The sequence below is a fragment of the Panicum virgatum genome, chromosome 4N (genome assembly GCF_016808335.1).
Source record: "Panicum virgatum strain AP13 chromosome 4N, P.virgatum_v5, whole genome shotgun sequence".
Lineage (NCBI taxonomy): Eukaryota > Viridiplantae > Streptophyta > Magnoliopsida > Poales > Poaceae > Panicum > Panicum virgatum.
In genome coordinates this window covers 12,694,384-12,766,094 of record NC_053148.1, presented here as the reverse complement: position 1 = coordinate 12,766,094, position 71,711 = coordinate 12,694,384, and the positions used below count along the sequence as shown (strand labels likewise).

Below are 71,711 nucleotides of genomic sequence, written 5' to 3'. Positions count from 1 at the left end.
CGGCCGGCCTCCTCATCATGATGGAGGCTGGCCGGCCTCGCCGTGCTGGGCCATTGGTCGGTCTTGCCATCGATCGTGGGCGCAGCGTAGCTAGCTTCACGGTTGGAGGCGGCCGGTCCCCCGGCTGCCGTAGTAGTAGTACTCTCAATCTAGCAGCGGGCCGGGCGCCCGGGCCACACAATCTATCACTAGTGTATGAGGCGCGCCAATACCTGTTTTGGACACATAGCATGCAATGTTAACGCCATCCAGCTTACAATAATGTATTACCACTACACCATGAAAACCGCCATGAAAAGCACCAAACCCGCCAAGAAAATAATCCTTGGCGGCTAGCCGCCAAGCAAAATCCGCCAAGGATAGAGAGCCAAGGAAATCCAATTTCCTTGGCTGCCAGCCGCCAAGGATTATTTTTTTGCGGTTTGGCCGCCAAGTAAAGTAGACCTTCGCCAAAATTGTAAATGAGCCAAGAAAATTTTACAACCGCCAAGGATATAACTTTCCTTGGCGGTCATCGACAGCCAAGGATATAACTTTCCTTGGCGGCCGTCAACAGCCAAGGAAAGTTATTTACTTGGCAGGCATCAACTGCCAAGGAAATACATACTGCCAATAAAAAAAATATAATCGACATTAATGCTCACTCCATCACAAAATTCATTCAGAGATATGATCAAAATATTAATATAATTGACATTAATGCATGAAGGAGTCTGATATTAGCTACTGTAGATACAGATTCTAAATTTGCCCCTATAGTTAGTCTTACATACAAGTCCATAGATGCTACAACCATTAGATCACACAAATCCTACAATTTGTACCCAAAAGGTTAGTATCAACTATGTTACTACAGCCACCAGTCCACAAATGTACCCACAAGAGCCTAAATGTGATGGACCAATAACCTTCAAAAAGAGGACACATATGAACACTTAGAGATTCTCTCATTTAACAGAGTAGAAGTAATCTGATTTAGCATCTCTTGTTTCTGCACTCTTTCAAGTGTTACACAAATGAGTACAGATAATGGAATTTTCACAAACGATGAGTACAGATGATGCAAAGAAAAAAAAGAGCTCATTGAAAAGTAACCTTGCATGACACTCTTTGCGCCAACTCTGTTGCATTGTGTTATCTATCCGCCATGTGAACTGCTACTCCATTGTGATGTGAACTGCTACTCCATTGTGAAGGCTCCGTTTTATATCATTCCAGAAAATGGACTACCATGTGATGAACCAGTGCACAGAAGTTTCACATATACATATTCATAAGAGTGCATAAGTAATAGCAAGAAATATAATTTGTATGACTGCAAAATTAGTTGAAACATCTGTCAGTAAGCTTCAGGTTCATCCCTCTGTGATATATGTTTTGGTATTATACTAAACAGATTAGTTCAATACGAAGCTAACTACATAGCACAACTTTGCAGACATAAGCGACAGATTTAGAGATGCTCATACTGAAAGATATGTTCGATTTTATAGTATAGAAATGCAGGATAAGGAAGTTCAGTTTATCATGCCAAGATAATCAGCAACTCTACTAGCAACAGCTGGTTCGAGAAGCAGTGAAGAATTACACTTCACATTTTGTCAAAATAATTTGTTGTTGAGTGCAAACCTAGTACTACAGTAGCATGTCGCTGCCTCAAATAGACATATGAAAAAGTGGAGCTTGTACTTACAGATTCAAAGGCATACACAGGCACCATAAACAACAGCTACGACCCACTTCTGCTCCAGGAGAATTTCAACAAGTACAATTTACAACAGGTAGCAAGCAAGCCATAAGCATCAGTTACATTTGATACATTTCACCCAACAGCTGACAGGCAGAGGAAAGTAGATGCTGTATAGTCGCAACAAAGGAAAATCAGAACGGAACTTTAAAATCCTAAAGAGAACGGGGAGGCGGGGTGTGGGATTGCATTCTCACTGTTCGCCGAGGAGCTGGAGCACATCATCATCGGCGGCGCTCGGCCTAGAACACATCGCACCATCCCTTGGCGCTGCGGACGGCGGCCTGCGCCATCCCGTAGAGCTCAACCCAGCGGTGGAGGTCGGCGTGGCCGCGCATGTCGATGCAGCGCCAGAGTGCGGTGTCGTCGCGCCCGGCGCGGCACACCTGTGCAGGCCCCATGAGGATCTCGACGTTGTCGAGCCTGGGGAGGACGACCACGAACGCGTCCAGCGGCAGCGCCGCCAAGCCCCTAGCCTCCTGGTGACCCTCCGCAGCTCGGATGGGGTTGGGTTCGGGGCAGCAGGCTCAGACCTACGCGCGAAGGCGACTGGCGGCAGCAGCCACAACGCTGCTACGAGGCCCATCGCGCACGTGACGGCCGCCGGCGCACCCGTGCGGTGGCGACGGCGGCTGCGGAGTGGTCGGGCTTGTCAGCGAAGGCGGTGGGCGGGAGCAATCACGACGGTCGGCGGGGGCGGGAGCTGGAGCGAGAGCCAGCTGGGGCTGAGGCGGCGGCGGGCGGGGGGAATTGCAGCGGCGTAGATCTGAAGAAGGGAGGTGGGAGCGGCGGTGACAGGAGACTGAGGTAGGGTTTCAGTCGACTAGCCTTTTATACATCTGGTGATCGATCTGAATTGTTGGATCGAAGATGGACGGACAGGAGATGTCGGGCCCTAGTGGAAAATGGCTCTGCATAAGTTTCTTGGCCCAATTAACATTTTTTTTCTTTTATTGTATAGCACCATTGTGAAGTAGCATATAAAAATTATTATCTTACATACAACAATATATTTTTTTATATGTAATACACTACATATAAGATGGCTTGTAGAAGTTTCAAAATTTTTGAAACTAATTTGTTTTTTCTATATGTTAAATGAATTTCTATATGGTTAATGAACTTAATTCTAAATTGAACTAAATGTCCATCTAATAAGATACACAAAATTGCACAAAAACTATATATAGGATCATATGTTCCACTTATGTCTATTTCCTGGAGATATATGAAAATTCAAGTATTTAATAGAGATAATTCAAACTTTTTCTCCAATTTACCACATAATAATTATAATAATATATAGATTTGATTAGAAAATTCTAAAAATTGAAACAATAATATATTTTTGGTTCATAAGCTTCCATAAAAAACTTAAATAGTTTTATAAAAGTTAGATGCTACATTGTTCTCAAAAGGATACATCTCTCGTATAGTTTCTTATAACTCAAGTGAACCTTTGAGATTTGAGTACATCATAATGTTTTTAAAAACGTATGCACCTCAAATTTGGATACAATCTTATTTGTACCATAATATTAGAAAATATGAAGTTACAAGACTAATTGTTATGCAAAAAATATATTTTTATAGTCTCTATTTGGATGGAAGAAAATAAGTCATATGTAAAAGATCCGAGAATAGAAATTAAAATACAAACAGGCAGCCTTAAATGAAAGATCATGATTTTAGAAAACTTTAGAAAAAAGAATAATTAAATTTGGAGTTCATATGAGAAAGATATACCAATTATAAATTTTAATTTCGAATTAAAAAGACAAATATGAAATATACATGTGTTCTTCACCATTTTCTTGGTGGCTCAGCAAAGCAGCCAAGAAAACACACAGTTTTCTTGGCGGCCAACCAAAACAGCCAAGGAAAGACACCATTTTCTTGGCGACTCGGCCAAACAGCCAAGGAAATACATATTTTTCTTGGCGGCTCACAAAAATAGCCAAGAAAATATATTTTTTGGTTGTTCAATGTTACCGCCAAGGAAATGTTATATTCCTTGGCGGCTGAATTGCACCCGCCAAGAAAAGTTGAAGCCCCCAATGTAAATCCGGATTGGTGTAGTGTACACAGGTAGAGTGGAACAATGTCTTGAAGCAGTTATTTAGCACGTAATAGTTCATGGAGGACTGCAGCGGTCTGTAATATCCTAACGGCGAGTGCATACTGCGGCCTCGAACGCCTGCCGCACATACGGAAAAGGATCCAAAAGGCGCAGTCGTGGCTGTTGCACCGTGCTCGTCGGCATGTGGTGTAGGCGGCCGCCACCATGAGTGTTGGAGCTGGACCTGCAGGCAGGGCAATGGCATTTGGAAACATTTGTGAGCTTAAAAAAATGCAGAGAAGAGGGGTCAGCCATGTGTGGCTAACGGCTCAGCAAGGAGTACGTGCCTGGAATAAGGGGGTCAACCATGTGTGCCTAACCAGCTTAGAGTATAAAAAAAACTGCCTCAGTTGTCGTCACAACAACTAACAATAATGTAATTAATTTGTAAATTAGAAGATGAACATAATATAAAGGCATCTGATTTGTTGGGGCCATACTTTAACACATTATTCCAGCTTAGGCTTTTGATAACGTTCTATAGTCTTGGTGATCAATACAACAAATCTACTGCTTTGTTCCCTGGACCACGTCTGAATTAGGTGCAGACCTAACCGTTAGTGTACATCACGGGTTGGCTATAGACTGAACTGAACAAAAGCTGTGCAATGGTCTTTTCTAGATGCCAGCAGTACTGCTTTCAACTGTCCAAAGCACGAGACGCTCCTAATTCTAGCAAATTCATAATCAAGATAAGTAGCTGGCGGTTTAGTCTTTCAGAGCATCATTTCCTGGCAAACAAGAAATGAGCAGTTTGGGAAGAATCCAAGCTGAGGTACAGATTCCAAAAACATCCCATAATAAGCATCTGAGCCCATATGTCAAAAACAGGCCAAGCAATTACAGATGAGAGCAGAGCAAACCGCACTCTTACATACCGAATTGGAGCATCCGGGTGGGTACACTTGATCAAATGTGCATCTCCTCTCCTTCGTCCGGTTCTGTATGAGGTCCAGGTAATCCTTTGACAGATCGGGGTCCAGCACAACCACAGTCTGGGAGAAAGAAACGCATGTAAACCATCACATTGCCACCACCAATAGCGAAACTACCCGCGCATCAACAAAACCGCATCAGCCTGTACCTTATCATCAATGACCTGAATGATATGCCGCGAGCGCCGCTGCTCGTCCTCGGTCAATGGCCTGCACTTGACAGCCACCTGCAATTGTAATACACGATTCTGCTATGTGCATCCGGCTGTGGGTGAGAATACGCCAAGCAATTGCTGTGCAACGGTTAGAGTAATGCATTACAATTCCATTATCGCTGCGCAATTGTAATGCCGAGATCGGGTAAGTAATAAGCACATACTGGTGTAGAATACACCTAGCTAGATGTGAATTGACGCTAATCAAGGCACAACCAATTACCAGCGCTTGGCGTCGGGCTCGCCGCCGTCGCTCCGCTGCGACCCGTTCTCGTCCTCGCCGTCGCCGACAAGTTCTCGGGCGGCGTGCCGGAGTGCTCCGGCCCGCAGCCTGCTGCTTGGGAGAGGCCGCTGGCGGCCTGCTGGTCCTCCGCCGCCGCGACGCCGCCGGAGGAGCTGCGGCGCGTTGAGAGCGGCTTCGGGTGGTTGTGCGCGCCCTTGTACACGATCTGCGTGGTGCGGCCGTCGGCCAGGGACCGCTCCACCTTCTTCTTCATGGAGCAGCTGTGGTAGGTGCACGTGTAGTAGCTGCGCGGGTTCTCTCTCCCCTCCACCTGCTTCTGGCCGTACTTGCGCCAGTTGTAACCGTCCTCGAGCTTGGCCGCTGCTGGTCTTGTTGTTGTTGTTCGCGGCGGCGACGCTCTGCTTGTTCACGGTTTCCACTTGCTGCTCCTCTTGCACGAGCAGACGGACATACACGAGACTGTGAGCTACTGCTGATTGGCCAGCTTAGCTCCTGGTAGAAATTATGAAAGAATCGATTCTCGATCTGTGTGCGCTTGCAATTTCCTACCTTGAATGCTGGGAAGGAAACTGTGCGTGGCCATGGCGTTGGAGCTGGCCGTGTGGAAGGAGAAGTCATTGAAGCCGCCGCCCGGGTCTCCTCCTGCAGCTGCGAGGCGATCAGCTCGGTGGCCTGCTTCCAGTCGAAACTCTGCGCCGGGATATGGTGCCGGTGATCGGGGACGCAAGGATGTTTGAAAGTAATCGGCTGCTTTAGCCTAAAAAGGGAAGGGGTGAATTAATCACTAATAAAAACTTAGACCTATGGCTCCAACTAGTTTGCATAAAATTTAAACTAAAACAGGTTATCTAGATGTGCAACTAGGTTGTTCTAGTGTGAAAACCCTATCCCAAAAGAGTTTAGCAACCTATAGACTTTCCTACCAAGAAATTATTCTATGAAAGTAAAGGCACACAAATTGCTAGTATGAAATGCGGAAGGTTAAAAGCGGGATAGGAGATAGCAAACTCTTGACGCGGGTGTTTATCCCGTGGTTCGGTTAGCCACAAAGGCACACCTACATCCACGTTGTTGTAGCACTCACTAAAAGTATTGCTACTCGGCCACCAAGTCTCTTCCGTGAACACAATCACGGTCATCTTGGCCCCGAGTTCCACTAAGGAGCTTCTCCACAAAGGATGGGGGTCTCCACGTCCCCCGCACAAAGATGTCGTCGCCGCTCCACACCAAGTCGGAGGGTCGATGACGTTGCCGGCGAGCTTCACGCTCCAAGATGCCGGCGCACCAAGCTCTTGTTTTGGTTTACTAGAGAACCACAGCACAAAGGCTCAAGGCCTTGCAATCTCACTCACTAAGAGCTAATCCTTTACACAACACTCTCAAAGTGTGCTAAGGGCTAAGTATATGATCTTGATGCTTTTGTATGGCTTGGAGATGTTCTTGGGTGTGTGTGGGATGTCCAGCAACTCCAGCAATCTTCAAATGGCCGGGGTGAGGCGTATATATAGGCCACCAAGTCTTGTAATCGTTTCTCCAACGGTCAGCAGAAAATCTGCGTATCATCGGATGAACCGATGCCTTTGGCTGAGGTAGCATTGGTTCTTCCGGTCACTCATAACCCGAAGTAGCTGTTGAACTTCTGACAGCTGATGCGGTGATCACCAGTTGAACCGATGCTATGTACCGATGCATCACTGGTTCATCCGGTGCTCAAAGATCTTCTCCTGGGCGCTGACGTCATTACACCGATGCAATACTCCGATGCACCGTCGGTTAAACCGGTGCTGAAGAAACTTCTCCTGGGCACTTGACATCGTCTCTGGTACATAGTACGCCCAATGCACCGATGCCCTTTATTGGACCGTCGGTTCAACCGGTGCCTATAGGCTGACTTGGCTTCGACTTCATCCTACACCAAACATCATAGCGTCGGTTCTTCCGACAAGCATCGGATGCACCGATGCTTAGGCACCGGGCCTTGCTACGCCTATCTTCTCTTTCTCTTTGTCATCACTTGAACCTAAAAGCCTGAGAATGATCATCTTAACAATCATATTAGTCCAAGTGTTGTGTTGTCATTCGATCACCAAAATCACTCGAAATGACATAAATGGTGTCATGTTCGTTTCAATGTTAGACAAGGAGTTGAGCAGGACGGGCGAGCGGAGCAGCTCGGCGGGGCTGAGCCCGGCCGGGATGGCGAAGTATGAGGACGGCGACATGGGCGGCGGCGAGATGGGCAGGCTGGGCTGCTGGTCGGACTTGAACTTGGGCACGCCGCCCCTGGCCCCGCGGTGGAACAGGCCCCTCGACGACCGCTCATGATCGGCGCCGAGCATGTCCCCGGAGCCGGAGAGGAGCTCGGTGAAGGAGGTGATGAAGGGCGGGGGCGTGAACGCTGTCAGCCGGACTTCTCACCGGCGGCCGAGTTCTTCGTGACGTTGCGGTGGACGACGACCTCGCGGCGCCCTCTGCGTGGCGCTGGCGACGGCGAGACACGGCGCTCCCGGCGGCGACCTCCAGGCGGCGCCGAGAGGCAATCCATCTTCCCGGCTCGTACGGCTCTGATGCCAGTTGTCAGCTGGACTTCTCATCGGCGGCCGGAATGGTTACTCCGGCGAACTCTCTATCTCTCAAACTCTCAAGAACAGAGAAGAACACAAGTGGATTTTTTGGTGCCGTGCACAACCGTGACAGCTTTTTCTGCATATATATTTCCTATTTATACACATACTACAAACTGTAAAAGGAAACGAGAAAGAAGGAGCGGCGGAGCTAGCCTCACGCCCTCCGGCATGCACGCCATGCGCGCCACGACCCTGGAAACATGTGCCATCCCACACGCCAGGCCATGCCACGCAGCCAGCGGCTGCACTCGCCACGACGTGAACAAGACGCACGCTGTGACGGAACCGCCAAATTAAAACTCTAATTAAGCGTAATGGCCGTCATTTGAACATATCGGGCGCATTAGCTTAACGGCTTAATTTGGCGATCCTTTCGCAACCCACGTCCCGATCAAAACAACACCGGAAGTCCCACGCGAAGGAGAGCGCAGATGGTACAAGCACAACATAATACTTAAAAAATATAAACACCATATGAGTACAAAACATTAGGTTTTACAACCCGAGTTCACATATACGAATAATTTACAAGATTTGCATAATTTACAAACTTTACATCCGATGCCCGGAAGTTTTACTAGACTATATCCTACAACTACACTTGCCATCATAAGCCCTGATTAACCATGACTGGTCAGTCACAAAAATTGAGGAGCTGCACACTCTGCCCTAAAGTGTGCAACCGACCACTCCCTAACCTAGGGGTCTCAGTCTCGCTCCACCACCTCCCACCCCTCTGCATCCCGGCGGATGAACTTGATACAGCATGGGCAGAAGTCAACTTCTGTCTGTCCTGAAAATAATGGTGGCAACAAACCCTGAGTATACTAATACTCAGCAAGGCTTGCCCGACCATTGGGTATACTTAGCCCACATAACAAGACATGCAAAGCTTTTTGGTCGGTGGTTGTTTTTGCGGAAAAACGCAACTACAAGTGAGTCCTTATTCCCAAGTTTTAGCTTCAATATAGAGTAATCCATTTACTAAGCTCCAATGTTTTGCAAATCTACAACAATCATGGTGAGCAAACCATTAATTTTGATAATAGTAGTCCACATTTCATCTCAATTTATTCCAATTTCCTTGCTACGATGTGACCAAGAGATCAGGGCCCTCATGACCGCGAGACACGGCGAATCAATCCGATTTAACCTTGCAAGGTGATCCTAACCAACACGGCACGCGAAAGCCCCGTCGGACCCCACGCACCAACCTTTCCCCTCCCCGCCTCGAACTACAGAACCGCCCCACCTACATATAGTCAGTCGAGCTCAACGTGAGACCACCAAAAGTAAACATATGCATCCCATTTCTCCGCGACTACTCGACTCGCCCTAAGGGGTGGTGATGAAGTTCTGTACTTTCGAAGCAAGGCAGTACTCGGCTTGCCGGTTTCGACTACCTCCTACTCCCGGCATATGGTTAGTACAATTCAATCCCCGATCAGCACAGCCGACAACGGAACGGTCCTTAATCAACACATATGGGGCTATACCTTCTCCCATCCGGTCTCCCATCCCTTACCTTCCATCTCGAATATAATAAAGCATATACTGTAATATAAGGACATCCTATATCTCGCGAGTGATAGAATTATCACTCGACTTCTATCGAGCCCTATTAAGCATAGCAGTGCTAACGACCTATTCATACTAGTATGAGGCCCAGGAAAAACTAGGAATCATGCAACTAAGTTTCAACCAATTCCTAAACCTAATGCACAAATATTAGAGACATATATATAGATGACATAATTTAAAATATTAGGATGTGCACCGGGGCTTGCCTTGAGTCTGCGGCTCAGTGCTAGGGTGAGAGGGGCCTTGGACTTGCTCCCCACGATCCTCCTGCTGCGGGGGTTGCCCCTGCGGCTCCTGTGGCTCCGCAACCACCTCGTATACGACTCCTTCAGTGGCGGCATCTATACGTATGCATATGATATGAGAATGTATGCAATATAATTTGAAACTTTGAAATAAACCTTAACCGATTACAAATACTACTTACCACACAACTCGACGTTCATAACTCTGCAAAACCGGAATATCTGGATTTAAATCTGGAATATCCGGATTCCCAAATCCGGAGTTTCCAGGGCTATACCCGGAGTTTCGCCCGTCGTGTCAAAAACCCGAAGTATCCGGGCTTATGCCCGGAGTCTCCGGACCCAACAGCATTTTTCACCCCAAAAACTGAAATCGTAATTTCTAGCAAAACCAACCCACAAAAATCTTAACCCTCCTAGACCCTAGTAGAGTGATTCATAAGAAGATGACTAACAGTAGGAAATCGATTAAAACCCCCTAGAACAAGTGACTTGCCAAACCCTAGCTTATTTACCTTTGGGCGAACTCTTCCTTGCACCAAGAGCTTGAACTCAAGCTGCCCAGGGAAGGAGCACACGGGAGAGATGATCCACCACCCAATTGAAGCTCCCTTGGCCTTGGATCAAGGGTAGAGGGAGGGTTTTGGGTCTCTAGGGTTTGGTGGGGGGGGGGGTAAGAGAGCATGAGAGAGAGGGAGAGAACACGGGAGAGAGTGAGAGAGAGCACGGGAGAGAGTGAATAATGTTTTATAACATTTGAGAACAGCAAAAAGACCAAAACATGAGATATAAAGTTCCAGGTCTGGAGTATCCGGAAGAATATCCGGAGTATCCGGGTAAATCCGGAATTTCCGGATTCATACCTGTAGTATCCGGGTTCCTCTGGCTCCAGAATTTGAAATCGAGTTTTGAGTCGATTTGTGATTCGACTTGTAACCGAGAGAATTTGGTCACTAGTTAGCTAGTTAAACCCGAGTTTAACACTTGGGTGTTACAATCTTCCCCCCAAAAAGAAATCTCTTCCCGAGATTTAATGGATGTGCTAAATTGAGGAAAATAGAACTTGGTGAGTACCTTGATACATTTGTAACAATTCCGGATATTTAGACCGAATGAAGTCCTCCGTCCCCCAAGTAGCCTCTCGCTCGGAGTGATTACTCCACTGGACCTTATAAAAATTGCTGGTTTGATTCCGAGTAACCCGGGTCTTGTGATCAACAATCCTTACCGGATGCTCTGGATAAATAAGATCGGGCTCCAGCTGCAAATTTTCCGTATCAACAACCTCAGTTGGAACTCGAAGGCACTTCCTGAGCTGGGATACATGGAAGATATTGTGGACCGCCGATAAATGTGGTGGAAGCTCCACTCGATATGCCACCGGCCCACAACGCTCAACGATAGGAAACGGCCCAACATAGTGAGGTGCTAGCTTTCCCCATACTCCGAATCGTTGAACACCCTTCATTGGAGAGACCCGGAGGTAAACACGATCACCAATTTCAAATATCAGAGGCCAACGTCTCTTATCTGCATAACACTTTTGGCGGTATTGAGCGGCTTTCAAATTTGCCTATATAAGACGAACCTGGTCCTCAGCTTCGCTAACCATATCGGGTCCAAAGAAGTTCCGTTCACCGGCTTCCGACTAGTTCATTGGAGTTCTACACCTCCGTCCATACAAGACTTCAAAGGGTGCCATTTTGATACTTTCCTGATAGCTGTTGTTGTAAGAGAATTCAGCGAGGGGCAGGCACTCATCCCATTTCTTACTATAAGAGAGTAGATAGGCCCGCAGCATATCTTCCAAAATCTGATTAATCCTTTCGGTTTGGCCATCGGTCTGAGGATGATAAGTCGAACTGCGGATCAGTTGTGTACCTAAAGCGGCATGGAACTGTTCCCAGAACCGTGCAATGAATTGTGCCCCACGATCTGAAATAATAGTCTTAGGAATCCCATGGAGACTCACAATACGGTCCAGGTATAGTTGAGCATATTGCCTCGCCGTATAAGAAGTCTTTACTAGAAGAAAATGGGCTACCTTTGTGAGTCGATCAACTATTACCCAAATGGAATTATACCCTTTAGAGGTGTTGGGTAGACCGACAATAAAATCCATACTGATGTCTTCCCACTTTTCTGAAGGAATATTTAGAGGTTGAAGCATTCCGGCAGGTTTTAAATGGCTTGCTTTCACCCTCCGGCAAATGTCACATTCCGATACATACTTAGCAATTTCTCGCTTCATCCTCGTCCACCAAAACCTCTGTTTCAAATCTTGGTACATTTTATTGCTGCCCGGGTGGATAGAATACCTAGAGAGGTGAGCCTCATTAAGAATCTGCTTTCGAAGCTCTAAATCTTTAGGTACCACCAATCGATTTTTAAACCAGAGAACTCCCTCACTATCCTGATGGAAACATTGAACCTGAGGATCATTTTTGCTAAGCCTCTGTCTGATCTTGCTCATTCCCACATCGTTTCTCTGAGCAGCAATAATTTGATCCCGAAGGGTTGGAGTGAGGGAAATGTTGGTAAGTGTACCCTCAGCTATCATAACTAGATTCAACTTCTCCATTTCTTGGCATAGAGTTGCATGCACAGGTATTGCTGAGGTGCAGTTGCAATTCACTTTTCTACTTAATGCGTCTGCAACAACGTTGGCTTTGCCCGAGTGATAATGAATCTCCAGATCATAATCTTTAATCAGCTCTAATCACCGCCTCTGGCGCAAATTTAGCTCACTCTGGGTAAAGATGTACTTGAGACTCTTATGGTCGGAGTAGATATGTACTGGATTACCCAAGAGATAGTGACGACAGATCTTCAGAGCGTGAACCACTGCGGCTAGCTCCAAATCATGGGTGGCATAATTCTCTTCATGTCGCCTAAGGGATCTGGAGGCATAAGCAATCACCCGCTGATCTTGCATGAGAACACAGCCGATCCCCGTGCCTGATGCATCACAATACACATCAAAAGGCCGAGTAACGTCCGGCTGAGCCAAAACAGGGGCGGACGTCAATATCTTTCTCAAAGTCTGGAAAGCCTGTTCACATTTGTCGTCCCAAACAAACTTCACCCCTTTCTTAAGCAATTCCGTCATGGGCCTAGCAATTTTAGAGAAGTCCGGTACAAACCGGCGATAATAACCTGCTAGCCTAAGAAAACTCCGGATCTCTGGAACGGAGGTGGGAGCTTTCTAATTCAGGACATCCTGAATCTTGCTAGGATCAACAGAAATCCCCTTGTCTGAGATGATGTGGCCCAAGAACTAGACTTCTTTGAGCCAGAAATCACATTTGCTGAATTTAGCGTACAGCTTGTGTTCCCGCAGGTGCTGAAGCACAATGCGGAGATGTTCTGCATGCTCCTCCTCATTCTTAGAAAACACAAGAATGTCGTCAATGAAAACCATGACAAACTTATCTAGCTCGGGCATGAACACCGAGTTCATGAGATACATGAAATGAGCAGGGGCATTTGTCAGCCCGAAAGACATAACCAGATATTCATACAGCCCGTATCTGGTAGAAAAGGCCGTCTTAGGAATATCTTCTACTCGGATTTTGATCTGATGGTAACCCGAGCGAAGATCAATCTTGGAAAACACCTTGGCCCCGAACAACTGATCAAACAGGATGTCAATTCGGGGAAGTGGATATTTATTCTTAATTGTGACGGCATTTAGAAGTCTATTGTCCATGCACAACCTGAGGCTTTGATCTTTCTTTTTAATGAAGAGTGCTGGACAGCCCCAGGGCGAAGTGCTAGGACGGATATAGCCTTTATCGAGCAGCTCTTGCAACTGCTTCTTTAATTCCGCCAGTTCATTGGGTGGCATCCGATAGGGTCTTCTAGAGATGGGTGCCGTGCCCGGTTGCAACTCAATGGCAAACTCCACATTTCGATCCGGTGGCATGCCAGGCAAATCATCCGGAAAAACATCCGGGTATTCACACTCCACTGGTATATCGGCTAGGCTCTTGCCCTCGGTGTGGTGCACAATAGGAGTCATCGACTTATGATTCATCAAAGATAGTGTCATGGAACCGTGAAGAGGAGAGTTTACGTACACCACATATGATGACATATCTAGGAGAATCCCATGAAATTTCATCCAATTCATTCCAAGAATAATGTCCACTTTCTGAGTTGGCAACATAATCAGATGAGTGTCAAAGATTTTTCCTTGGAATTGCAAAGGTACTTGCTTAACCGTTTGATTGGTTATTAATTGCCCTCCAGGCGAATGGATATTGTACGGAATCGACATATTTCCTATTTCCAATCCAAGTCTAGTAGCACAATCCTTGCTAATGAATGTGTGAGATGCCCCAGAATCAAATAATACCGTAACGGGTTGATCGTTTATGGAAAACGTACCCGCCATCACTGGAGCTCCCTCTGGAATGCCCTCGAGGGTGGTGTAGTGCACTTGCCCCGGCTTGAAATGAGCCATGTTCTGCTTCTGGCTCTGCTGACCGGACTACTGGCCCTGCTTTGGTGGCATCGGGCAGTTCCGTGCAAAGTGTCCCAGCTGCCCACAGTTGTAGCATGGGAATAAATTGGGGCGCATCCCCGGCTGCTGCACCCATACCTTCTGCTCATTTTGCTGAGAAGCAGGAGGCCTAACTGTCCCCTGAGGCTGTGTATACTGAGAAGGCCGATAACCCCACTGCTGCTGTGGCTGGTGCTGAAAGGGGGCTCGCTGTGGGCCCGACTGCACCAAGCGAAACCTATGGGGAGTGCTGCTTGAAGATCCCGCTGCCGGCGCCTTTCTTTTCTTCTCTGCCTTGTGAGCTAGGTGGGCGTCCTTCTGAATAATAGCCCCATTGACTAGCTCACTGAAAGTGTCAAACTTGACCATTGCCAGGCGATCCTGGAGCTTACTGCTAAGCCCCTGCCGGAAACACGCCTGCTTCTTCTCTTCTGTGTCTACATGGTACCCGGCATAGTGTGACAAAGTGTTGAAGGCCTGAGAGTACTGTAGGACACTGCTTTTACCCTGTTTCAGGGCCAAGAACTCTGTGAGCTTCCTGCGAATGACCCCTGCAGGGATGTGATGTGCTCTAAAGGCGTTTTTGAACTCCGCCCAGCTGAATCGATTGCCCGCCGGAAACATAGCCACATGATTGTCCCACCATGTACGAGCAGGGCCCCTAAGCTGCTGAGCGGCAAATCCTGCATTGTCCCCATCATTGTACGGGTGCAGGGTGAATTTGGACTCTATGGTCCGGAGCCAGCTGTCGGCTTCCAGCGGCTCATCTGCTTTGTGAAATAACGGCGGTTGGGTGCTCAGAAATTGCTCATATCCAGGAATAGGTGGCTGGTGGTGATGCTCAGGCTGCGGCGCTCTGCCCTGCGCCACAAGCTCATGGAGGAGTGCCGTCTGCTCATCGCGCCCAGTGAGCATGGCCGCAATGGCCTGAGCCAACTCAGGAGGGTTCGGTGGCTCTCCCATTCTACATTCAACCATGGTTGAATTAGTCCCAAATTTTTTTATTACAAAACAATCAACCATGGAAGAAGGCAAAAAGCGCAATTTAAATCAAAAATCCGGAACTCTTTTTGCAACTAAATCCAGACTATCCGGATTCTAACCCGAAATATCCGGGTACCCCCACCCGGAATATCCGGAACTATATCCGGAGTATCCGGATATTCATGTCACGTTTACATTGTTCCCACCCACTGAATGCAAGAATCCTTTTAAATCAATGAATAGCATGATGCACAATGAATGATCGTACGGTAACCTCTCAGCCCCAACCCAACAATCTAGCTACAACTCTAACATTAGCTATATAGGGCTATTACGATTAACCCCCGCCCACACTACTAAATAACATTTTGCCTTAAGTCGAAGTTTTATTTTTATGTCCTAAAAACCCTAAAACTAGCCATGCTCGTACCATCCCCAGTGCGTTTCGGCTCTGATACCAGCTGTGACGGAACTGCCAAATTAAAACTCTAATTAAGCGTAATGGCCGTCATTTGAACACATCGGGCGCATTAGCTTAACGGCTTAATTTGGCGATCCTTTCGCAACCCACGTCCCGATCGAAACAACACCAGAAGTCCCACGCGAAGGATGGCGCAGATGGTACAAGCACAACATAATACTTAAAAAAAATATAAACACCATATGAGTACAAAACATTAGGTTTTACAACCCGAGTTCACATATACGAATAATTTACAAGATTTGCATAATTTACAAACTTTACATCCGATGCCCGGAAGTTTTACTAGACTATATCCTACAACTACACTAGCCTGCATAAGCCCTGATTAGCCATGACTGGTCAGTCACAAAAATTGAGGAGCTGCACACTCTGCCCTAAAGTGTGCAACCGACCACTCCCTAACCTAGGGGTCTCAGTCTCGCTCCACCACCTCCCACCCCTCTGCATCCCGGCGGATGAACTTGATACAGCAGGGGCAGAAGTTAACTTCTGTCTGTCTTGAAAATAATGGTGGCAACAAACCCTGAGTATACTAATACTCAGCAAGGCTTACCCGACCATTGGGTATACTTAGCCCACATAACTAGACATGCAAAGCTTTCTGGTCGGTGGTTGTTTTTGCGGAAAAACGCAACTACAAGTGACTCCTTATTCCCAAGTTTTAGCTTCAATATAGAGTAATCCATTTACTAAGCTCCAATGTTTTGCAAATCTACAACAATCATGGTGAGCAAACCATTAATTTTGATAATAGTAGTCCACATTTCATCTCAATTTATTCCAATTTCCTTGCTACGATGTGACCAAGAGATCAGGGCCCTCATGACCGCGAGACACGTCGAATCGATCTGATTTAACCTTGCAAGGTGAACCTAACCAACACGGCAAGGGAAAGCCCCGTCGGACCCCACGCACCAACCTTTTCCCTCCCCGCCTCGAACTACAGAACCGCCCCACCAACATATAGTCAGTCGAGCTCAACGTGAGACCACCAAAAGTAAACATATGCATCCCATTTCTCCGCGACTACTCGACTCGCCCTAAGGGGTGGTGATGAAGTTCTGTACTTTCGAAGCAAGGCAGTACTCGGCTTGCCGGTTTCGACTACCTCCTACTCCCGGCATGTGGTTAGTACAATTCAATCCCCGATCAGCACAGCCGACAACAGAACGGTCCTTAATCAACACAGATGAGGCTATACCTTCTCCCATCCGGTCTCCCATCCCTTACCTTCCATCTCGAATATAATAAAGCACATACTGTAATATAAGGACATCCTATATCTCGCGAGTGATAGAATTATCACTCGACTTCTATCGAGCCCTATTAAGCATAGCAGTGCTAACGACCTATTCATACTAGTATGAGGCCTAGGAAAAACTAGGAATCATGCAACTAGGTTTCAACCAATTCCTAAACCCAATGGACAAATATTAGAGACATATATATAGATGACATAATTTAAAATATTAGGATGTGCACCGGGGCTTGCCTTGAGTCTGCGGCTCAGTGCTAGGGTGAGAGGGGCCTTGGACTTGCTCCCAACGATCCTCCTGCTGCGGGGCTAGCCCCTGCGGCTCCTGTGGCTCCGCAACCACCTCGTATACGACTTCTTCAGTGGCGGCATCTATACGTATGCATATGATATGAGAATGTATGCAATATAATTTGAAACTTTGAAATAAACCTTAACCGTTTACAAATACTACTAACCACACAACTCGATGTTCATAACTCTGCAAAACCGGAATATCCGGATTCCCAAATCTGGAGTTTCCGGGGCTATACCCGGAGTTTCGCCCGGCGTGTCAAAAACCCGGAGTACCCGGGCTTATACCCGGAGTCTCCGGACCCGACAGCATTTTTCGTCCCAAAAATTGAAATCGTAATTTCTAGCAAAACCAACCCACAAAAATCGAAACCCTCCTAGACTTTAGTAGAGTGATTCATAAGAAGATGACTAACCGTAGGAAATCGATTTAAACCCCCTAGAACAAGTGACTTGCCAAACCCTAGCTTATTTACGTTGGGACGAGCTCTTCCTTGCACCAAGAGCTTGAACTCAAGCCGCCCAGGGAAGGAGCACGCGGAAGAGATGATCCACCACCCAATTGAAGCTCTCTTGGCCTTGGATCAAGGGTAGAGGGAGGGTTTTGGGTCTCTAGGGTTTTGGGGGGGTAAGAGAGCACGAGAGAGAGGGAGAGAACACGGGAGAGAGTGAGAGAGAGCACGGGAGAGAGTGAATAATGTTTTATAACATTTGGGAACAGCAAAAAGACCAAAACATGAGATATAAAGTTCCAGGTCTGGAGTATCCGGAAGAATATCCGGAGTATCCGGGTAAATCCAGAATTTCCGGATTCATACCCGGAGTATCCGGGTTCCTCTGGCTCCAGAATTTGAAATCGAGTTTTGAGTCGATTTGTGACTCGACTTGTAACCGAGAGAATTTGGTCACTAGTTGGCTAGTTAAACCCGAGTTTAACACTTGGGTGTTACACACGCCGTGGCCACGTTACAACGATGCGGATGGGCTGCTGGACCTGGTCCATGGCGACCTGTGCGGCCCCATTATGCCAGCGACCCCCGGCGGTAAGCAGTACTTCCTCCTCCTGGTTGATGACCGGAGCAGGTACATGTGGGTGGCACTGCTCGCCGCCAAAAGCGACACCCTCGCCGCGGTGAAGAAGTTCCAGGCACGTGTCGAGGTGGAGACGGGTCGGCGTCTGCGCGTCCTGCGCACCGACAATGGGGGTGAGTTCACCTCCGTCCAGTTCAAGACCTACTGCGCCGAGCACGGTGTGGAGCGGCAGCATACTGCGTCCTACACGCCGCAGCAGAACGGCATCGTCGAGCGGAGGAACCAAACAGTTGTCACGATGGCGCACAGCCTGTTGAAGAGCCGGAACATGCTGGCATTCTTCTGGGGAGAGGCGGTCGCCACCGCCGTGTACCTGCTGAATCGGGCGCCCACCAAAGCTGTCGACGGGATGACCCCGTATGAGGCATGGCATGGTCGCAGGCCCGACGTCCACTACCTGCGCACCTTCGGCTGCGTCGCGTATATCAAAGCGACGAAGCCGCATCTGAAGAAGCTCGATGATCGCGGTACACCAGCAGTCTTCATCGGCTACGAAACCGGCGCCAAGGCGTGGCGCTTCTACGATCCGGCGTCACGGCGCGCCGTCGTGTCCAGGGACGCGGTCTTCAACGAGCCAGCGTCCTGGATCTGGGAGGATGAAGACATGGGCGCGGCTGCAGACCATGTCATCAAGTACCACGCAATGGAGCTGGGGAACGGGCACTTCAGCGCCGACGTTGTCGTTGACTCACCAGAACCCCCTGCGACACCAGCAGCGGGCACGCCTGCGCCGTCGCCCGCGTCCTCGACACCTGCTGCAGCGACTCCAGCCCCGCCGGCGTCCCCGCTGCCCCAACCCGAGTTCGTTTCACCACCTCCAAATGCGGAGGAGTACTGGGACGCCGACAATGACGACGTTGAGACACTCTACCACACCGTCGACAAAATTCTCGGGGCCGCGACACCGCCGGGCTACGCTGCACGCCAGGTGGCCTCTGAGCTCCACTTGCAGATCGAGGAGGAGCCTGCCACCTTTGTTGAAGCCGAGCAACATCAATCCTGGCGCCATGCCATGTTGGAGGAGATGAACTCCATCGAGAGCAACCAGACCTGGCGTCTGGTTCCCCTTCCGCCTGGCCACCGACCGATTGGGCTGAAGTGGGTTTACAAGGTGAAGAAGAACGCACACCGTGGCCACGTTACAACGACGCGCTCGGGAATATATGATCGTCCAAGCCGAGCCCAACACTATGCTACCAGAACTTGAGTTTGAGCGGGAACACAGGGTTAAGATGATTACATTTCACCCACTAAGCCTGATGTTCCTTGCTGTTGACGCTCCTTAGCGCCCCCGATTTATATACCGCAAGCGCACGGTTTCGTGTAGCTTTTCCCTCAGAGTATTCCCCCAAGGTTTATCGATCCACGGAACCAAAGAGATAAGAAACAATCTACTAGCATAGAGATTCCTTTATGTGAGATGGTGAAAACGAATCTAATCTACTAAAAACACGACAAACACCGAAGGTAGCAAGAGAAAGTTAGAGATAACCAATCTAGATCACCTAGATCATGCATATGTTGTAGTTCCAGCTAGATAAAGTGAAGTAAGATAGATGTGAATATCAATGAAAAGCCTCTTTAAACCCAAAATCTCCAATCCGATCCCTCGATACCCAACCTACTCTGTGGAGACGGCCTGTCACGACGCCCCCCTTTTCAACGGGATACCCTGAAGCAAGTCGAACTCACTTTGGTAGTTCCGCCATGAACCTCTAGCCACCATGACTACAAGATCATGCTAAGTGATCTATCTCGATAATAGATCTAAGATGAAGCGAAGCCAAAGAAAAGAACGAAATCGAAAGAGGAGAACATGGTCGCTAAACATTCGGAAACACAAATAACTTCACCATGAATGATAGTACAACACAAGATCACAACCGGGGCCCTACCTTGATCTTGATGATCCTAGCTCCAGAACTCCGACGTGGTCTTCCTTGCAAGGTTCCCACGTCGGCTAGGGCAAACCCTAGACAACTAGCACGACCCTCGGCTCTCCGAGAGGTGTCCCTCTATCTTCTCTGCTCCTTGGCGTCGTCTCCCGAATTGCTCTCTCCGTGAACCTTGGGAAGGGGTCTTTAAATAGCCTCAGGGAACCCTCGGTCAAAGGGGAGGTCGAACCGACCTAAAAACAGGCTGGGCCGGCCGGCCTGGGTCTTTCCTTCGCCGGCTGGTGCTCAACTTTCTCCCCAAGTCTCCTAGAATCTTCTAGAGTTTATGTCTTTCACGATTGCACCCCTTTAGACGTCGTTATCTTCGAGATTTCTTCGAGAAGAAGGATAGGATGGAAAATCCTTCCTTAAATATCTCTTTGCTTTGCTTAGCCCCGAAGCATCTCAATCTTATCTTGTGGGCTTTGTCTTTTGGGCTTCATTGGAGGGTGGATGTGCATGAATGGGCCTCTAATCATCATGGCCTTCGATCCTTTGTTCGGGCTTTGGCCTTCGTCATTCTTCGTGTCATCGCGTGATCGTGGGCCTCGTCATTTCATGCTCCAAAATTGGTCAAAAACCTGCAAAAACGAAGTACCTCCAAAATATATGTGTAAACGTGAAAACGACCAATAATTGGGCCGAGGTTAGGATGGTTAGTGATTTTGATATTAAATTCATGCCATTATCAAAGTTAAACAGGGGATAAAATGGATACTTAAGGAGCGCCAACATTCCCCATATGCTTAAACCTTGCTCGTCCTCGAGTAAGTCTTTGATAAAAATCAGCACTGCCTTTCAGTGTCCAATCCCTGCACTTGATCATACACGAGAAAACACAATGCTCCCAAAAAAATATTTTGTATTTATTAGTTCAAGTTGTACCCAGCTTTTTCAATGTGGAAGGTAGATACAAGTTAAATGCTTCCCCACAATTATTAAGCACATGCTCTCAAAATTAAACAAATCTCAGGAGTAAGAAAGTAAGTTCCATAAGTAAACCAAGATCAATAATTCAAACCTCATTGCAATTTGCTCATGGAAACTCTCAGCTCATCTTGTCTCTCAAACTTGCTAGAACTCTCTCCTTTCTTTCTCTCATATGTATGTGTGAGGCTTTATCTGGAGCTCTGGAAATGTTAGTCCTAACAAAAGATATTATAATCAAGATATTATCAAAACAAGAAATACTTCTTATGGATTTACCGAGACTCGTCAAAAAGACCATTGGAAAATAATTTCTTTGTGGAGAGGGAGAGAATGGAACACACACTTTAGATGGTGGACATGTGCAAATGGCAACAGTTGATCCCAAGGCACGACTGAAGTCCTTGTTATCGGATTGCACATGGTTGGAATAATTGAGTATAGAATAATCTTCAAAGTACCTGGAGTTTAATGAAGCAAACGGGACCGAGGAGCTTTTCATCATTATTTTTTTTTTCTTTTCTCTCTTCCTCTTTTTTTTATTTCTTTCTTTTTGCTCCTCAGAACCACTGGCAACACAATGCACTTACTCCACCTCCCCCCCATGCTTGAACGTTTGCTTGTCCTCAAGAAATGAAGTGATGATAACTTGATGGAGTGAGTGCACAAAACTTCTATCAATTCTCTGGACATAACTTTGGAATTCAAGGGAGCATCTCCTCGTGAAAGATTGAAGCCAACAAAGGAGGAAAAGGAGCAAGCCGGCCGGCCTAGGGGTGTTGAGCCGGCCGGCCTACTGCCTGTAGGCCTCCACTTCTTCGGATTTTTCTTCTGCGAACTCTTTGATGCTTCCCAAGCTTATGTTTTACTGAATTTTGCTCTTGATTCCACTGTTTTGCCGTCGAAATAAATATATATACTCAATATATAGGTTGTGGTCAAGGAGGTGTTTCACAAAAAGATGTTTTTTGTTAAGGGTGGATATCCAGCGAGGTTTGCGATGTTCCCGGTATAGAAACTCACAATGCATGGATAGAATGGCTAGCAAAAGATAGGTATGTAAAAATACGGAATGGTCAACTTCTTAGTCTCGTACCAAAGAAGATAAATCCTGAATTAATTCACCTGAACATAATTCTTGCTCTATGGTTTTTATGATATATCATTTAAGCTTGTAGAAGGGTAGAGCAAGTGCAAAAGGTATCATTGACAAGGTTAGCTCAAAATTAAATCCAAATTAAATTTTTCTTGACAAGCTTAAGTAAGAGACCATGAGTAAAAGATATGGGTCCTAATTTATCATAATCTCCACAATTGAATTAGCCGGCATTTAATTAATTTTCAGATCATGTTAAAGAGAGCATTAGTTTAATCATACATAGACCAAGCACAAGAAAGTAGACAAAGCGGCAACAATCATCATATTTTAACATGGCACAAATTTTCTATCATCATTACTAACCATAACATTAAAGCGTGGGTGATGCATTTATTTATCATGGTGATGAAGACAAAAGAAAACAAATTGCACACATGCTGAAATAAATAAAATAGAAAATTGCTACGCACACACAAGCTTGCACACATGCTGAAAATGAATGAAAAGAAATAGAAAATCCAAACCACACGTGCGAGTATTTTGTTCATGGTCATGCCGTCGATCAATCTCCTTGATTGGCTCTTGCGTGGTATCCTTGATCATAATACTGCTGAAATATTCCTCCATTAAATTGTTCCGGTGGCGCCAGACCTAGAAGTCCCATTTGATATGCAATTCCTGCAGTTCCATCTTCTAGTTGGGTTGTATGCCTCCGGATGGCATCTATATCTTCCATATTTCTTCTCGCATAAGCACCCATAATTCTCATTCCTTGTTCTGGTTGAGGGAGGTCAAAATATTGTGCTCCAAATGACGGGTCAGGCATCTCTCCTTGATATGACGAGGGTGGGCATCCGTAGTTGCTAAATGGTGGGGGTGCCGCCGCAGCGTGCCCCCATGCTTGTTCTTGGCTTCCTTCCCATTGACTCGTCCATCCTTGCGGGTATCCCTGTCCACTTGATGCACCTTGAAATTCATTTCTCCAATAAGCAGAACTTGGCGGTGGAAGATTTACTTCCAAGTCTTCTTGATGTGCCGATGCCGATGTCCCTTCAATTAACCTTCCTCTTTTTGATTTCTTCACCTTTTTTTCCCAATATTTTCAACTCGCCAATCAGTCCTCCCTCTTGCAAATAATTTCAACCTTTGATCGGGGAGGGAAATATCCATCTCAGAAATAGTAAATCCCTTCTTTTCATCTCCTCCGATATAATGGCCTTGCCTCAAATGATCAATCCCAATATCTCTTCCCGGGACAAAATTTTTGGATCACTCGTAACCTCGGATTCATTGCTCGGGCTATCATTGTGAGATAACATCCCGAACCAACTTCTCCCGTACCGGATGATGCTTCACAAAGCCACCTTTCAACCATGATGTTGGTGGGATCAATTACTTGCTTCTTCACCAATGCAGCATACATCTAACTTAATTCCTGGTCGGTGACCTTTGATTCTCTCATCCTCCCGAGAATTCTTTTGCTCAACCAAGAGTGGAATATTTGGAGGGTAACATTACTTATATTTTTTTTTGGCAGTTGACATCTTTTGCTATTTTTGTCCAAAATTCATCAAGCTCTCCATCTTCAACTTGCACCATTTCATATGCATTATTTTTGAATCCGAGCAAGCTTCCTATTTTACCATAGGTGATTACTTTCTCTTCATTCTTGAGCCTAAATTTCAGACATGAAACTTCTTCACCATCCACCACTTCCGTTGATTTTTCTAATGTCATGAACATCTCAAGAGCCACTTCTTCTTGCATATCAACCGTGACACCATCGGAAAATAACTTCCAACCGATGTTCTCCAATAGCTCATAGATGTCATGATGAAATCCCAGCTTCACCAATGCTTCATCATCAAAATCATAATTTGCTCGTAGTCTTCCCTTCATGAACTTGAGCCTTTCTTCTTCTTCCTTCGACAAGATAATAAACCCATATTCTGAATTCTTGGGCTTGTATGGTGGTGGTGCGGATGACCTTGTCGAACGCCATGGAGGAGGTGGCATCCCTTCGGTGAATCTCATGGAGGAGCTTCTCGGGTCTCTCATCCCACCAAGGAGCAACATGTCGCTCCTCGGTGCGGGGTTGTCTTCCTCCATGCTCCGCGGAGACTCGGAGACCGAGTGCCTCCGCGAAGAACTTGCCGATGCGTCGGATGTTGATGAACGTGTCCTTCTCCTCCCGGCGATGAACTTCATGAGGTCACTCATGGTGACTCCTTGCTGCACACACTCAAAAACAAACACACCGGGGGTTTCTTGCTAGCGGGAGAACAATATATCGAAGAGTGGAACAAACTAGGAATTGTGGTGAATTTTCTGAGATTTTTGGAGTAGATTTTGGTGGACGAATTTTTCAGGGCTCTAACTGATGTTTCTGGGCAAAGAACTTGAAGAACATAAGCAAAGAAATGAGTGAGGAGCATACCTGCCAAAGGGGAGCACCAGAGGGCATAAATAGGGGCCAGGCCGGCCGGCCTAGGGCCTTGGGGCCGGCCGGCCTAGGGTGTTTTTCCCTCTTCTCCACTTCAATTTTCTCTGGTGGATTCCTGGTGCAATTATTTGCTTCTGTCCAGTACATCTTGTATGCTTTGCACCGCCCAAATCATGTGAACCACTCCTTCTTTGCCTTTGATGTCCACTTGCAACATTATTTCTCCACTTTGTGTCATTCACCTTGTCCCATGCTTAATCATTCATCACATGGTGCCATCTTTGCTGAAAATCACTTGTCCTTCCCATGCATGGCTGCCCCCTCCTTTGAATCATTTGCATGTGGTGGTAGGTAGAGAGCACAACTCTTTCCCGTGAACTCACTTTGATCAATGGATGTTAATCAAACACATAAACCCTTTCCAAATGATGCTTAGATGTTTAATCCTCCTCTAACTTCGAAATTTCAGAATTGACTCAAAGCATGCAATGAGTTTAAATGAATAATTAGAGGGGAATTGAAACATCTTTACATTTGTAAGTCGAAAAATATTTCCCGACTACATTAATTTTGGTTGCACCGGAACCGTTCACTTTCATGAATCGATAGCGAACAATCTCGAATTCAACCGTGGGTCTTGGGTTTAGGTTCTAATTTTTGCCAAAGTGAGAGAGAGAATTTTGAAAAAGAGAATAATTAAGGTTAGGAAAATTCTAGTCCTATTGTAATGAAACTGAAAATTCTCTCTATGTTTGTGTGAACCTACGCATCAAGAATTTAAGTAACATAGCGCGGCTCTACTCGTGTGTTTTAACTCAACTTGGTCCGGCCGTCATGGAGAGGACGGTCGCCAAAAATAGGTATGGAATTTTGGATGTGGCTTTCTCAAGAAGAGGCAAATAAATCTTAGGATGGCTCATGTCATTGGTTTAAAATAAGAAATAACATTGGAATGACCGAGCGAATAAAATCCAAATTGAATTGTTCGACCGAACGACCAATTGTTCAAAAGTATATCATGTCCTTGCGTAGCAAAATTCTCGACTCACTTACCTAAACTTTTCACGGGTTGTCCTCCCGGCAGCTTATTCTTGACTCGACGAACGGGTTGAACTCCCGGCAGCTTTATTCTTGACTCGACGAACGGGTTGCCTCCCGCAAAGCGCTTCGTTTATAGTCTATAGCTAGACTTTCTTCTTCTTCACTTCGGACCAACGCTCGATGATGGCTCTGCAGTCTTGGGTACCCACTTCCGCACAATCCTTGGTGCGGGTTTGTCTTCTACGTTAGTCGTCTTTTTGGTCTTCACAGGCGGGCTTTTAGCTTTCTTCTTGACGGGTGCAACGATCTTCTTTGTCGTGATGGACACGATGACTTCTATCTCCTTCTTCGCTTCCTTCTTGTTTGGCTCCTCTTCTTTCTTTGGCTTCTCCTCTGTGACACGGCGGTGAGGCGGAACATATTTAACATTGATCATGTTGCATACCTCGAGGCGTGGACGAAACTTGAATTCGCTTGTGGTGCCATTGATGTCGAACTTTATCTCCCCCTTGCCAACGTCGATGTTTGCCCTTGCGGTCTTGAGGAAAGGACTCCCAAGTATGAGAGGCGCCTTGCTCCCTTCTCCCATATCGAGAATCACAAAGTCAACGGGGATTAAGTGTTCTCCAATCTTCACGGGCACGTCTTCGGCGATTCCCAAAGGATAGCGAACGGAATTGTCCGCTAACTCTAGGCACATGGCGGTGGGTTCCAGCTCCGGTAAGCATAGCTTCTCGAACACATTCTTTGGCATGACGCTCACACTTGCACCGAGATCACAAAGTGCTCTTTCGAACATAAGAGATCCAATGGAACACGGGATGGTAGGACATCCGGGGTCCCTCTTCTTTTCTGGAGCTTCATTAGCGATTGCCGCGCTGCATTCCTCAGTTAGCTTGACAGTGCTTGGCGGTATCTCGCACTTGTTTCCGATGATGTCTTTGAAGTAGAGAGAATACGTCGGAACTTGTAGAGCGTCCAAGAGCGGCATATTGATGCTCAACCTACGTACCATCTCAACAAATTTGTTGAATTGCTCATCTTCGTGTTTACCTTTGCGGTATCGTGGCCTTGGCGGTAGAATCTTGGTGTCTATATCATCTAGCTCAAACTCCGGCTCTTCGGTGACTATCTCTGGCATAGGAGTAGGTGCCTTCTCCTTGATGATGGTCTCCACTTCAACTCTTGGCTTAGGCTTCCTTGCTCCCGCTGCATGTTCGGGTTCTTCGGTCTCCTTTCCCGAGCGAGTTTGAATTGCCTTAGCCGTCTCCGGACTTTGAGGTTGCCCGGGCAATTTTCCTTCGTTGCTAGATAGGCATCCGGCGAGCTGGGCTACTTGTGTTTCTAGCATCTTCATCATGTTGAGTACTTGAAGATTAGAGCTCCCGACCTCCATCACCTTGCCATCAATGTTCTCCAAGATCTTGTCCATAGCCTTGAACTTGGTGACGGTGTCCTTGTTGATCTTGCCTTGCTCCTCCATAAACTCCTTCAATTGTATACGAAGAGGCACCGAGTTTTGAATGGAAGAGCTTGCATTAAATTGGGGTCTACCTTGCCCGTAGCGGAAGTTGGTCAGCGGAATCCATTCTCCCTTCTTCATGTAATCGAGCATCTTGGCTTCCTCTGGGCAATTCTTTTGCACATGGCCGTACTCTCCACATTCTTCACATGTAGACCTTGCTTCGGCCGCCTTCAAATCGATAGCTTGGGCTTCTCTCTTTTCCACTTCCATCTTCTCCAACCTTCTCATGAGCGAGTCGATCTTCCCTTCTAGCACTTCTTCGCGTTCCACTTGTAATACACTCTTCGCGGTGCCCACGGCTTGGAGTGGTTGCAGGCGCCCCGATGATGCCCATGCGTCATTGTCCGCCACCTTCTTGAATAGTTTGAAAACTTGAGTAGGCGTGAGTTCAATGATAGAGCCTCCGGCCGATGCGTCAATGATCCCCCTTGATGCAGTAGTGAGGCCTTGATAGAACTTCTGGACCACATCCTCCCTTGAGAACTTGTGATGAGGTACGGCGCGGATGTAGTCGTTGAAGCGCTCATAGGCTTCGGCAATAGTCTCTGTCGGGGCTTGCGCGAATGTTGCAATCTTGTTGCGCAGAATCTGGGTCTTACCCGGCGAGTAGAACTCCGTCATGAATTCTTTCATCAAGGACTCCCAATTTTGCACCGTGTGCGGTGGTAGAGAATGAAACCATTGCAGCGCTCTCCCAAGTAGAGAGAATGGAAAGAGCCTCGCTCTTATTTGATCTTGAGTCATCCCTTGCATGTCGAAGGTGCGGCATAGTTGGAGGAACGCTTGAAGATGTAGATTAGCGTCTTCTTTTCCAGTGAAGGGCGAGCTTTGCACCATCCTTATGATTGAAGTCTTGATCTCGAACGGAACTCCGATGTTGTCGAGATTTTGGATCGGCAAGTCCCGAATGTCCGGAGTGCATAGCTCTCCGATCGTACGCTCTGGCTCCAGTAGCGCCATCCCTTGGTGAAGTGGCGCCTCCTTTGGACTTGTTGGTGGAGTTGCTTGAGGTGAAGACGATGAATCGTCGGCTTCAACTTCTGGATCTACTAGTTCCGGCTTCCTTGATCGTGCTTCTCGTCTCCTTTGCCTATAAATTTTTTCTGGATCATCCACAAAATTTTCGGGTTTGTTGGAGAGGCTCCCGTCCATCTCCTGTTAAGGGTTAGTGAAAAAAAATATATATATACGAGATCTAAAAGATGAATATACAAGATCTAAAACATAAAGGAAAAATAAAACAAACTCTAGATTAGATTGATTTTCGTGGAATAGATCCGTTTTTTTAGTTAGCTCAGAAAAATAAGAGATCTAAAAAGGTCAAAAAGAAAAATCAAGAAATATTTACGAATGCAAGTAAGATTGGATCTTAAATCGATGGTTCCCCGGCAACGGCGCCAGAAAAGCTTGTTGACGCTCCTTAGCGCCCCCGATTTATATACCGCAAGCGCACGGTTTCGTGTAGCTTTTCCCTCAGAGTATTCCCCCAAGGTTTATCAATCCACGGAACCAAAGAGATAAGAAACAATCTACTAGCATAGAGATTCCTTTATGTGAGATGGTGAAAACGAATCTAATCTACTAAAAACACGACAAACACCGAAGGTAGCAAGAGAAAGTTAGAGATAACCAATCTAGATCACCTAGATCATGCATATGTTGTAGTTCCAGCTAGATAAAGTGAAGTAAGATAGATGTGAATCTCAATGAAAAGCCTCTTTAAACCCAAAATCTCCAATCCGATCCCTCGATACCCAACCTACTCTGTGGAGACGGCCTGTCACGACGCCCCCCTTTTCAACGGGATACCCTGAAGCAAGTCGAACTCACTTTGGTAGTTCCGCCATGAACCTCTAGCCACCATGACTACAAGATCATGCTAAGTGATCTATCTCGATAATAGATCTAAGATGAAGCGAACCCAAAGAAAAGAATGAAATCGAAATAGGAGAACATGGTCGCTAAACATTCGGAAACACAAATAACTTCACCATGAATGATAGTACATCACAAGATCACAACCGGGGCCCTACCTTGATCTTGATGATCCTAGCTCCAGAACTCCGACGTGGTCTTCCTTGCAAGGTTCCCACGTCGGCTAGGGCAAACCCTAGACAACTAGCACGACCCTCGGCTCTCCGAGAGGTGTCCCTCTATCTTCTCTGCTCCTTGGCGTCGTCTCCCGAATTGCTCTCTCCGTGAACCTTGGGAAGGGGTCTTTAAATAGCCTCAGGGAACCCTCGGTCAAAGGGGAGGTCGAACCGACCTAAAAACAGGCTGGGCCGGCCGGCCCAATGAGCCTAGGCTGGCCGGCCTGGGTCTTTCCTTCGCCGGCTGGTGCTCAACTTTCTCCCCAAGTCTCCTAGAATCTTCTAGAGTTTATGTCTTTCACGATTGCACCCCTTTAGACGTCGTTATCTTCGAGATTTCTTCGAGAAGAAGGATAGGATGGAAAATCCTTCCTTAAATATCTCTTTGCTTTGCTTAGCCCCGAAGCATCTCAATCTTATCTTGTGGGCTTTGTCTTTTGGGCTTCATTGGAGGGTGGATGTGCATGAATGGGCCTCTAATCATCATGGCCTTCGATCCTTTGTTCGGGCTTTGGCCTTCGTCATTCTTCGTGTCATCGCGTGATCGTGGGCCTCGTCATTTCATGCTCCAAAATTGGTCAAAAACCTGCAAAAACGAAGTACCTCCAAAATATATGTGCAAACGTGAAAACGACCAATAATTGGGCCGAGGTTAGGATGGTTAGTGATTTTGATATTAAATTCATGCCATTATCAAAGTTAAACAGGGGATAAAATGGATACTTAAGGAGCGCCAACACTTGCTGATCTTGACAACACCCAGCTGCACACGGAGTTCACAGAAGCGATCACGTGCCAGCGGCTTCGTCAGGATGTCAGCCAGCTGCTCCTCAGTGCGGACGTGCTCAATGTCCATCATCTCGTCGCCAATGCACTCTCGAATGAAATGATAAATGCGAAACCCCCGTGGTCCAAGCTCCCCGTCGAGGACGCCATGGCGAGAAGCAGAGCAGCCGAGCAGAGGAGGAGGAGCATGCGAGACGAGACGGGGACACGGGCTACGTGACAGCGGGAGGAGGGGAGGGGAGACGGGAGGCGGACGGGAGGAGACCTGCCATGGCCGCTGCCACCATGCGCCAGCCACGGACCCGTGCGGGGACCCGCCATGGCCCCCGGCCTCCGGAGCGACGCGGTGGAGGCGTAGGAAGGCGCGGCCGCGGCCTGGCGAAGGGGGCACCCCACGCCATGGCCACTCGTCGCCCTGCTCCATGGCCATGGCCGCGCGCCGCCCTGCGCAATGGCCTGCTCGTCGCCGCCCCGCACGCCGGCCTACGCGGCGGCCGCGACGCGTCGCGTCGCGCGCGAGGGCCGCCGTCGCATAGCGTTGCGCGGGCCGCCAGCAGAGGACGCGATTGCCGCGGCAGGGGAGGGGAGGAGGAATACTGCCGCGCGTGCTCGCGCGGGCTGCCGGCAGAGGACGCGGCCGCGCGCGCAGGGGAGGGAGCCGGCCGGCCTGCGCGGCGCTCCGCCTCGAGGAGTTGGAGGAGCAGTTCGCCGGTGGGGGAGGGAAGCGCTGGGAGGAGGGTGCGACGGCCGGCGACGGAGGCGGCGACTGAGCGCGGCGGAGAGGGAGGGAGGGACGGACGGAGCGCTGGCGTCAATGGAGGAGGTCGGTGTCAATGGAGGGCCTAGAGCAGCACACCGCTGGAATGAGTGGGTCAGGGTGGAAGGCACGGTAAGTAAGGTAAAAAGAGGAAGAAAGAGGAGCCTGTCCAATTCACGGGCACACAGAAACATGCGACAGTCTTTTTCCTGTTTGAGTGGGGACAGATGGGAATGGGAAACTTTGGGACCAGCCGTCTACTGTCCAAAGCAGTGGAACAGAAGAGAGACGCGGATCCATGAGAATCGGGGTTTCTTAAAGCCCCTCCCTCGCTTGTCCGCATTTCACGCCTCATGAGGCCCTCTGCATGGGGACGCGTGGCACAGGGGGGAGGGGGGCTGGGAGAGCTGCGCGCAACTTGGAACCGCGCTCTATCCACTCACTGCTCTCCCTTCTCTTTGCTCCTGTCTGAACCAATAGTGCCTCACTGTTCTCTCTTCTTTCTCTCTTTCGTCTCTGAACCTGCAGTGGTGCTAGCAAATGTTTGGTTGACACCACGAAAAAAAATTCACAAAAAGACAAATGCATGTTTGGAGTACTAAATAAAATTTATTTGCGAAACCTTTTCACAGATGGGTGTAACTTTTCGAGACGAATCTAATGACAATAATTAATCCACGATTTGCTACAGTGATGCAGTAACCATTCTCTAATCTTGCGGTCAAATGCCTCATTAGATTGGTCTCGCGAATTTACCAAGGGTCTTGCAGGTGGTTTTGTAATTAGACTTTATTTAATACTCTAAATTAGTGGTCAAAAGTACAAAAAGTTTTCATGAAATTTTTTTCAGCCCAAACCAAACACGACTCCAGCGCAGCTATTTCAGTCTCCATTATACCATTATATAGAACAAAATTAAGTCAACTACTAAAAATTTATTCACCATGGTGAATGTGCACTAGGAAAATTTATTGTGTCTTCACCCCTGAAGATGCCCAAGAGTTTCATCTAGACCTGTAGTAAAAATTCTGTATTTGCTTTCTTCAAACAATTGAGCCCACGTATGAGTTGTATTCTAATTTGTGGGAGATCTGAATGAATATGTTTTGGCCTGATGTGAGTTTGAGATGACTAGCATAATGCCATTGCTATCGAAATGGTGATGATTCTGGTGATTTTGTGTTTGATTGCAGAAGATGCAACGACAAAGAGAAAAATATAGTCAAACAAATCCAGATATACACATATTCATAGGCTAATTTTGATAAATTGCAAATGTTTATATTAGTAAAAAGTTAATAATTAGAGTGCTTATATATCATGCTCATTCGCCAACCACCTTTATATTACTTTTGATGAGGCGCGCAAAGCGCGCTTTATGTTCTGGTACATGGAAACACAGGAACGCGAGGACGACGCTTGGTGCGAAAGGACAGACGCGCGTGCCCGGCTGGCCGGTGGGAGCGGCGCTACCCAAAGGAGGCGTACCAAGCGACGACTTGCACAGGCGTCAACGATGAGAGCCATAAAGCACGGCATGAGCGGGGACGAGCGATGGGAATTGGGAATCGAAGGGACAGAAAGAATTGGGGTGACGCGGCCCTCCTCGGTGCGCAGAGTTCGCCCGCGTTTGAATCTATAGAAAAGAAATTGGCAGAGGGCAGAGGCTTGATAGTGCCGGCCCGCCTCATAGGGTGTGTTTAGTTGGTGAAAAAATTTGGGTTTTGATATTGTAGTACATTTTGTTGTTATTTGGCAAATAATGTCTAATTATAAATTAATTAGGTTTAAAAGATCCAGTTCGTGATAATCAGTTAGACTATGTAATTAGTTATTTTTTAATTATATTTAATATTTTATATATGTGTCTAAAAATTTAATGTGACACGTACTGTATAAATTTTTCTAGAAACTAAACACAGCCGTAGTCGTATTAGGTTGTAGACCGGTAGGCAGGAATGCAGTCGCCAGTCGGGACTCGGGAGTCGGGATAAGGTGGGGTGACCGACCGAGCGCCCATCCTTAACACTCTAATCGGTGAAACGACAAATTAAAGCACCGTGCTCCTGGTACTGACGTTGAATGCTGATGGCCTGCACGATCTTTGTAAAAACACTGTGCGTACGTTAGTACTCTCTCGTTCCAAATTATAAGTCAAATTAAATCCAAGAATTTTGGAAAGTCAAAAATTTTCAAGTTTGATCAAATTTATACGACAAAGTAATAACATTTACGATACTAATTAAGTATCATTAGATTTTTATTAGTTATATTTTTATAGTATAATAATTTGATGTCATAAATCTTCATGTTTATCTCTATTATTTTGGTCAAATTTTGAGATGGTTTGACTCTTCAAAATTCTTAGGATGACTCATAATTTGGAACAGAGGGAGTACATGTTACGCCACAATGGCGGAAAACTTTACTAGCTACGTACTGTACTTCAATGAGCTAGACTTTGGCTCACAGCAAGACAGAGGCTATGTTTAGTTCTCTCCAACTCCTCCAAATTTTCTAAATTTTCCATCACATCGAAACATTAAATATAACAAATGATCTATGTATGGAGTATTAAATGTAGGTAAATAAAACAATTAATTGTATAGTTTTGATGTACGTTGCGAGACGAATCTTTTGAGCCTAGTTAGCCTATGGTAGGATAATATTTACCATATACAAACGAAAAATACCACAATATTTTTCACAAATAATTTTCACATACTTTTTGCAACTAAACACAACCAAAGTGAAGCAACGCAGGCGACAGGCGCGCAAACTACCCGGAAAGGCTCCCCCAAGCACCCCAAGTAAGTGCACAGGCCCGCTGTCACTGCCCATACGCAGGGCACGCGCATTCGGGGGTGACGGGGCCGGAGCCACCACCGCATCCGACGGGCATGGGACCAAGTGGCAAGCCCTTGGTCAGTGAACCTGGCTATAATCTGGGGGCTGGCTAGTTAGCGCGCGCGCTAGGAAGAAAAGCAACAACCCAATTGGATTCACGTATAATCTGTCCGAGCTTGCACTAATGCTCGACTTCAACGGCTTCAAGGATCACTTTGAGCGGGGCGGCTCTCTGCCGGAATCCACTGTTCGGATGACGCCGATGCCGCCGCCTGAGATAGGACCAAGCCAACAACCAAGATCGAGTCAGCTTTCCCTCTTTAAAACACGCCAATCATGCGTGCCCTGCCCTCCTGCCCCTGCACGAGTGCCCATCGGGCATCGCATCGTATTCACATCACGAATCCAGGATTCCCACGGATTAGGTCAACGTAATGTTTAATCAAGGCTGCCGTACTGCCACGGTTGAAGAGCCGATTCGATGAGAGCGCATAAGAGCAGAATTAACTTACCTCTCAGCCTATTCGTAGCCTATTCGTAGAGTGATTAGTCTTTTATTATTAATATATAAACTACTTGTCACTCTCACAAAGTTTTTTTCTATTTTTGTTTGGAAGCTCCGTTTCTCCTCTCTCTTCTGCTCTTTCTTTTTTTCATCTCAGCATTGAGCCTACTTCTCTCATGGCCGCGCCGCTCGCCGCTAGTCCGCTACAGGCCGGGCAGCTGACCAATCATTTGGGACGGCTCTGTGTAGCGCCAAAAACTCGGCCGAAAGAGAGGTGGCCTGGATGCCTCGCTCGCCCGTTCATCCTCATCAGAGTCGCCGCGGCCCATGCCAATCCAGCTGTCCCCAGACTCCAGTTGAGCGCCTCGAGCGAGCTGCGAGCAAGTGCAGCCCGGCGGACGCGTGCACGCAGCTGCTTCCGCCCACCAGGCCGATCTCATCCTGAATTCCTGACCGGCGACCGCTAAACAATGGCGGCGGCAGGCCCTATAAAAGGCCAGCTCCTCGCCGTCCTGGAGCCACACCACCACCACCGAGCCTTCCTCCGGTCAACACTAGTAGCCTAGTGCCCTGCGTAGTGCTTTCTCCACTTGGTTGTTCGCTTCGCTCCTCCTCTCCCAGTGGAGGTGAGGCGATGGCCTCGGCGGCAGCTTCCAGTAGCTTCCGACGCAGGGGCCGCGCTCTGCTCTCGCTCCTGGCGCTGGCGCTCCTGATGAGCCCGGCCTCGGCGCGGCGCTCCGCGGCCAGCCCAAGCAGGAGCCTCATGGAACTGTACAGGCCGCCGCCCGGCGACATGCTGAGGTACCACGACGGCGCCGTGCTGAGCGGCGACGTCCCCGTCTCCGTCCTCTGGTACGGCCGCTTCACGCCCGCGCAGAAGGCCGTCGTCACCGACTTCCTCCTCTCCCTCTCCCCCGCGCCGCAGGGGCCGCCGCCCCCCGCGCCGTCCGTCGCCCAGTGGTGGGGCAGCATCAACCGGCTCTACCTCTCCAAGGCGGCGCCCGTCGGCAAGAACGGCGCACGCGGCGGCGCCGCCGCCGGGAACGCGCGGGTGGTCCTGGCCGGGCCGGTCTCGGACGAGGCGTGCTCGCTGGGGAAGAGCCTGAAGCTGTCCCAGCTCCCGGCGCTCGCGGCCGCGGCGCGCCACGCCCAGGCCGGCGGCATCGCGCTGGTGCTCACGGCGCGGGACGTGGCGGTGGAGGGCTTCTGCGCGAGCCGGTGCGGGCACCACGGGTCGTACGGCGGCGGCGGCGCAGGGTCGTCGACCCGCGCGGCGTACGCGTGGGTGGGGAACCCCGCGGACCAGTGCCCCGGGCAGTGCGCGTGGCCGTTCCACCAGCCGGCGTACGGGCCCCAGGCGCCGCCGCTGGTGCCGCCGAGCGGGGACGCCGGCATGGACGGCGCGGTGATCAGCGTGGCAGGCATGGTGGCCGGCGCGGTGACCAACCCGTTCGGGGACGGGTTCTACCAGGGCGACCGCGGCGCGCCGCTGGAGGCCGCCACGGCGTGCGCGGGCGTCTACGGCAGCGGCGCCTACCCCGGGTACGCCGGACGGCTGCTGGTGGACGCGGCGACGGGCGCCAGCTACAACGCGCACGGCGCGCGCGGGAGGAAGTACCTGCTCCCGGCGCTGTACGACCCCGGCACGGGTGAGTGCGCCACCTTGGTGTGAGAGGAGCGCCCGTGTCTGTGTCTTGGCAGCAGGCATCCGTGCGTCTCCATGGATGGTACGGGGATGGTGTGATTGTATGGCAGGGGCTGCTCTGTGTGTGTGTGTGTGTGTGTGTGTGTGTGACGGTCCAAGTGATGGCGTGTTGTTATTAAGTATACTTGGAGTCCAAAAACCAACAGGATGGTAGAACTGTATAAAATGTGAAGTGCTCGTGTATCATCGTCACGCTATTTTTTGAACTGTAAACATGCTCCTGGGAGGGGAAGCAAACGAGTTTATTTAGCAAACGAAATTGCTTGGGATTAGACGAGTGAATTTGATCTGCACGAGTCCAACTCTGCAATGTCCACGCAAAAGCTAATCTGTTTCTCTCTGTTTTTTGGGAGGGCTTCGATTTCTTCATGATCGCAGGCAGGGCCTAGAATTTGCGACGTTGTTGAATGCACACTTGTTGCTAGACAGCCCGTGTTGGTGTGGACGGGAACCCTCTTGTATTTTTTAGGCCCTCTTTTGACACCTCTCATCTAGATATAGCTGTAGCATCTGTTCGTATACAGACACACACCTATACTACACACGCACACCTCACACACACACCACAAATATACAATCAGACCTACAACTATACACAGATACCAAGACGCGTCCTTAGAGAGATCACTAGAGTCATCGAGGCTTCGGCGATGGTCACATCACATTTCCTTTGTAGCTCCACGCGCGTTGAGAGGCTCAACTGAAATTAATTAGAGAACCTACTGTTCCCGAGTGCAAAATCTGCGTTGAGCGGGCGCTCCACCCAGCAAACCCAGCCAACCGAGCTCCGGCTCGTTGTAATGTTGCGTGCATGTTAAGGCCCATTTATTTCAGACCGGGCCAAACTGTTTCCATTCCGGTGAGCCCAGCCCAATACATCATTCCAACCAAAACCAGTCAAAGTGAGCCCAGCCCAATACAACATGCCATCCAACCAGTTGCACTGGACGTTGCAAGAAAGCCGAAACCATGAACTTGGGCACTTGGCAGCCATCTCAGGTCAACGGCTGGCAGAAGAAAGTGGACGAAACGAGCTTTCCGTAGTCTCAAAGCACCAGGCTTCTCCTCTCTTTGATGCACTCCGGCATCAACACATTTTCGAAGCACACTAGATGGGCATGCGCCCATGGGCAAAGGTTCCCGGGAACGCGCGCGCGCGGCCCTGTCCGGCTGGCCGGCCGGCACCGACCGACCTGGGCAGGCCAGGATACCTTGCTTACGAGCTGGCCGGATTTCCGGTGGATTCTGGATGGTTGCCGGGATTACGAGTATTTTTCGTCGCTTTCGTGTGCCTTAGACGCTTCAGCAGCCTAGTACTCCCTCCGTCCCAAACTAATTGCACATCTAAGTTTAAAATTTGTCTCACAAAAAATCCTATTTTGACCCAACCACTACAAAAGACAAGACTTTCTGAAGACTTCTTAAAAAAGAGACAAAACATTATCTAGATTCTTTTCATTAAAGACAAGAGGTATTTTGATAATTTCACCCCATATATTGATTTGCGTGTCTAGTCTTAGAATTGCATTTATTTTGGGACGGACGAAAGTACTCCGCGTACTACGTGACATGCAAGCCCCGTTTTGGTCAAAGTCCCGTGCATGCCCCCACGATCCTGTCACGAGCACCGAGCGCTTTGACGTCGTGCCATGCATCGGCAGACACAAACTACGCCGCCGACCAGTCCGCACCACCGTTTGCAAATGCAAGCACCGTTCCGTTCAAATAGCAAAGCGTCGATGCCTGCAGCAGGGCTGCATACACACACATAGCGTGACATGAAGCTAAGTTGAACATGGGTGACAAGATGATCGAGATCACAGGGCTTGCGCCACGGAGCAGGAAGGTGTACCACGCATTGGCAGCGTCGTTTCAACCCCAAAATGACCTATAAATTCCTTGTCAATGGAGCTCTTTCTCGCTCGCACCCAGCAAGCCGCTGCTTTTCACATCTCCCGGTCGATCCCAAGTGGTAAACCCGGCCCAAATGGCCTCTCGTCGCGGCTTCATCTCTTCGAGGGCGCTGCAGATGGCGGCAGCAGCGCTGATCGTCCTGAGCATGGCGCGGCCGTCGCTGTGCCAGCAGCGCCGGGAGCTCGAGCTGGCGGAGATGCCGACCGGCGACCAGCTCACGTACCACGGCGGCGCCGTGCTGAGCGGCGACATCCCCGTCTCCATCGTCTGGTACGGGAGCTTCTCGCCCGGGAAGAAGGCCATCGTCGTCGACTTCATCGAGTCGCTCACGTCCAAGCCCGCCTCCGCGACGCCCTCGGTCGCGCAGTGGTGGGCCACCATCCGCAAGGTCTACCTGTCCAACGCCGCCGCGGCCGGCGGCGGCGGCGGCGACACGCGCGTGCTCCTCGCCAGCCAGGCCGCCGACGAGCAGTACTCCCTCGGCAAGTCCCTGACGCTGGACCAGGTGTCCCAGCTCGCGGCGGGCGCGGCGCCCGGGAAGGGCGCGCTCGTGCTGGTGCTCACGGCCGCGGACGTCGTCGTCGAGGGCTTCGGCAGCGTGCGGTGCGGCCTCCACGGCGCCGACGCGGGCGCCGGCTACGCCTACGCGTGGGCGGGCGACGCCGAGCGGCAGTGCCCCGGGCAGTGCGCGTGGCCGTTCGCGAGGCCGGCCTACGGGCCGCAGGACAAGCCGCTGGTCGCGCCCAACGGCGACGTCGGCGCCGACGGCATGATGGTGACGCTCGCCAGCATGGTAGCGGGCGCGGTGACCAACCCGTTCCGCGACGCCTACTACCAGGGCGAGAAGGACGCCGCGCTGGAGGCCTGCACGGCGTGCGCCGGGGTGTACGGCAGCGGCTCGTACCCCGGGTACGCCGGCGACGTGCTCGTCGACAAGGCCACCGGAGGCAGCTACAATGCCGTTGGCGCCGGAGGCCACAAGTACCTGCTCCCCGCCGTCTACGACGCGGCGAAGCCTGGGTGCTCTACTTTGGTGTAGAGCGCGCGGAAATCAAACGGAGAGGACTTCGACGGCTTCTTGGATCGTCGGAGGATAAAAAGCGTCTCAAGAACTGGAGAAAACAGAAGGAAGCGAAACCTGGTAAAGAACAAGGAGTTGTCTTTCAGAGACCACCGTAAATCAAGAACAGCTTTTCGAAAGGAACAGAAAAGGAATTGGCGATCGATGCTGTGTGGACTTGGGATCATTTGGCTATTACGTTTACTTATTTTATACTTTCCCGGTCAAATAGTTGCGTGAACATATAATGGAACAGGAATGCAACACCATTTCTCAAGAGAACCACGTTTTATTGGTCAGGTCGGGCTGGATTCGGGGTGTAAGAAATAAACATCAGGTTTTATTTTGACCCGACTTGACCACGATCCAACCCGATAAATGATCAGATGCAACTAGAAGTTCATGATCAATTATTGAAAACCTATAACTAATCAAAATTGATTATTTTTATTGTCATTTTAGTTCATTGTTAAACAAATATCCATACATAAACCGAGTAATCTTTATCTAGCTATAACAAAGTTTGTTTTGGATTACTCTTTGATTTTACACCGGCACATCGTTTACCACTAAAAGAATATGACCCTGTTAATTTCTAGAATGAAATATGAATCTAGAAAAATGAAGTACCCAAGTTGAGCCTAGGAATCAACCCTCGGAGGACAGATTCTAGCATAAGGACCCTGACCAAATGATCTTAGTTTGCAGCCAGCTGATAAACATCAGTATTACATGTAGAAACTAAATAAAAATAAGATTGAATTTAGGAAGCAAAATTTAAACCAATGGAGTTAAAACTTGACCCTAGGGGAGGATCTCCTCCGAGATATTGCAGTAAGAAGAGATTTTTTTAAGCGCCGATCGAGAAAAAACCTCAAAGTACCCAAAACATGCGTGCATCAGATATAACTTTGAAAATAGCCACATGCGAGGGTCCATTTTTGTGAGACCCATGATTTCAACCCTGTGGTTGATCACGATTAGCTGGGCGGCGATGTAAGCAACGACAGGTGCCATAACTCAAGCTGAGGTTTATGGCTGATGCGAGCTTGGCCTTGCTATTTACCTCTTTCTGATTAGGCACAATCTGTATGGTCTATTGGATAATGTACCTTCACCTCTGGCTTTTACGGATTCACTTACCACTTAGGACCACTTTATGGATAAAAACTTAACCTAGAGATTCATAAATAATCACTTTTACATATTGAATCAATTATCTTAGAAAATCACTTCTCATATGAACCTGAGGAGGAGCTCCACCAAACAGAACCATGAAGTCACTTTCAACTTTTCAAGCTAGGAACATGAGTGAAATTGGTACGCAACACTTTTGGCAATGGATGACAAAATTTCTGCATATTCCCCTTTTGCTTATCTACGTCTTCTAGGCTATCTCATTTGTGCTGTTTTTTTTCCTTCCATTGTCTGTTGGGCGAACGCAAAATATAAACGGAAATCCTACTCGGAGAGGGCTCTCTATTTACTCTTATTGGGAGAGCCCTCCTAATCGCTGTCCATCATATATTCTACATTCTACGGGCCGTGCGCTTTTGACATTTTGCTTCTCTCTCTCCCGTAACTTTTCCCCATCCAGCGATCCGAAGGAGACGAGGCCTGAATCCACGACGGAGGGAGGCGTGGCGTGGGCAGCGAAGGCGTGGCGCTGGCTGCGGATTTGGTGCGCCGCTGCCCGCCGGGTGGATTCCACGCACGCTCCTTGCCGGGGGGAGTCCACGCGCCGCTCCTCGCTGGCGGGAGTCCACCCGCCCATCCTTGCCGAAGTTCTTCGACGCGCCGCACCACGTGCCTGGGGAAGCGAGGTGCGGTGAGTGGAGCCGATGCGCCATACCACGACGAGGCGAGCATACGCTTGGCGAGCGGATCCAGGGGAGGCGATGCACCACGTGCGAGGGAGGTGATGTGCAGCGAGTGTAGTCGCCGCGCCGCCCCGTGCCAAGACAAGGTGATCCGTGGTGGTGTTGGATCTCGACTATTCCGCAGCAGATCGAGGGGAGTCTCCCATCTCCGGCAATGCTGCACGCAAAGGCGCCGGACCTGGGCGATTTCAGTAACTTCATCTCACAGGTTGTAATCGATTGAGCCCATTTCATGCTTGTCTACATTTTTGACATGTTCATCTTTTTTTTTGTTGCTTAGATGTTTATTTTATTCTGCATAGTTTCTCTAGGGTTTCCTGATTAACGTGGTCTCCGATTTTTTTGCTAACCCCCATCTAGCTTATACATGCTCAAATAGAATCTTATGTTACATTAGGATTTTTTGTAGCATCTGGCTGCATTATGTTGTAATCAGCACCTTGCACTCAACCCTTCAAGTGGTTTTAGGTTCAAAGTGGGTTTTCATGGTATTTGGCTTGTTATGTTTATTTTTAGTTTTGTTCTGTATAAATTATTTTTAAGTTACCAATGGTGTGCATATAGAGTTGCTTTTTGGCTAATCAAACTGGATTTGTGTTTGTTCTGCACACTGACCTCCGCTTTATTAGGTGCAATTAGGCAGCAAACAAGTAATTTCGGTGCTTTTCTTATTCAGAACTATGTTTCTCTATTTTTTCCTCCAGTGCCAACAGTAACCATGCATAATACTTTTGATGTATTTTATATCTGCATGATCTTTTTATATCATGTAAACAGAGAAACTTGTCAAGGTTAGGTGTATTTGTATTTTTGAAAAGTTAATCTGTCATTAATATTAGTTGTGATCACAATGTTTCTGTGCCGAAAGTAACTTGTCAGAATTTATATCAACAACGAAGTATCTTATTAATATTCACATGCGAAAGAGAAGTAATCTGCAATGATTTAAACATTATAGGAAGTAACTTCTCAATTCAATAGAGAGGGTAGTTTTTTTGTGATTACTCAAATGACATTATAACTGCAATTTTTTTTTGAAAAAATAGGAAAACTTAAATTCCAGTTACCCACCATTCTTCTTAAAATGCAACCACATCTTTTTCAAATGATATGTAATGTAAAGTTTGCTTTTACTCATGACTGTTGTTTAGGTGCACCTAGCGCAGTTCCATGTTAGAAGCCCCCTTTTTCAACTCTTTGATTTTGGTACGTACTGGAAAAGAGTTTCTTCACAAATACTACTAATGCATCAGTTATTTTAGCTCATATAGATAGATATAGATTTTGCACTTACTTGTAAAATAAAAATTATATGCAGATGATCTTTTACCATGCTTACATTTTATTCATCATTTAATTGTGTTAGCAATAGCCTTGTTCTGATTATTATCCGATGATTTTTTAGCAAAAATAGGATGTAGCTCATTCTTTTTTCTATGTTTTAAATAAATTAGCATGGAACATGTCACTATAAATCTAGTTTAGGAAGAAACTTATCATTTATTGATGAGTTAGAAAGTAACTTGCCTCCTGATTGCGCCAGATAGGAAGTAACTTTATCATTTATTGACATGAGTTAGAAAGTAACTTCCTCTGATTTGCGCCACATAGGAAGTAACTTTTATCATTTTTCAACATGAGATTGAAAGTAACTTGTCCATGATTTGCGAAGAAACTTATCATTGTCTTCACATGAGGCCAGCTGCGGCGAGGAGCCTGGAGCAGACACGCGGCCACTAACGCACAGTAGAGGCTTCTCTCTGCACCACACCAGTAGGAAGGGACAGCGACAGGCTGAAGCGCGGAGTCAAAATGCAGTGGCGACGTTGAGCAGAGGTGCTGCACCACTCATCGGTAAGGGGCACACAGGGTAGCGGGAGGTGAAGCTCCGCTGACACATTGAGAAAGAGGCGATTCGAAGCAAGGACATGCTTTAATTCTGTGCAAGGGCTACTCGAGATCTCCAAAATGAGTCAGGTGATTTTCCGGTTTTTCTAATGAGGCGCAGCGAATTAATTAATCCATCGCAACCATTCTTCTTCTACTCATGCCTATCATTTTATACTTAGTTTTTGGGCACATGATAGCAGTTGCATTTTGTCATCATACAAGTTATGATGTATCTAAACAATAGTACCCACACCCTGATCTGAAAAAAAAATAGAACAGACTTTGCACTATTTATATGAAATTAGGAAGTAGCTTATCCCTGATTTGCACATAATACAAAGTAACTTGGCACTATTTATGTGAATTAGAAAGTAATTTATCAATAATTCATATGTGAAATAAAGTAACTTGATCCTAATTTTGCATAACAAAGGAAGTAACTTTCTCAAAATATTGGTGTATAGAGGAAGTAAGTTAGCATTATTTATGTGAAACTAGGAAGTAACTTACCTCTGATTTGCACAAAATAGGAAGTAACTTTCTCACTATATATTGCATGTAGGAAGTAACTTGGAACTATCTACATGAATTAGAAAGTAACATTTCTATAGTTTACATGAGACACAAAGTAATGTCCCTATTTTCCACAATAAAGGAGGTAATTTGAAATAATCTGCATTACATAAGATGTTACTTGGTATGCGTGCTTAATTTTACACTAAGCTTGGTATGTCATGGATAATAATATGTTCTCATGTTCTTTTCTTAATACAGATCTTTGCAATGTATGAGTGGGGCAACTTGAAAGGACCAAATGACCAGCAATTTTAGATCATGCTACAAATTGTAGTATATTGAAAAAGCTAACAACATGTGTACATAGCGTATGATGATGCTCTAGTTATTTCCCCCTAAATTTGCATCACATCAATTGAATTGTAAGCACCATTTTATGATAATTTTAAAAGGATCCGTACATGGATCTGCTTGCTCCTTCAAAGCTGATGCTTTCTTCTCTATGGAGTTGTGCATTCTATTGTTAGTTATTTTTGTTTTTGTTTTTATCTTGATTTATGCCTGCAAATGTTGCCGTCATGGGTACAATATTAGCACTGCAGCAGTAGCATCAGAATCAACAATTTTATGTTAGATTATTATATAATCAACATAGCAGCAGCAGTAGAGATGTGCGGGAGGAAGGCGCATCCTTTTCTGACACCAAACATGTGCGCACGTCGTGCGACATGAGAGGTAGAATTATTTTCCATTTCCAGCTAACGTGGCTGTATGAAAATGGAAAGTGAGGGAGCTCTCCACCTAACACTAAATGGAGAGGGCTCTCCTTGTAGTTACCTCCAAATATAAATTATTGTCCTACTCGCTTTATTCCAAAAACCAAATCACTAGGGCATCCACAACAATTGACATGAGTTGCTCTCGATAGTACCTACCACCTCGGGTTGTAGAGAGCCCGAAGGACGATGGCTCCAACAACTCATCTAGCATAAGACAAATGAGCCCTTTTACCATACTTGGACGATGCCCTCGCTTGGCTCCCGCCGGCTGCCTCCAGGACACAGCCTCCCTCCGCGCTCCCGGAGGCCTCCTCCACCGCACCGCCTCCGCCGTCGCCCTCACCTTCTTCCTGACACCGCCTTTGCTGCGCCGCGGAGGGAGTCGTCCTCGGCTGCCGCCGTCGCGGAGCTCCCGTGGCCGCCCCTTCGTGCTGCTCGCCGCCGGAGGGTTTGGTGCAGGCTCGGTGGCCGCCGCCCGTGGAGGGTTTGCCGCCGGCGTCGGCAGCCGTTGCCCATGGAGGGTTTGCCGCCGGCGTCAGTGGCCGCCGCCTGCGAAGGGTGTGCCGCCGCCCCCAAGCTCCGGTTGGCGTCCTCAATGAAAGAGAAATGGAATTAGGAGGATGTGATGGTGAGAAAAGATGTCTGATCCATCGAACGCCAACTTGCTAGCATTACCGTAGTCGATCGATATATGTACGCGCTTCAATATTTGGTAATGCTGGGGTCGCGCGGGCCAGTGGCGGATCCAGAAATGATTAAAGGAGGGCCTGATTTGATGCTAAAAAAAACGAGGGGCTGATTTCTCCTTCCTCTCCTTTCTTTTCTTCCTCGTCTCGTTCTTCCTCTTTTTTTCTCTAAAATGAAGGAGGGGCTCCACTGTTTTTTCGGGTCCAGAGGGGCTGGAGCCGCACTAGACCTGGTGCTGGATGCGCCCCTGCGCCAGGCGTTACACGGACACCGGCGGCCCTCGCTCGCTGGAGTGCTCCGGGCCATGGACGGAGCAGATGCTTGCGGTTGCAGACTTGGGTCGCGTCGCGTCTTCTTCTTCCTCCCGTGGGAGTTCCGCAAGGCCGCAACCCGCGCGAAGGCTCTCCTTCGCCCTCGGAACTCAAATCGGCTCGACCTCGCCGTACGTTTCCCGGCCCGGGGGAGGATCGCGATCTGCGAATTGCAGGCGTGGGTTGCCATGCCGCCCGGTTCCCGGCCATCAAGCAAGGATAGATTGACGTTGACCTGACAATCCTCGATCTTTACGGTACGATCACGAGCCCTCGCCACCGAGATTCTACGTGCCAGGCAACGTGGAACCCCCGCGTAGCAAACGGAAACCCCACTTCGCTGCAAGCGCCATTGGCTTCACCTGGCAAAAAAGTCTTCGTTCCAAGCGAATTTCAATTAGCTTCGAGGCGCGGGCGGGCAACTGGCGGACATGCGTAGCCCGGCCAGATCGAGAGCTTGCTCCGCGGAGCAGGAAGCGTCACGTGCACTTGGGTGGGGACGGTCCCTAAACACATCACGGTGAGGACCTAGCCTCGATTTGTGCCGCGTGGCACAACACTTGGCTCTCTCCAAAACCAGCTCGCTCGGCTCGCGCAATCGGCTCCTCCTCAAAATTCATCAGGCTTCAGGCTTGCATCCCGTGATTATCGGAGACGGCGGCGGCAGTGGACATCAGCGGATGACGGCGACGGGACGATGGTGAATATGGCAGACGACCAAATCACAATTATACTGGTGGTGCTTAGATTCAACTAGTAAGATACAAATCAAGCAATCAAGACATCACTGTTAATTTGGTCATTGCCTGATGCTAGATCCAACACCCTGGTTCCAATCAAAATTCGGTCTTCGTCTTTAGGGGATGTCAGACACACGTCCGCTCAAGAGAAAAATACATTTTCATGCCATACTTGATGCATCCCAACTCCCATCATCTAACGCTCAAAGGTGACGGTAGTATTGAATTGAACAACAGAGGCGGACAAGAGGAGTGCTACTGGGCGATGGGAGTCATGCGTTGGCATCGGACCACGGTGATGACAACAGAGGAAGATGGATACGGATGCGACAGCAGCTAACGATAAGGGCGATCGAGAGTAAAATGGACGGACGAGGACCACGGCGGCGGCGGCGGGGTAGGACGCCGGAGGCGACAGCTTGCGGAAGAGAGCAGCTCTCGTGTGTGAAAGAGGAACTGAGCCGTCAGCCTGGAAAATCTGCGCCCGAGCCGAACAGGTTCAGAGCCGAGCAGCGTCAGGGCTGTAGACTCGTGGTCTCGTGGGCGTCGATCACCTCGGGAGGCCACACGGCACAAATCGAGGCAAGGTCCTCACGGTGAGGAGTTTAGGGACGGTCCCCATCTAATTTTTTTTCCATCGCCACCATGGGTCCATGGCCTATAAATCAGGTGCTCGACACGCAGCTGATGCTCACCAGGCATTCGTGCCAATCTCATGTCACCTGTCCCGTAGTCTGTACCAGAGTTGAGCAGTGATCATCACTCACCAAATCCTTTCGAGCAGTTGCGTCGATCGAATGGCTCCTCGCAGCCTGTTCGATGCGAGGACGCTGCTGACGACGGTGGCGCTGGTCCTGGCGAGCCTGCCCACGCTCTCTCTCGGCGCGCGGCGGCTGCCGGGCCAGCTGGCGGAGGCCACCGCCCCGCCCCGCGACGAGATGTCGTACCACGGCGGCGCCGTGCTCCGCGGCGAGATCCCCGTCTCCATCGTCTGGTACGGGCAGTTCAAGCCGGCGCAGAAGGCCATCGTCGTCGACTTCCTCCTCTCCCTCACGTCGGTCACCGTCGACGCCACGCCCTCGGCCGCGCAGTGGTGGGGCACCATCGACAGGGCGTACCTGTTCAACGTCTCGGCGAGCGGCGGCGCCTCGAACGCGACGACGACGCGCGTCGTCCTCGCCGGCCAGGTCGCCGACGAGCAGTACTCGCTCGGCAAGTCGCTGACGCTGGTCGAGGTCTTCCAGCTCGCGGCCGCCCTGGTCCCCGGCGACGGCGCGCTCGTGCTGGTGCTCACGGACCCGGGCGTGGTCGTCGAGGGCTTCTGCAGCGCGCGGTGCGGCCTCCACGGCTCCGACGACGCGGGCGCCCGGTACGCCTACGTCTGGGTGGGCAACGCCGAGTCCCAGTGCCCCGGGCAGTGCGCGTGGCCGTTCGCGGAGCCCGCGTACGGGCCGCGGGGCCAGCCGCCGCTCGCCCCGCCCAACGGCGACGTCGGCGTCGACGGCATGGTGGTCACGCTCGCCAGCATGGTGGCCGGCGCGGTGACCGACCCGCTGGGCGACGGGTACTACGAGGGCGCCAGGGACGCCGCGCTCGAGGCCTGCACGGCCTGCGCCGGCAAGTTCGGGAGCGGCGCGTACCCCGGGTACCCCGGGAAGGTGCTCGTCGACGACACGACCGGTGGCAGCTACAACGCCGTCGGCGCCAACGGCCGGAAGTACCTGCTGCCGGCCGTCTTCGACCCGGCGACGTCCGCTTGCTCTACCTTGGTGTAGAACGCACGTTGAGTGGTATTTCCTGGTGTACATAGAACATAGCAGTGAGAAACCGACAAGTCCATGTTAAAAAAAACTTCGAGCTCGTAAATGCAACACTCGAATAAGTACAGTATACAATGTTTTTAAGAAATTTGTGATGATATTTATTGATCATCTTGTCACAGTTTACACGAGTTTGCATCATTCTCTCGTACAGGTCTATCTTTCTGTAATCTTTCGGAAGTTTGCCAAGTCTGAGTTATCTTCTTTTTCATAAAATGCATAGTCAGGGACTCAGGGTTAAATTGATTGGAAGCAGTAAAAAAGGTAGTATTTGGATACTCAATCCGTCTTGAAATATAAGGCACTCCAATATTTTTGGAGAGTCAAAGTTTTTCAAGTTTGACCAAATTTATATAATAAAGTAATAACATTTATGATCTCAAATATGTACCATTAGATTCTCCATTAAATATATTTTTATAATATATCTGTTTGATGCCATAATTTTTTATAATTCTCTCTAAAATCTGGTCAAATTTGAAAAACTTTAACTCTTTTCAAAAAATATTGGAATGTCTTACATTTCAGAACATGAGTACATTTCTAAAGGCCTTTTCTTTTATTTTTTCGGAGGGTGTTTCTTTTTCTTTTTTGGGATTCGGACTCGGAGGGCGGTTTAAGAAGCCCAATAGTAGACTTGTAGCAAACACATGGGCCACGCCCACGAGAACCTCAACGTCAAGCGCGGTTATTTTTTTTTTATATTTAAAAAAATTAAAATTCCAAAAATATATGTCCGTTTTGGAAAATTTCAAAAATATACCCCGGTCGCCCTATGGGGGGCGACATGGCTCAAATGTAATTTTTTTTTCTTCTTCAAATTTGCAACAAAGTCCTTGGAGAAAAAAAGAGGGGGCCTGTCGCCCCCCCAACGGGCGACAGGCCCACCCCAGGGGCGACAGGGGCCTGTCGCCCGTTGGGGGGCGATAGGGGCCTCCCCTCTATTTAAGCCCTATTTAAGCCCTGGCCGCCATTCGCCGACATTCCCTTTGTCATTTGAGCCTAAAAATTCAGAAAAAAAGAGAGGGGTGAGGAGAAGAAAAGCGGCGAAGCTCTGCCGAATTGCGTACTCCTGATCTACAGGTAACTTCCGTATGAATCCATTGATATTGTATAACAATTTAATTTAATTAGTGGATTAGCTGAATTAGATTTGGTGCTTTAGAACACTGGTTTAGTATTACAATTTGAGTACTATTACAGACTTTTTCAAATAAAATAATTAGACATTAGAATAGAATTATGACAGTACCTTATTGATATTGCAGCATAAGGCAATGGCTGCCTCAAATTGTGGAGGATTTTCATGGACCGAAGAAAAATCTAGTATAATACTTGATATCATGACCCATCTTGTTATCAGTAAGAAGTTGGATCTGTTAGCGGATGGTACGATAGAGATGGTGTTGTCCAAAGTAGTAGAGTTTAAAGATTTTACATTATTTCGAGGTATTACGATGCAAGATGTAAATGGACACCTGCTAGAACGTCGGAAGATATACATGAGAGTATGTGAACTAGCAAATCATCCTAATATCATTGGATTCTTATAAAGTTCTTGTAAGATATGAATGCGGCCAGAGGTGTATGAGATGCACATTAAGGTAACTCTCATTCAGTTCTAATCCCGTCCGTCATTTCGAATCCATATTTATGAAACAGTAACATTGTTTTTTAATTATATGCTAGGATTACCCCGAGGACACGGAGTTGATTAACAAAACGATACCAAATTTCCGTAAATTGGTATGTATCTTCGGTGGACTTATGCCGCAAACTAGACGAAGGAGGCGGATAAGATCTTCGGGTGATAGTACTTGGCCTGCGCAAGAACAGATGCCCGGAGGTTCGTCGAGTCATGCTTCAGCACCTCAACCACCAACTTGTGTTAACTGGGATGACGACATGGATGACTTCGTGCCCCCCAAACCATGGCCTCCAACACATGATGTTCCTCCCCCTGTACATGAACCTAGAATCAGAAAGGAGACACAGGGAAAGGCAAGAGGTTCGTCAAGTCATGTTGCACCACCTGCAGCACAAAATTGTGTTAACTGGGATGACGACATGGATGACTTCATGCCCCCCAAACCATGGCCTCCAACACATGATGTTCCTCCCCCTGTACATGAACATAGATCCAGAAAAGAGAGAAAGGGAAAGCCAAGAGGTTCGTCGAGCCATACTACACCACCTGCAGCACCACCATCTGTCAACTGGGATGATGACCTAGATGATTTCATGCCATGATTTATAACATATGATGTTCATCGGTTTAAGATGTATTCGCATTTAGTATTGTTAATGCTGTATTATGCTTGTATGTATGTCTCGTACCTAACTTGCATTCACTGGACATGTACATAATGTCGAGTTTGAATCGTACTTAGTCGTAATGGAGCATCGAAGTATAAACATACCATCTATTGTATGTAATGGAAAATACGAGAGTGATCAGTGACGAACGTTGAAGTGTATAAATAAGCAGTCCACAGCTATCTCATTACAAATAAACATCAGAGATACAAACATCAGATATATCTAACCACCCCTATGGCGTCGGAGCTTTTCATGTCACTAGAATACTAAAAAGCAGACATGTAATAAATATAACGATAAGAAATAAGAACTAAGAAATGCATTTCGTAATGTAAACCACCAAATTTTAAATCATAATACAACGATAATGAAAAACACATCACACATGCAGTGGCATGTCAGAACCCGTTACAAACTACGGTAAACAGATTCCGGACTAATCTAACATGCCTTAGGTAATTTAAAAAAAACAGAACAAACACAACGATGCATCATGTCACTAGCACTAGGGTAGTCCTAGTAGCCGTACCCCCATGTAGCAAACTGCGTTGAGCCTTCTCCGTAGTATCCACCCATTGCAGGTGGTGCAGGCGGTGGTGCCGGAGGCGCAGGGCCCTTCTTCTTGTGACAAGGGCAGTTGCAGTAAGGAATAGTGCATGGTTCATCCTGTGAACCGGCTGCATTGCTGGTATCATCAACTTCGTCGTCTTTGTTACCCTCGTTCACTTCCTCATAATGGTTCACCTTGCATTCCAGATCAAAGATCTTTATCTGGAGGTACTCGATGAACTCCTGAACAGAATCAATTGGTGCAGGATCTACCTACCTAGTAAAACCACAGTTTTCTGGAGCATCGGAAGACTGCAAAACAAATTTCATGTAAGGTGTCTCATTGAAGATAAAGAAATGAAACAACCGAGTATTACCCATGCGTGTGGACATTTAAAGAAACGCCGACCGCCATCCATCCCGTCGGTGCACATCTGCACTAAGCAGTCCGCACCATGTCTGCATTTTGGCCACGGTTCTCTACGGTTATCGTATTGTCGAAGAGGAGTTTCATTGGTAAATTCACTCTTGTGCTGTGGCGGAAACTCAAACACTGGTTCCGGAAAGGAATCAGGTCCAAGAGGCCCCTCCCATATTATGGGGTCTCCCTTTCTTCCCCCTTTTTCTTTTCCAAAACCATAGTAATTCTTCCCGCTAGACCCACCTCCAGACATTGGGTATACAATGAGGTTTGGTGTTTGAGTTGTGCTGGGAGTTCACAAACTTGGGAGTATTTATAGGCGCACAAAGGTATGATACCCGGAGTGTGGAGTGTAAATGCACCTAAAAAACCTACATGACAACACAGTGAAGAGGCTAGCTGACCTAACATTGAAAAGGCTAGATTCGATGCTCGAAATGACTACTCGATGCTTCTCTGTGCATGCAGACTCACAGCACTGCATTGCTGCCGCTCGGTCGATCGCGCCTAGATGCCGCCTTCCCCACTACACGCCACAGACCTTCGCTGTAGAATGACAGGTCCGTCGTCCTCGCCAGAGAGACTGCTTTGAAGGTGAGCTGGTGTGGTTGCCGTCTTGTCACATCTATTTGAAATGGTGGAAGAGCACTGCTATTGGGTTGTCGTCTTTTGTCACGTATGGTTCCTATTTTGAGCTATTTGGGAAACCCGTGATCGCCGTGCTGAGCAGTGGCAACCTGTGATCTTGTACTCGTAGCTAGATACACTATGGTTCCTATTTTGAGCTATTCGAGCGTGTAGTCGTCATCATCGTCGGCGGGTGAGGTCTCCGGATGCTTTTTAGTATTCTAGTGACATGAAAATGTGTGCTTTTTAGCAGCAGACCCGATGTATTTCTTAGTTCTTAATTCTTATCTTTATATTAATAAAATGTGTGTTTTTTAGTATTCTAGTGACATGAAAAGCTCCGAAAATATTAAGGACAAGTTCAAAGATTTCATAGACTCCCGGCTACAACTGCAAATTAATGGTAAAGGCTACAACACACAGAGTTAAACTCTCAACTTAAAACATAAACAACTAATTACAGTGGCATGTGCACGCGACAAGATAATTTCTTGTTGCATCTATACCTACCATGCCTTATGGAATGTAAAATGCCGGGATTACATGGTACTACTATACTGAGTGCACCTAGGATATTTGCCCTTCCTAATTGCTTCGGCCCCGGCTTCCTTCGCACGGCGTGCCCTCTCTCGCTTTCTCTCCCTGTCAGTTTCACGTTCGGCCGCCGCCTTACGATCCACCTCCTCCATCCTCTTGCGGATCTCTTCTTGCTCTTTCTTGCGCTTCTCCTCTTGCTGTTCCTCGTGCTTCATTCGGCGCCAACGTTCTGCAGCCCACCTTGCTTTTTGTTCCACAATGTCCTTTGCCTGCTGCGACTGCACGGTGTCGAACCACTGCATAAAATCACAAAGAGGCGGAGGAGACTTTGTCCAACACAAGTTAGAATCATAACTCAATGTTAGGTCACAGAGAAAAATAGCGTATGTTCTCCTGCTACCTTGGCCCGGTCTTTGCTGTATCGCTTAGGTGGATCATATTCGTAGTTCTCACACATAAAGAACCTCATGCCGTAGTCATCTCCTAAAACCTCAGATTGCATGAACTTGCATAACGAACCGCAGAAGCACATTGGCACATCAATTTCTTCGGGTACGGTGGCTTTACACTTGCTCCACGGAATGTAGGTTGATCCTGACGAAGACATTGGCGCTATAGTGTGGTGCGCCAAATAACAAACAATGATTTAAGCAATGCACATATCGTATACCAAATCGATGCGTGAAAATATAGGTACTGTCATAATTCTATTGTCTTATACTGCAATATCAATAAGGTACTGTCATAATTCTATTCTAATGTATAATTATTTTATTTGAAAAAGTCTGTAATAGTACTCAAATTGTAATACTAAACCAGTGTTCTAAAGCACCAAATCTAATTCAACTAATCTGCTAATTAAATTAATTTGTTATACAATATCAACGAATTTATACGAAAGTTACCGGTAGATCACAAGTGCGGAATTCGGCAGAGCTTCGCCGCTTCCCTTCTCCTCACCCCTCTTTTTTCTGTATTTTTGGAGGATTTTTTGAGGTCAAATGAGGAGGGAATGAGGGGGGAGGCCTTATATAGGGAGGGCTGACCCGGTCGCCCGGGGGGGGGGGAGGGGGGGCAACAGGCCCCCCTGTCGCCCGCGGGAGGGGCGACCGGCCCACCTGGCGCCTGTAGGCTGGGCCCACTGGTCGGTCGCCCCTGGGGTGGGCGACAGGGGCCTGTCGCCCGTTGGGGGGGGGGGCGACAGGCCCCCTCTTTTTTTTTCTCTAGGGACTTTGTTGCAAATTTGAAGAAGAAAAAAATTACATTTGAGCCCTGTCGCCCCCTATAGGGCGACTGGGGTATATTTTTGAAATTTTCCAAAACGGACATATATTTTTGAAATTTTATTTTTTTTAAATATAAAAAAAGAAATAACTGTCCGTCAAGCCCTCCCAACAAACAAAACAGCACAGCGGAATCTCTGCACCTCCGCCGAAGCAAGTGCACGGGCTCACAACAAACCCAAGGACACCGCATGGACCTGGATTGACCGCCCAATGCCTGAGTGTTTTTTTTTGAAAAAATCCATTTTACAACCTTCAACTATTACGTTTGTTCGATTTTCAACCTCGATGTATAAAACCAGAAATCTTGCAACCTCCAAGTATCAAAACCGTTTGTTTTTCACCCTTCTCCGGTTTCCAGGGCGGTTTGGGCCGACGTCAGAGCGGTTTTTTTCTTTTCTTTTTCTCTCTCCCTCCAAATTTAATAGCAAGGGAAAAATAGTTAAATGGGTCTAAAAATTATGAAATTTTTTAGAGAGGTAGAGTAGGTGACAGGAAACCTATTTTAACTATTGTTTTCAGTTGGAACACAAAATTTTGAAATATAAATATTTGAATATAGGTAAAATTTAAATTTTATTGAATTTTTAGGACATAAAAGGTGCTCCAAAATTTATCAGATTTTAAATCTAAGGTTTATTTTAAATTTATTTTACCATGTTAATTTTATTTGACTAATGTTCCATAGCAATATTGTAAGTTTGTTCTTAAAGGCCAAATTTGCGCCAAACTTGATTATTTTAACAGATTTTGAAAAATTTCCATGAAACACGAGTGAAATGAAATTAACATGATAAACTAAGTGTCAGACCCGGAGCAGCGGGACTGCTTATAGGCATAGAATATTCTAGAGTAAGGGATAGTTCATGGATGTACCTTACCTCTTTTGTAACTACTCGAATAGGCATAGAATTAGTTGCAGTACAAAGAAAACTACCCGATTGTGTTGTAGTAGGACTCCAACTGTACTCGGCTAGGACTTTCCATGTAACCCTGTCCCCCCGGATATATAAGGGCGGGCAGGGACCCCCTCCAAACGATAATCAACACCCAAGGCAATACGAACCACACAGGATGTAGGGTATTACGCAAACTCGCGGCCCGAACCTGTCTAAATTTTTGTGTTCCTTGTACCATCGAGTTCTAGAGCAGTCGATTCCTACCTACAAACCCTACTGCTAAGGGTATCCCTGAGCAGACTTGGCGGTAAACACCGACAGCTAGCATGCCAGGTAGGGGATTTGGCGAGTTCATCGACGAATTCGATGGCCGGATCAAGTGACGCCAACAACGTGCCGCAAGGCACAACCCTCATTTTCGGTTGTAACGAACATGGCACCATTTATGACATTTCGAGTGATTTTGGTGATCGTATAACAACGCAATCAATGAGACTAATAGTTTTGTTAAGTGAACATTTCTAGATCCCAGGGATGAAGTAAAAAGGCCATGCAAAGCAATACACGAAGAAAGAACTCAAAGAAACGCTGAATTGGATGAGTTCTGCAGAAAACAGGAGCACCGGAAGAACTGATGCATGTAGCATCGGTGCATCCGATGGTTGTCGGAAATTCCGACGCCCTGGCATCGGTTTAAATCTGAGCACCAAATGGAGATCTAGCGAAGACCAAGTCAAGATAGCCAAGTCACCGGTTGAACCGATGGCGTCAAGCTAGGCATCGGTGCATTGGATGTACTATGTTTCAGAGACGATGTCAAGCACGCAGGAGCCAAGTCTTTAGCACCGGTTGAACCGGTGGTCCATCGGAGCATAGCACCGGTGTAATGACATCAGTAGAAGAGAGAAGTTCAACGGCTAGTCCAGTTGCTGTTGTGACCGGTTGAACCGATGCCCATAGCATCGGTTCATCCGATGGTCTCTGGAGTCTCTACAACTGTGTCAGCAAGCCAACGGCTACCTCAGTTGCTGTGAGTGACCGGAAGTTCCGACGCCTCTTCACCGGAAGTTCCGATGCCAATGTAGAATTCTGCCAACGGCTACAAACAGCTAGTTCGACTTGGAGGCCTATATATATGTGCTCCCCCGGCCATTTGAAGATTGCTGGAGTCCCAAGACATCTCATACACACCCAAGAACACCTCCAAGCCATAAAAGAGCTCATTGATCATATCCTTAGGTTTTAACACTAGCTTTGTAAAGTGTGAGTGCTAGATTAGCTCTTGAGTGAGTGAACAAGCAAGGTTGAGATCCTTGTGGCTGGTTCTAGAGTGAACCACACCTGTATTACGGTGCGCCGGCCCCTTGGAGCAATTGGTGGCTCACCGGCAAGTCAAGGACCCTCCGGCTTGGTGTGGAGCGGCGTCGACGACATTGTGCGGGGGACAGAGACCCCTCCTTCGTGGGCAATCTCCCTTAGTGAAGATCGGGATCAAGGTGACCGTGATTGTGTTCACGGAAGAGACTTGATTGCCGGGAAGCGATACTCTTCGCGAGTGCTTGAACAACGTGGACGTAGGGGCGCCTTTGTGGCAATCCGAACCACGGGATAAATCCTCGTGTCGAGAGTTCGCTTCCTCTCATCCCTCTCTTTAAGCTTCCGCATTTCATATTGCAACTTGAGTGCCTTTACTTTCTTAGTGTAGTATCTTGCTAGGATTGGCTATAGGTTGCAAAACTCTTTTGGGATGAGGGTTTCACACTAAGGTGAACCGTAGTTGCACATCTAGATAGCTTGAATTAGTTTAAGTTTTGTGCAAACTAGTTGGAGCCATAGGTTAAGGTTTTAATAGTGCCTAATTCACCACCTCCCCCTCTTAGGCTACAGCACCCGATCGCTTTCATCGGTTCTTGGGCATGCACGGCTGACGGAATGGGAGGCTTCTCTAGCCACCTTGTCACGCCTAACTCACCTAAATCGAAAACCAGCTCCCAAGTCGCCGACACCCGCAAGTCTGCGGATCTCGACGGAAAAAGAGTTCTACTCGAACTCCACTCGGACAACCCAGGAAACGTGTCAACTCCGACCCGAACTCTCGGTTCAGTCGAGTTCGACACAAACACCAATCCCGAAAAACCTCACTTTTTCAAAACCATTGGAAAATACTTGACGCATCTCAATACGATCAAAAGCCCTAAGATCAAAAACTCCGAATTACTCGGTGGAGTAGATCAAGCTTCACGATCAATTGGGGGCTGCATCAAACTTGCAGAAACTACTCTCAGTTCATCTACGTCACAGCAGAACCCCGAAGCATTGAACCCACCACAGAAAAGGTCGGGAGACATGCTCTCAGGGATCGATCGGGTGAATTCAAAGCTCATCGACTGCATCAAGATAGCTGAAAACACTCTGCAAAACAAAGAACAGAGAATGGGAGGAGGAATCTATGGGGGATCTGGTGAGACAAACCCCCAGCTTGTTCGGTTGGGACCGTCTATCTCCAGGATACCTCAGAACCCTTCACCGAAACCTGCCCACACTCGGACTCCAGAACCAGTCGAGTTCTCATTCGATCAGGACTTTGATCGTTTCATGAACGGTCTCGAGAACTTTGAACCATTCGATGATCTTGAGGACTCGTCTGACAACATCGAGCTGTTCATGGACACCACGGCCAATTCACCCAAACACGCTGACACTCTTTGGAAATTGGCCAAGCCTAAAAAGAAAAAAGCCAAAGCTCCAGAACAATCCAGATATTCAATCTTTGATAAACCCTGGATCAAGGAGCCTGAGGGGCTGACTCCTACTCAATCATAGCTACACTGGATGAACGAGAACGCCCTCCGTATAAAGATGGGCATCCCGCTTCTCGCTCACCCAAAGCATACATACTCTAAAATTGGTGGGCTAACAGACTCCGAATCCGAGTACTCTTCCGATTCGAAGGACCGGCTGGATGACCTAATTTAGTATAGCAAGCAAGTCGAATCCAACTTGGCTAAGAATCCCAAGTCCAATCAGGACTCCCTCCCTAACTTGGTCATATATGCAACCCCGCAAGGACGGGTGGTGCACCTAAGGAAGAATCAAGATCCCAACTTCCCTGGCTCACAGCCAGCGGATCTACCCTACCAACAGAGCACCCCGCTGGACCCGTCCCCAAGCAAACAAGACCAAGAAATTCAAGACCTTTGCCGTGAGATCCTCATGGTTCGCATCTCTGAAGAACCCGAGGGTGATCCCACGGAGCATCTCAACCTTGACGACTACAATTCTAATGATTTCGACGAGTACCTTTCCGACAACATGGAAACTACTCCTCTCGCAATCACTGAAGTCCAAGCTACTACCAAGGAGGATTCACCAGCTGCTCCGCCGGCGGTGACCGTCACCGTCCAATTGGATGAGCAGTATCCAACAGAAGATCTCTACGAACATCATCGCCAGCTCAACTAGAAGAGGGCGTTCAGGCGTTAGCGCCTCGCTAACAGCCTACAGGAACAGTAAGGCGACAACTACGACTACACCAACTGCGACCTTTGCAGCGTGATCAACGTTGGGCGTGATGCGCGCAACATCATCATCTCAAGGAGAAAGGAACATGAGGAAGTCGAGGCTTACAGCCCTTCTTCCAACTACCGCATTCCGCCAAAGGCTTCCGCATCCTTCAAGAAGCACAAGCCAGTAACTACCAGTACCCGTCCTCAGGGTAAACCGCGCACCCCGCACCAGGGTGAAACATCCCAGGGTAGAAACAGGATCAACAAAGTACTGCTACGCAAGTGCTTTATCCACCCAAAGAGCTCTCACATGATCTTCCAGTGTGACTCACTCCGCAAGGCCCTTGCGGCACCTCTCCTAAAGGATACTCTCCTAAAGATTAGTTTTATCTCCAAATAAGTTTTATCCTGTCATATAAACCATTGCTCATGTTCAACGAGCAAGGGGTAGGTCTTAAGAGTCAGAGTCTGTCACTTTACGGCTATCGTAATTTCGACAAATCCAAATAAAGTTGATTTTTCCCTATATCGACTACTTGGCTCTCGCTCACACGAACCAATACCCCATCTCGAAAGCCACGCTCAGCATTGGAGCAGCTATCGAGTAGTTTTATGAGTTTTACCCGAGTACTTTTCTGACAATTACATCTTGGGCAACCCGACGGGGTTCGTACCTAACAGTTCTGTCTTAAGAATTACTCCAGTCCTTGGTTAAAAGGACACCCTACTCGCCGGCTCGAGTAGGTCTTGGATACTCTTTCGGCACCTTCGTCTTGGACAACCCGACGGGGTTAGTACCTAACAGACTTGCCCAAGAGTTACTCCAGTCGTTGGTTAAAAGGACACCTTACTCACCGGCTCGAGTAGGTCTTGGATACTCTTTCGGCACCTTCGTCTTGGGCAACCCGACGGGGTTAGTACCTAACAGACTTGCCCAAGAGTTACTCCAGTCCTTGGTTAAAAGGACACCTTACTCGCTTCGCTCGAGTAAGTTTTGGATATCTTTCTGACATTTACATCTTGGGCAACCCGACGGGGTTCATACCTAACAGTTCTGTCTTAAGGATTACTCTAGTCCTTGGTTAAAAGGACATGTTACTCGCCTCGCTCGAGTAAGTTCTGGATATCTTTCTGACATTTATGTCTTGGGCAACCCGACGGGATTCGTACCTAACAGTTCTATCTTAATGATTACTCCAGTCCTTGGTTAAAAGGACACCCTACTCGCCGGTTCGAGTAGGTCTTGCATACTCTTTTGGCACCTTCGTCTTGGGCAACTCGACGGGGTTAGCACCTAATAGACTTGCCTCAGAGTTACTCCAGTCCTCAGGTAGGACACCTTAATCGCCCAGCTCGAGTAAGTTTGGGATATTTCTAGAATATTCATGTCTTGGTTAACTCGACAGAGTTCAATCCTAACAGTCCTATTCTAGAAATCAATCCAGTCCGTGTATAGGACATACTACTCGATCTGATCGAGTAGTCTGGGATATTTTGACGCTATTTGGCTGACCAAACGAGGTCTATCCTAACTGATCAAACTACTAAAATCCCTCAAGGAGCAAAGACGAGTTCTTGATACTCTAAAATAAGTTGACACAAGTTTCCCGCTTGCTCAGTTTTCTATGGGAATCTTCGTTGCAGAATCTTTTTGCCTCGAGTACTTGACGGGTGCTACTCGCTTGCTTGAGACACAAAAAGAAGTTCTGATTTCCTTTAGCACTTTGAGTAGTTGTCGAGAGCTGCCTGTCTTCTTATCTATCAAGAAACTTCTTATACCTCCTAAAAACTCGATAAGAGTTCTTCCCCTAATGGGACAACAAAGTCCATATTAGTTTCGTGCTAATAAAACACTTCCTTCAAAAAGGAAACCCATACTAAGCCACGGCTTTTTACACCTCTATAGTGCTATTCCAACTTGGTTAATACTGAGGGATTCAATCCTAACCGGTCAGCACCATGGTTTCAAATCAGAACCATACAAACTCGATCTTATTCAAGAACGCTTTGCCTCTCAAGGCACCAACGGATACAATTCCTTGTATCTACTACTATGACTGAGTGGGCGCGTGAAGCGTCCCCTCATAAGAGAAGACTTAAATGTGATACAAAACACCAGTCCCAGGAGGCTGATGCCACATTTATTACATCAGATGGTTCAAAACCGTACAAACCTTGGAGGACACTCGATACAGATAATGATAATAATTAACCAAGCTACAACATAACACCAGACTGCAAACCACATGGGGTCTAGCACGGGCTCAGAGTATTGCGACAGCGGAGGCATCTCGACAGGGCCGGTACCACAGGCAAGGTTGGGTGTAGAACGAAAACCCTACTCAGCATCGTCTGGCATGAAGTCTGGGTCTTCTTCTATAAAAAGTAAGAATGGGGTGAGTACAAACGTACTCAGCAAGTCCAATCACACCCACGGAGGGGGGTTATATCAGAATAATATGCATAGGTAAATCAAGGATAAGGTTATGGTTTAATTTACAGAAAAATGATATTTTATGCAGGGGTTTGTTTTAACAGAAAACCTTTTTGAAAATCAGATTTTTGTAGTAACACGGGGTTCAAGTTTTAATCTGCTACCGGACTCCCCGTCCGTCGTAGCACACGGCACAACTGCCGGACACAATTCAAAACAACTCACGCTAGCCCATCCCAAGAAACACTAGTTATGTGACCACACCGTAACTCGCCCAATACCGTGGGCACGGCTATTCGAATAGTTTCTTAACTCTGCAGAGGTGTGCAACTTTACCCACAAGTAGGATACCACAACTCGAACACCATCGTGTCGGTGTAGATCCAACATAGCCATTACCCACCATAGCTAAGCCTGACTAGCCATCATGGGATGCACCAAGGGGTCATCGACCGTTCACTTAGGTATAACCGGGCATAAGTCACTCAGGGCTTATCCCTTTTCCTTAGTCACCCGTTGCTCTCAGCTCTCCTGATGGCTACCACACCAACTAGTGGGATTTATGCTACGCCGTTGCCCATTCAACGGTCGAGTGGTTTGCACGAAAGTAGAGTTAGGTGAGATGACACACCATCTCGGTCCTTAGACACGACAAGATGGATATCTCCCTCCTTGCTCTGCCACACAGGCACAAGCACACCAATCGGCAAATCACACAGAAATGCCGTCCATCCCGTCTATACTCCTCTTTTGAAAGCCCACAATTTATCCCTTCCCACACACACGCATTTTCTTTATAAAATAAATCGTATTATGGGTATTGTCCTAAGTGTTCTAATATCGATTAACGTCCAAGCAAAAGCAGACATTAATCTAGGTAGTCAAGGAATGGTTATAACAAATCAAGGGGTGGCTATCCAACCGTGTTTTCATGCAAGTAAAACATATGCAATTTTATAAAACAGGCCATTAGGTTGTGTTTATAAAAACTAGGGCAGAAACATGCATCAAAGGATGGGATTGAACTTGCCGTCTTCAAAGCCTTCCGAGAGATCCTGCTTGCGGTACGGTTCTTCAGGTTCCGGCTCGCGGTACTGCTCGGCGAATTCCTCGACAGGTTCTCCCTCGTTCACACCGGTGTCTACGGCGCACACAAACAAAACATACAATCATTACACAGAAAAAAAAGAGGCATTATCGTTAAGCTCGAATCAGAAATAATTAAGATACGGAGATAGGAGTAATATTGTTGGACGGTTTTCTAATGGCATGGCCGAAATAATATTGGGAATGGTGTGGTCGAGCTTCGGAATAATTGCATGAGATGATAGGTTAAAGGGGTATTTAGGGAGTAAACAAGGATCTCGGGACCTTGTAAATATTTTTGAGAGTGATAGGGCTTTGATTAGAATTTTCTGGAAGTGTCAAGGCTGCCCTAGAAAATAGGTACAATGGATAGTATAAGAGTTTTTAGGAACTTAGGGAAAAGAATAGATAGTGTCGGTACCCCAGGACTGGGGTACCCCCTCTTGCTGTGTCTAGGCAAGAGCCTTAGTAGTCATCCTTGACTACAACCAAACAGCCGGACCCCTGCGGTCCGAAGTCCTGTCCTCCCGACAATGGTCCGGACCCGTTCCACGGCCGGGAAAGGTCCGGGGACGCCACGTGTCCCAGGAGAGACAGGCGCTCAAGCGCAAGCAGCCGGGGCTCCGGACCTCCCGAGGAGTCCAGACCCCCGCGGGGTCCCGGACCCCTCATAGGGTCCCGGACCCCCCGCATAGCAATCGGACCCCTCTCCAAGGGAAGGTTTCGACGCCCCGCCTCAGGATGGTCCGGGGCCGACACGTGTATGAGGCCCTTGGTCTCCATCTTAAGGTCCACCTACCTTCGCATTCATTGCGGTAGGTGGACGTCCGCATTGATATAGCAGAAGCCGAGGCGTTTGACTAGCCAGGGGACACTATTGATCGCGTATTACCAAGGTAGTGGGGGCGCTGGCGCCGCCCACGCCGCGTCTGCCAGTCTGCCGTAACAGATGGATACGACGGCTCGGCTTCGCCCTTTATGACGCTACATAATAGCCTCAGCAGGCCACGCCGCAAGCTACGCTACTCCAACGGGCACCTAGCTGACGGGACAAGAGAAGACCCCCCCTGAGTCAGAAGAGCAGCAGTACGCCTATCGGAGGAAAAGATTCGCTACCGCGGTAGCCACAGTCACGTTGGGCCCACCTGTCGGGGCATCAACGTCCTATGTATCCGTTCTCCCTTGATCTATAAAAGGGGGAGCGCCGCTAGCAGACCTCAGGCTGGGCAAGAGCCAAGGCCAGCAGAGGATAGGTTCATACACACCACCAAGAACAATACATCTCCCAGTGGACGTAGGGTATTACGCTCCGGCGGCCCGAACCACTCTAAATCGTGTGTTCTTGAGTCCTTGTCTCAGCATAGATCCAGCCCCGTCGCCTAGTACTTCCCCGAGTACTCCCTCACTGGGAATAGGCGGGTGCGTTCCGCCACCCGGCTGTGGGTACCCCGAGAACCCCACAACATTTTGGCGCCGTCCGGGGGGACGACAGGCGTTGGCAGGATCTTCAGGCCTCTGGGCTGTGTTCTTCCTCTGCAACGACGAACTTGAAGATGAAGAAAGGCAGGGCCACACTCACTCCACCTGTCTTGGCACCGGCGCGGCAACGCCCTCGGTGCGGCAGCGCACGACAGCGACGCCTGCTGTGCGTCGCCACTGCGACACCTCGAGGCCGGCGTAGCGGCGCACAACGGAGGCGCCGCTGGGCGCTGCTACCCCTACGTCGACTCAAGGTTTTCTCTCAAGCAACGGCCACACCTCCTCTGCGGTGGCATGGTGTCGGCTCAAAGCTTCCTCTCAACATGGAGCCTGGAGCCGACGGCCATCCCGGAGGAAGTGTCCTGCCGTCTCCAGCACCGGAGATCCACCTCAGCGTTGCTCGGTGCTGCTGCAGACAGGACCCCGCCACCTCGCGCGGGGGCCCCTGGCGCTAGCACCAAGGACAAGCCGGTGAACGACCGCACTTCTCCACGCGTCGCACCGGTCCATCTGCTGCGCAAGGGCTCTGGTTTCCATCGGCAACGGCGACGGCTGGGGAAGGGGGCCTCTTCCATTCAAAGCCAAAGAATTTGTCTCATGCCATGTAAGCATGTGACAGCTCTTAGGCAAGGAGGGGTCCCCCGAGCTCCCGAGGTGATGCTGGATGATGCGGTTCAGGCACGTCCAGGGCGCCTTCACCTCCGAAGAAGAACACGCTGTATAGCGTGCAGCCGTAGGTTACTCCTAAGAAAAGACTAAGAGAATTCCTCCTTTGTAATAACGTGGCGCCTACGTGTGTGTCCAGAGCGGTCAAGGTCCGACCTTGTAAACCCGACCTCTGGCCCTATCACACAAACAGGCAAAAAACGGTCCGGAGCGGTGGAGGTCCGACCTCGTAATCCCGACCTCTGATGTATACCGTGACAACCACAATAATAAAGGAGATTTTCTTTCTCAGTTTTACCTAGGCTCCGCCCTGGGTTACATTTATTCGCCTTGGTTTAACTATTCTTTCCTCTTGAACGGAGTTTCCCTTGTTGCTAACAATTCAAGTTAAGTTGCTGGCTTGTGGTCAGGTGAAGACACCCCTTCTAGCTGGAAGGCAGTCCGGACCCCTAAGGACCTGCTCTGGAGAAGTGGTATTTGTATCCTGGGGTAGAGAAGCTCCGCGTGGCATAGCCTGGTAATGTACCCTAAGTTTACGTATTTCACTACCCTGTTACAAGTACTCTAGTATCCAGGACTGCTGTCTTTAGAGGTCCCGGGCTCTCTTCTAGTATAAGGCTTGGTTTCTTGCACCTTACTGTGAGGTCCGGTAACATACTTCATCAGATTGTCAGCAACGGTCGCTCCAAGTCCACTCCGGTGGCCCGCTCTGGCGGAGACCGCTCGCCACGGTCGCTCCAAGTCCACTCCGGTGGCCCGCTCCGGCGGAGACCGCTCGCCACGGTCGCTCCAAGTCCACTCCGGTGGCCCGCTCCGGCGGAGACCGCTCGCCACGGTCGCCCCAAGTCCACTCCGGTGGCCCGCTCCGGCGGAGACCGCTCGCCATGGTCGCTCCAAGTCCACTCCGGTGGCCCGCTCCGGCGGAGACCGCTCGCCACGGTCGCTCCAAGTCCACTCCGGTGGCCCGCTCCGGCGGAGACCGCTCGCCACGGTCGCTCCAAGTCCACTCCGGTGGCCCGCTCCGGCGGAGACCGCTCGCCACGGTCGCTCCAAGTCCACTCCGGTGGCCCGCTCCGGCGGAGACCGCTCGCCACGGTCGACAAAAGCCGGGTCCGGGAAGTGGTGCTTGCTCCCTGAGCGATCCGAAGTCTGTGTAGCCGCTTAGCTTGGTTCCGTACCCTAAGCCTACACCTTCGTCGCCCCATGGAGAGCGCTCTAGTACCTAAACCTGGCAACAGGCATACCGGCCTCAGGGGTCCGGGATGCCCGCACTCTCCAAAAGCACACCAACGCAATCAAGTTGCGTAGGAACACATCACGGTGGTGGCCCCACCCGCGGGTTCGTGCCTCTCCCGAGGTGGGCCCGGGGGCCACTGTCGGTACCCCAGGACTGGGGTACCCCCTCTTGCTGTGTCTAGGCAAGAGCCTTAGTAGTCATCCTTGACTACAACCAAACAGCCGGACCCCTGCGGTCCGAAGTCCTGTCCTCCCGACAATGGTCCGGACCTGTTCCACGGCCGGGGAAGGTCCGGGGACGCCACGTGTCCCAGGAGAGACAGGCGCTCAAGCGCAAGCAGCCGGGGCTCCGGACCTCCCGAGGAGTCCGGACCCCCGCGGGGTCCCGGACCCCTCATAGGGTCCCGGACCCCCCGCATAGCAATCGGACCCCTATCCAAGGGAAGGTTTCGACGCCCCGCCTCAGGATGGTCCGGGGCCGACACGTGTATGAGGCCCTTGGTCTCCATCTTAAGGTCCACCTACCTTCGCATTCATTGCGGTAGGTGGACGTCCGCATTGATATAGCAGAAGCCGAGGCGTTTGACTAGCCAGGGGACACTATTGATCGCGTATTACCAAGGTAGTGGGGGCGCTGGCGCCGCCCACGCCGCGTCTGCCAGTCTGCCGTAACAGATGGATACGACGGCTCGGCTTCGCCCTTTATGACGCTACATAATAGCCTCAGCAGGCCACGCCGCAAGCTACGCTACTCCAACGGGCACCTAGCTGACGGGACAAGAGAAGACCCCCCTGAGTCAGAAGAGCAGCAGTACGCCTATCGGAGGAAAAGATTCGCTACCGCGGTAGCCACAGTCACGTTGGGCCCACCTGTCGGGGCATCAACGTCCTATGTATCCGTTCCCCCTTGATCTATAAAAGGGGGAGCGCCGCTAGCAGACCTCAGGCTGGGCAAGAGCCAAGGCCAGCAGAGGATAGGTTCATACACACCACCAAGAACAATACATCTCCCAGTGGACGTAGGGTATTACGCTCCGGCGGCCCGAACCACTCTAAATCGTGTGTTCTTGAGTCCTTGTCTCAGCGTAGATCCAGCCCCGTCGCCTAGTACTTCCCCGAGTACTCCCTCACTGGGAATAGGCGGGTGCGTTCCGCCACCCGGCTGTGGGTACCCCTAGAACCCCACAACAAATAGAATCAGAGTTGGTATGGATTAGATATTGTGGTTATAAATTGTAGTGCTTAATTAATTTCGAAAATAGAAAAAGAGTACTGCTTATGTGCGTGATGTCCTCCCAATTAATAGGTGCTGCGCGGGCTGCTTGTGCTTAGAGAGTGGGGGATGGCTCTTAAAAGAAAAGGAAGATAGGAAGGGGCTCAGCACAAAAGTGCCTTCTTCCTCCTCACGAACGCAAACAGAGCAGGGGAGGGGGCTCACGGTGGAGGCCTTGGCGCCGGCTCTCCAGGGCACGGCGGCGGCCGGGGCTTGGGGCAAAACAGAGAGGAGGTCGTGGGGGTCCGATTCCCTTACTCACCTCGGCCGGAGGTGGAGCGAGGAGGGCTGGCGACGGTGGTGGGCGGAGGTGGCCGGCTATGGCCGTGGTGGCGGCGCTGCAGACTTGGGGAAGGGGCGAGCGGTGGTGGAGATGGTTGTGGTGGCCGAGAGCTGCGCGGAGGCCCTCTTTATAGGCCGGGAGAGGCGGTGGAGAGAGGGGGGCGCCGGTGGCCGAGCTCGGCGGCCATTAATGGCGGTTCGGCCTTGTCGGGGTGTCGCGAAGCGGCGGCGCGATTCGCGGCAGCGTACAGGACCACGAGACGGCTCAGGCAGCGGTGAGCGGCGCGGCGAGGCGGGCAGCGCGGCGTCCGTGCGTAGCGACGGCCAACGCGGCACGCATGCACGCGGTGGCTTGTCGCGGCGTGGTGCGGTCCGACGCGAGGTGCGCTCGCGGTGCAGCGGCTCGGCGTGAGCGCGGCGAGCGCGTGCGCGTGTAGCAACGGCTCGCGCGGCGTGAGCGGAGGGGCAGTGGCGGTAGGCGCGCGCGTGCGCACGCGCGGGCAGGGAGGGCGTTGAGGCATGGGAGGCGTCAACGGCGAGCGCGACGAGGCGGAGCTAGCAGGTACAGTGAGGCAGCACGGCGAGGGGCAGCGATGGATAGTGGAGCTTGGAGAGAGGAATTAGTGGTGATGGGCCGGCGGCTGGCAAGCGGCACTGCTCAGCGGCGACCGGCGTGGTCACCGAGGCGGGGACGCGAGTCTCCGGCGATGGGCGGCACGGCAGCGCAGCAAGATGCCGAGGCGTGCGATAGCTCGTGAGTGTGCTCGCTGCTGCGGCCACGACAGAGCGTGCGTGAGCGACAAGGTGGGCAAGTGGGCACAACAGTGGAGATGCATGGGATGGGGCGAGCGCGGTCGTCGGCTTTTGCTCAGCATGCGTGCTCGAGTGCGAGGGGGCCTGGCACAGTGAGTCTGCGAGTGGCATTGGATTCTCTCGAGAGCTCTGTAAGGGTGCATGTGTGTGCGTACTGTGCATGGAGAGAAGGATGGAGTGAGATCAGAGAGAGAGGAAAAGAAAAAGGAAAAGGGAAAAGAAAAAAAATTGAAAAAAAAGAATAAGGGGAAGAGAGAGAGATTCGCTCGGCGGATTTCGCGGCGGCGACCGCGGCCGGTCGCGCACACGCGCTGCTCGGGCGTGGCGCGGCGGTCGTCGGTACGCGATGCGCGGAACAGGAAAAAGAAAGAGACGACACAGTGATTGATTTCGGGTGTCGGGGCGGAGATCCGATGGGATAGGTTCGGGAATTAGGACTTAGGGGTTTAGGAAGATTTTGAGCTCAACGATGAAAAAGTTTTTAACAAAAAATTATTTTTAGCGGGTGTTTTAACTTGGTGAATTTTTCAGGACGTTACAAACCTACCCCACTTAAAATGAATCTCGTCCTCGAGATTCGGCTGGCTCCTAAACAGATGGCGAAATTCCTTCTTCAGGGCATCCTCACGCTCCCATGTTGCTTCTTCTACTCCGTGTCTGCTCCACTGGACTCTGCATATTCGTACTTCAGAGTTTCTGGTCCTCCTGGTGACAGTATCGAGAATCTTGACCGGTAGCTCTTGATATCGTAGGTCTGGCTGTAGATCTATTGTTTCTACTGGTACATGTTCTGCTTCGGGTATCCTCAAACATCTTCTTAGCTGCGAGACGTGGAATACTGGATGTATATCCGACATCTCTTCTGGTAGCTCCAACCGATATGCTACTACTCCGACTTTCTTCAGAACTCGGTATGGTCCAATATACCGAGGGGCCAATTTTCCTTGTACCTGAAATCTTCGGGTCCCTCGAATGGGCGATACCTTGAGATACACAAAATCTCCTGGGTTGAAACTTATTTCGCGTCTCTTCTTGTCGGCGTAGCTCTTTTGTCGGGACTGGGCTGCTTTCAGCTTTTCTCTAATCTCGGCAACTCTTTCTTCTGCTTCCTTTATGAGTGCGGGCCCAACTAGGGCACGTTCCCCAACTTCCGACCACATCAGAGGGGTTCTGCATTTCCTTCCGTAGAGAGCCTTGAACGGAGACATGCCCAAGCTTACTTGATACCCGTTGTTGTATGAGAACTCGGCATAGGGTAAACTCTGCTCCCAATCCTTGCCATAAGTGAGAACACATGCTCTCAACATATCTTCCATAATCTGGTTTACCCTTTCTGTCTGGCCATCTGTCTGTGGGTGATAAGCGGAGCTAAAGTCTAGCTTGGTGCCCATGGCTTTATGCAAACTCTTCCAAAATCTAGAGGTGAACTGGGTCCCTCTATCTGAGACGATTCGACTGGGCACACCATGCAACTTCACTATGTTTTCCACATAGAGTTTGGCTAGCTTCTCTCCGCCATAGTTGGTCCGTACGGGTATGAAGTGAGCTGCTTTAGTGAGTCGGTCCACTATTACCCATATGGAGTCGTGTCCTTTCTGGGTTCTGGGCAGACCTACCACAAAATCCATTCCTATTTCATCCCATTTCCAAACCGGAATGGGTAGGGGTTGCAACAATCCTGCCGGCTTCTGGTGTTCAGCTTTGATTCTCTGGCAAGTATCGCAATGGGCGAAGAATCGTGCAATATCTGCCTTCATCCCATTCCACCAATATTTCTGTTTTAAGTCCATATACATTTTAGTGGACCCTGGGTGAATGGAGTAGGCCGAGTTGTGGGCTTCATCCATGATTGTTTGCCTGAAATCCCCTTTCTGGGGCACACAAATTCTATCTTTATACCACAACGTTCCCCTATTATCCACTCTAAAGTCTGGTGCCTTATTTTCTCCGGTCTGCCTCCGGATTTCCATCAGTCCCTTGTCCGATCTTTGGGCTTTCCTGATTCTCTCTTCTAGAGTGGATTGAACGTTCAGCACTTGACTGGAGCCTCGAGGGACAATGTGCACATTTAATCGTGTCATTTCCTCTCGCAAATGGTCATTCTTGGGCCCGTAGGATTTCCGACTGAGGGCGTCGGCCACTACGTTTGCTTTTCCCGGGTGGTAATGGATTTCCAAATTATAATCTTTGACTAATTCCAGCCATCTTCTCTGTCTCAAGTTCAAGTCTGGCTGGGTGAAGATATACTTCAGACTTTTATGGTCGGTAAAGATTTCACACTTATTTCCAATCAAATAATGCCTCTAGATCTTAAGTGCGTGCACTACGGCTGCAAGCTCCAAATCATGGGTCGGGTAGTTTTGGTCATGGGTCCTGAGCTGACGGGAAGCATATGCAGCGACTTTCCCATCTTGCATTCGTACACAACCCAATCCTTGTCGGGACGCATCACAATAGATGACAAAATCCCGATGAATATCCGGCAGGGTTAGCACTGGGGCTGTCGTCAATTTTCGCTTCAACTCCTCGAAGCTCCTTTCACACGACTCCGTCCAGGTGAACTTCTTTTCTTTCTTGAGCAGCTCTGTCATGGGCCGGGCTATCTTAGAAAATCCCTTAATGAATCTCCAATAATACCCAGCTAATCCAAGAAAACTCCTGATCTCACTAACATTGGTTGGTTGCTGCCAGTTGGAGACTGCTTCGACCTTTTCGGGGTCCACGGCTACTCCTTCGGCGGTCAAAATATGACCAAGGAAGGCCACTTTCTCCAGCCAGAACTCACACTTGTTGAACTTGGCGTATAGCCTATGCATTCTCAGCTTTTCCAAAACTACCCTCAGGTGCTGCTCGTGCTCCTGAATACTCTTCGAGTAAATAAGTATGTCGTCAATGAAGACTACGACAAACTTATCTAACTCGTCCATAAACACTTTGTTCATGAGGTTCATGAAATAGGCAGGTGCATTTTTCAGTCCAAAAGACATCACCGTAAACTCAAACTGCCCATACCGGGTGACAAAAGCTGTTTTCGGAATGTCGCTCTCCCTGATCTTGAGCTGAAAATAGCCGGACCTCAGGTCAATCTTGGAAAAGTACCTAGCTCCTTTTAACTGGTCAAAAAGATCATCGATCCTGGGGAGGGGGTACTTGTTTTTGATAGTGACTTCGTTTAGTGCCCAGTAGTCTACACATAACCTCATACTTCCGTCCTTCTTCTTGACAAATAAAACCGGGGCTCCCCAAGGTGACGAACTTGGCCTGATGAAGCCAATTCGTTGTAGTTCCTCTAGTTGTTTATTTAGTTCTGCCAACTCGGAGGCTGCCATCCTATAAGGTCTCTTGGCTATGGGGGCGGTTCCAGGAACAAGATCAATGACAAATTCTACGTCCCTATCTGGTGGCATACCGGGAAGTTCTTCCGGGAAGACATCTGGATACTCGTTCACTACTGGGACTTCTTCCAAGGACTTGGCTTCCATGCTGAATACCATCGGGTTCGCTCCACTTTCCCGGGTGTGACAGGTCACTCGGACTCCCTCTGGGTTTGTTAGATGAACTACCTTGTCCGTACAACCTATGAGGCCATTGTGTTTGCTCAGCCAATCCATTCCAAGGATCACATCTATCCCTTCTGACTTAAGTACTACTAGATCTGTTAGAAACTCTACCCCACTTAAATTAATCCTCACCCGTAGACAACCCAGTTGACACCTGATGTCTCCTCCGGGCGTCCGGGTTAATAGGGGTGTTTTTAGTAGTACTGTAGGTATTTTATGTTTCTCCACAAAGCTCGAGGATATGAATGAGTGTGATGCTCCAGAATCAAACAGTACTGTTGCAAGGGTTGAGCTGACTAGGTACTCACCGAGCACTACGTCCTGAGCTCCTTGAGCTTCCTGCGCGTCGATGTGGTTGACGCGGGCTCGTCCAAAAGACTGCTGGGGTTGCCTCTGCTGGTTGCTGTTGTTGTTGGTGTTGCCACGGAGGGGCACTCGGTTGGCACCGGTCAGCACTGGCTTGGGTCCGTTCACTGTGTTGGAGAAAGCTGAAGTAGCTGGCTTGTTCTTGGCATAAGGGCAGTCGGCGATGAAATGCCCTGTCTCCCGGCAGTTGTTAACAGGCCCTCACGTTGCTGTTGTTATTAGTGACCTGGCTTGCATTGCTCTGAGGGGCCCTCATGGTGTTCTGGCTCCTGAGCTGTGTGTTAGGGCCCCGTGGTCCTGTCACTTGAGACTGAGTTCTGTACTGCATTGGGGCTTGGGACCTTGGTGCGTTATAGATGAAGCTTCTGGGCTTCTGGAAACGATCCTGCTGTCGTGCCTTGCTCTCCAAGAACTTGCGCTTGTTATCCTTTCTTTCATCGATCTTGGCCCTCTCTGTGAGGATTGCCTTGTTCATCAAGGTGTTGAAGTCAGGATAGATCTGAGGGGTGAGTAGGGTCCTGAGTTCTGGGTTTAGTCCCTTCTTGAACATGTCCTGCTTCTTTTCGTCGTCGTTCACTTCTTCGGGTGCATAGCGAGCCAGCTCCATAAACTGGTGAGTATACTCTTCCACCGACATACTTCCCTGTTGAAGTTCGCGGAATTCATCTGCCTTGCGCTTCATGGTGGCCGAGGGGATGTGATAACGGCGGAACTCCCTCACGAATTCATTCCAAGTGATGGTGGAGGCATCTCTGGCAGCAGCGCAGTAGTTCTCCCACCAGGCTAAGTCAGT

At 48.9% G+C, this 71,711-nt stretch overlaps 3 protein-coding genes, 2 long non-coding RNA genes and 1 pseudogene across 5 annotated transcripts; 4 read left to right on the top strand and 2 right to left on the bottom strand.

Moving 5' to 3' along the window:
- Positions 1-3,624: 3,624 nt before the first annotated feature.
- On the bottom strand, positions 3,625-5,233 carry LOC120668682. The gene is made up of 3 exons (XR_005672532.1): positions 4,951-5,233; positions 4,745-4,861; positions 3,625-4,050 (listed from the first exon to the last, which is right to left on the bottom strand). It is a non-coding gene; the product is annotated as an uncharacterized LOC120668682 (long non-coding RNA).
- A 2-nt stretch (positions 5,234-5,235) lies between these two features.
- On the bottom strand, positions 5,236-7,805 carry LOC120669140 (annotated as a pseudogene).
- A 26,694-nt stretch (positions 7,806-34,499) lies between these two features.
- LOC120671341 (protein PHOSPHATE-INDUCED 1 homolog) lies at positions 34,500-36,259 on the top strand. The gene has a single exon (XM_039951641.1). The coding sequence runs from the start codon at positions 34,915-34,917 to the stop codon at positions 35,950-35,952; it is 1,038 nt and encodes a 345-aa protein (XP_039807575.1). The 5' UTR covers positions 34,500-34,914; the 3' UTR covers positions 35,953-36,259.
- A 1,713-nt stretch (positions 36,260-37,972) lies between these two features.
- Positions 37,973-39,136, top strand: LOC120669139 (protein PHOSPHATE-INDUCED 1-like). The gene has a single exon (XM_039948941.1). It carries the CDS (start codon positions 37,973-37,975, stop codon positions 38,936-38,938), a length of 966 nt encoding a protein of 321 aa, XP_039804875.1. The 3' UTR covers positions 38,939-39,136.
- Positions 39,137-40,869: 1,733 nt separating this feature from the next.
- Positions 40,870-43,685, top strand: LOC120670327. Its single transcript, XR_005673188.1, has 3 exons — positions 40,870-41,047; positions 42,542-42,816; positions 43,504-43,685. It is a non-coding gene; the product is annotated as an uncharacterized LOC120670327 (long non-coding RNA).
- Positions 43,686-46,520: 2,835 nt separating this feature from the next.
- LOC120670326 (protein EXORDIUM-like 1) lies at positions 46,521-47,644 on the top strand. Its single transcript, XM_039950412.1, has one exon. The coding sequence runs from the start codon at positions 46,560-46,562 to the stop codon at positions 47,535-47,537; it is 978 nt and encodes a 325-aa protein (XP_039806346.1). The 5' UTR covers positions 46,521-46,559; the 3' UTR covers positions 47,538-47,644.
- The last annotated feature ends 24,067 nt before the right edge of the window (positions 47,645-71,711 follow it).

What these genes read in the sequence shown, in the direction of transcription:
- LOC120671341 (XM_039951641.1), top strand. Translation starts at nt 34,915, where the DNA reads ATGGCCTCGGCGGCAGCTTCCAGTAGCTTCCGACGCAGGGGCCGCGCT.
- LOC120669139 (XM_039948941.1), top strand. Translation starts at nt 37,973, where the DNA reads ATGGCCTCTCGTCGCGGCTTCATCTCTTCGAGGGCGCTGCAGATGGCG.
- LOC120670326 (XM_039950412.1), top strand. Translation starts at nt 46,560, where the DNA reads ATGGCTCCTCGCAGCCTGTTCGATGCGAGGACGCTGCTGACGACGGTG.